The following is a 72,089-nucleotide window of genomic DNA, read 5'->3' on the forward strand; positions in this document are numbered from 1 at the left end:
CCTACCGGGCGCCCAGCTTCACAATCCTTGCATCTCATCCCCAGGTTAGAACCGGCACTCGGTTCTAATACCTACACTGACCAAGCCAGCTGTGTGCGATGTGTTTATAATTACAGCCAGACATGCAAAGAGATATAGTAAAAAGCAATGAAAAAGAGGAGGAAAGCATGCTAACTTTGAGGGCTTAAGAAATCATCTGACTTCTCATTCCAGTTTGTCTTATTCCTGTTTCATTTGTCTTGAAATGGAGTGCCTTTAATAAATGGGATTGTGCTCCCAACATCCTTGCTTCCCCTATTACAATCATGGTTGGGGGGAGGGAGTTTGATCATGTTACAAACTGCCTCTTGTAGAATCATGACCCACCTGTAACTCCCATTAACCAAAAAGAGGTACTGTGGATCTGAAATCCCACTGATTGGGGTCCAGCACTACCATTCTAGAGTGACAAAGCAAAGAACTGATTTGACTTCACTCTCCTGGTCTAGGTACAGCAGTATTTCCTGCCAGCCAGACAGGAAAACCAAAGCTGAGCTGTGTCCTGGCCAGAAACCCTTTTCCTTTCAAGGCCAAACAAGTTTGGGCTGGTGTTGGTCCCTCACTTGATGCTGTTGAGGTCTTTACTTCCAGCCCTTGCCAGCTCTGCTGCTTCCTCTAACTACGTTGGAACCGCTAGAAACTGACAGGTCCTAGAGAACACCGGTCGCCTTTGAAGTGGGCATTCATTACCAGGAGAAACCCAAACCCATAGCTCTGGGCTACCAACTCCCTAAGGGTCATTTATTTAGCAGGAACTGGGTCTAGAAATGCTGCCCTGAATAACCCCATCCCCGTTGGAACTTTAAAAGCTTCCATCGGCCCAGCCGGGTGTGGCTCAGTGGTTGAGCGTCGACCTATGAACCAGGAAGTCACTGTTTGATTCCTGGTCAGGGCACATGCCCAGGTTGTGGGCTTGGAACCCAATGGGTGGCGTGCAGGAGGCAGCCGATCCATGATTCTCTCTCATCATTGATGTTTCTCTCTCTCTCCCTCTGAAATCAATAAAAATATTTTAAAAATAATAAAAGCTTCTATCCAATGAGCAGTCACCACCACCAGTTTACCCACCCCCTGCCCGGCCTGGGCTAAGCTGAGCCTTTAGAACAAAAGGGAACTGCTCTGGCTTATGGTTGCTCTCAGTTTTGCGAGGTCCCGTAAGTGACCTCTGCTCCTCTCTCAGGCTTCCACTCAGGCCTAGTGGCCTCCACAGGGCTCTTCTCTTAAGCATCTTGGCCTTTGCAAGGGCAAGAAGACACCACCACCAAGAAGGATAAAATAAGTTTTTATTTATAGTCTTATAGTAAAGGGGGAAGCCTTAACTTGCAAGACAATTCTTCGGCAGTATGTACAACATACTTTTTATTTCCATGGAATGGAACCAAACACGGACTGAGACTACAGAGTATACACTAGAAATCAGCAAATGCCAGGAACGGAGTAGGAAAAAGACAAAGAAATGAGGCCTAAACACACAAAACCCTTCACTGGGAGCTGCTGACCGCAGCCAGAACCAGGGCTGGGTCACCGTGGGGACAGGTTCCAGAACAGTCAGAAAGGACGTGGGGCGAGGGTGGGAAGGGGCCGCACTGGGGTGCGGGTTTAGTACCAGGTAAATTGCTCTTGGTATTTACATACAAAATCAGTTGGCTCTATTTCTTAGAAATACACACGGAAAGAAAGGAAGATTTGATCATTACTTTATGAATCTGTCGCTTTGCAATACCGACATCATCAGAAATAGGGACAATTCACTCAGATTCAAATTTCAGTAGCAGGAAATAAATATCAAAACATCATCACTGGCCCTCAATACAAAACCTCTACCCCACCCACTCCTCCCTCCTTGCCCTCCCGCCCCCAGCACCCTCTGGCGGCCGCTTCACTGCTGACGTCCCCCACACCACACGAGTGTCCCACGGCCCTCCCGAAGGCTGGCTGAGAGAAGCAGGAGTGAAACAGGCCCAAGACTGTGCTGCAACTCTGTCCCCACTTCCTTTCACACCACAAACTTCTTCAAGGATCTGGTCTTTCAACAGGAGCGATAAATAGCTTTTTAATTCTCATCACTTCTTAAACCAGTCATCTTCTTAAAGTAGAGCAGTCCACAGATTCACAAAGTCTATCAAACAGAGGCGAGGGTGGCCTGGGGAGGCCTGGGAGGGGCAGGAGTCCTCCGGGCCTGTGCCCGGCAGGGCTGGAGGAGCTGGTGGGTGGTCAGGACACCATGTGCTCAGAGGTCCGGCCGGCCGTCTGTCCTCCACAGAAAAAGCTGCCAAGTTGGGGTGTTTTGGTTTAAAAATTCCTGGTGGGGACAGGGAATCCCTGAAGGGAAACATTAAAAAAAAATAGTGGAAATGGGGAAGGAGAACGAGAGCTGTTGTCCAAGAGCTTCTATGTAAAAATAAAATTTAAAAAAAAAAAAAAGAGAGAAAGGAAAAAAATAGAGTCTCTTAAATGGTTCTGAGGGTTCTAAGGATGAACTGAAAGGAGGATGAGACGACGGAGGAGACAGACAGTTTTTATTGCTGGCCTGCCCGGCAGAGCTTAGCTGGCCTCCATCCGGAGTTTCTTCCTGCTTTGGGGCTCTTCAGGCTCCGACTCTGAGCTGGAGTCCGAGCCCCCATCGAAGGCAGAGATGGCGCTGCCCTTGGCGTTGGTGTAGAGGCTGTTGTCTGAGGAGGGGTAGTTGGTCTGCAGTTGGGCACTCGACCTCGCTTTCTCCAGTGCACGGACTGAAAAGCAACCAAGCGAGCGGGTTACAGCCTCTGAGACAGAGGAGAAGCTAGAATAACTGAGTCTCAGGTCAGGGTCCAGCCTGTTCTTCCGAAGGGCTTGCTGGGCCCTGAGGCTCAGAAATAACTCTCTTCTGGTAGCTGTTCCACCAGCACACTTCATCTCCCTCCTTTCCCAGCCAGACCTGGAGCCCAATGGACATGGCCAGCTACTCTGCAATGCCACTCAACCCTAAAGAGAAGGCTTGATGTCACCGTCCTGCCTTAGAAGCCCAGTGTTGAGACAGGAGCTCCCTGTGGGACCCAACAGTGCAGTGACAGCGGAGAAGCTGGCCTGGCAATGCTAGGATCCATAAAGGTGTGAAGGCCACACAACAGCAGGAAAGGATGACATAAGATGTATCAGCCAAAGAAAAGTTTTGGCTTAGCTCTCTTGTACAAGATCCACTTGGAAAGACAAGCTGGACACTTGGAAGCAAGTCACCAATACACAGAATACCTGGGCCTTCTGACACATAGCCCCTACATGCAGGCTGCTCAGCCCGGGAACCAACCCGCTGCTGCCTCCCTCTGCCCATCCCTCAGTTCAGCTCATCTTGAGCCTGCAAGGTCAACCCATTTATATTATTTTATTTTATTTGCGGTGTTCTAACCCAAGTGGTTACTTGCATTTCTTTTTACTTGCATCTTCCATGAGGGAGGAAGAGAAGTGAATTCCCCAGGAACAAAGAACTTGATCAGCTCTCGCTTTCCCCTGTGGTTGTAGGAAAAGGCGGATGTGAGCATTGGAGAACAGCATGGGCCTGGCCCATAGGCTGCCCTGATTGGACTACCATTGGCAATGGGAGAGCTCACTGACCCTGACCACCTGGATTTCTGGTACTTACACAGCACACTCCAATCCAAGGACCTTAGCTCTTTTCAGACACCTGATGCCAGGTGTGCCTCCTACTACAGGCAGAGCACCTAAGCCCCAAGAAGGGGAGAGATCATCTCAGAAACGTCTCCAGATGTCGAACCCTAGACTCCACTATTCCCTCACTGGCGGCTCAGGTACTTCCTCAGGATGGCTCTAACACTCAGCTACTCAGAAGCAGGGCCACAGCCGCTTATGAGCACACACTCCTGGTTCTGATTCTGCAGGCCCAGGTGCAAAGCCCTGACCTGGCCAGAGCGCAGCAGGGCCAGCTGCCCCACAGGCTCAGGTGCTCACCTTGCTGCTCCAGAAGAGCATTCTGCCGCTTGAGGTCATCAATATCTTGCTGGTGTGTGTGGTTTTTCCTTCGCATATACTGGATATACTCTGTGGCTTTGTCTAGGATTTGGGCCCGGGATGCCTGTTGCAATACGAGAAAAAGCAAAGGGAACAAAATAAAGACCTAGTCCAAGCAGTGAGGAAACTATGTCTTTGCAGGGAAGCAGGAGGGTGAGGTGGGACAAGGCTGAGGAAACAAAGTTATTGCTACTGAGAGTCTTCTGTGTGCCAGTCAAGGTGCCACGTGCTTTAAATGGCTTACCTCACCAGCACTCAGAAGTGGCTCCACAGGAACCCGAGGCTCAGAGTTTACTGGCTTATTCAAAATCACCAGCTAGACAGTGGGAGAGCCTGGATTTAAACTCAGGTGTGTCAACTCCTGAAATTGTACTCCACTCCTCCCATCCCCTTTGGTTCTTTACGTTGCTTTCAAGTCTTCAGCCTGGCTATGTCTGAAAACATGAAAATACCACTTAACTGAGAGCTTATGCCACTCATTCTCTGCTAGGGCCTGACCACAGGTAGCCGTGCCAGGAAGATAAGAGCAAGATCGTGGCTGGAGCTGGCTCAGGAAGGAGTGGGTACAAAGTTTTTCATCAAGGCCCTAAATTTCAGCCCAATTCTCAGACTGAAACTATTTCCAATTAAGCCACACTGCTGTGTCACTACTTCAACCTTCCGGGCTGAAAAGACTGTCGTGAAGGCAGTCAGAGCTTGATGTCAACACAGGAAGGGCATGAGATTGGGCCAATTCAGGAAGCAGCCACACCTATACCATGCCCACGGTAGCCTGGGTACTGTCTGTCAGAGGAGTAAGTTAATGAACCAATAAAATGGATGTCAGGTTACTCTGTCCCTGGAGGTCACACTTGCCTGGAAGATCCCCTTCAGCCAACCAGCTGAACTGGTAGGATGGTACAAAGCCAAGGGAAATGAAGCCAAGGGCAGGGCTGTCCAGTAGTTGAAGTGTGGCCTTCATGCCACCAGGATGCTGAGAAGTAGCAAAGCTTTTTCCTCAGGGTAGGGCAGAACTTGACCAATTCTATATTATAACCCCACTGGGTCCTAAGTAACCAGAACATAGCAGGGGTAAAGGGGCAAAGAAAACATGCACTCTCAGCTAGCAAAACTAAATCCACTTGTAAGTAAATCCTTACAATGACAATCTCAATTTATAGACCTCAGGCTGGGCTGGGTATCAGAGAAGTTAGTGAGGCCTGGGCAGTCCTCACAAGTTCTAGAACTTCCAGGCTTGCTTTCCTCTTATAGCACCCTTAAGGCAACTTCCTCAAAAGGAAACTGTTCATATTTGACCATTTTTATCTGATGTGAATTATGTGCAAGGTACTGTGGGGAAACCAAATGTATTAGTCATGGTTTCTTCTGCCCAGATGCTTACTTACTGTCTAGTTGAGATAAATGTATCTGTACACAGACAAATCACAGGGCAGTACCAATAAGTGTAACCTGTGTAGTACAGATTAGGAATTAAGCAGATTAGGGAGGCCACAGGAAAGATGGCTCCTGATTAGGGCTTTGGCTCTGTGTGTGCACGCACGCACGTGCACGTACACACACACACACACACACACACACACACACACAAATAGTGAACCCCGGGTTAGACTGAGGTGGAATTTGTAGAAAAGGGTCCCTCCAGGCCAGGAGAAGAGCACAGGCAAAGGCACAGGATGGAGCAGCCAGCTGTATTTCTCTAGTTAAGTAAGTCCGCTGATATAGGAAGAATGAGTACCTAGCAATGGGGGCTTGCAACTCTGGTTGCAAGGCTACTTCAGAGGCTTTTTCCCATTTCTGCCAAAGGGGACTTCTTATTAGGGCTAATTATTAGGTGATTAAATGAGAAAAAAAAGGACACATAATTAGAAGGGACTAATTACCCTGCCTCCCTGGATGCCAGATATGGGATTAAAAATAGTACTGTAGGATAGGTGGCAGAGCGGCAAGGAAGAGCTTAGGAATCCAGGAGACAGTGCACCCCAGCTTCTGTCATTAATGGGCTCTGTGACGGCAAACAAAGTATTTCTCTCCGTGGCAATTCCTCATCTGACTAGAATTTCTCTCAGACCCCTCCTAGCCCTCCAAATTCTATGTACTCCGTCACTGATCCATCTAATTGCTATGCATATTCACAGTGCAGGCTCTCTTTAAATTTGCCTATCTTTTTCAATTAACAGTTCCCAGAAAGCGACATTAGCTCTTATTTAACTACTCATTTGAATCTGGGAAGAGGGGAAAAAGAGCAAAATCTATGAATGATGGAACACTTGCAAATGTTCAGGGTGATAACTTTTAATGAACGACACAGAATGTCTTGAGAACAAGAGGTCCCCAAAGAAGGCTGGATTGGTATAAACTCAGCACAAGACCTTCAGAACACTAAGCACAGCACGTCTTCCCTTCCCTTCAAAAGAACCTTAGGCCACTCACGGTGCCCCTGACTCCTTAGCGAGTCCAAAAGAATGGTTCAATTAACTTTATTTCGCTCTTCCCAGAGTATTCAACAAGAAGTAAAACCCAACAACAACAACAAAACCTTAAAGCACAAAATAAGAATTCCTGAAAATTTACATGTACATATCTAGTCCAGGGAAGAAGTAAAAGGTTAGAGCCAGAAAATGCTAGACTCACCTAAAATTCCCTCCTCCCAGCATTCTAAACCATATAAGATCATGTGACCAGCCACAGGATTGAGAGGTGGGCAGGCCCTTCCTTGATTTTATGACTTTATACTATGTGAACGGTGTACTATGAGCCAGCAAGAGCCCTGGCTTTATGGCATGGACTAAGGAATGGCCCTGGGCTTTCAGTTTCTTTTTTATTTAACAGGATCAATCAGCTGAGTCAGCAATCTCCATGTGAGTGTGACTGATAGAACATGGTATGTTAACATGTCCAAAGATCAACTCTTGTTTTTGGATAACCAGTAAGGATCTGTATAATTTTTGTCCTGCTAATTTTTAAAATAAGAAGACACTAATTCTTATTCTGCCTTTCTGAGCAGAAACAGATCTCTTCAGTGGTTTGGATGCAACTCTGGGCCAGGAAGAACTGCAGCTGAGAGGCCTCAAGAGGTCCTGGGCCTGCTACATAACAGTGAGAGTTAATGCAAAGTGCTCCTCAGGCCTTTCACCACAGGGAGAATGCAAAAGAACACTGGACAGCCTTGCCAGATCCTGTTCCAAAGCCATGGCTGCACATGTGATACAAATGATGACGACGATAATGACAATGGCTGATACTTATTGAGTACTTACTAAATGCCAGGCATCCTCACAACCTGCTGATGTATTATTGCCTCTCTTTTATAAATGAGAAAACTGAGGCAAGAGCTGCAACTTACCTAACGTTACATAACTACTAAACAGTAGAGTCACAATTTGACCCAGGCCTCCAAAACATCCATATTTTGGGGACAAAGAGGAGGCTGTGGAACTAATAAAAAACATCCATAGTATTGCAGAGGCAGTGTTGTTGTGAAGCGGAGTTTGAGCAAGAGGAAAAGGACTATAAAAGAATCACCTGATTTATCCACAAAGATGTCAATGAAGACTCTTTCTTGGAAGAGTGAGAGTTTAGGTAAATCATCTCTGCACAGATTATGGGTGCAAAAGTGAGTTGAAGCTGAAGCAAATATAGAGACTAGTTTTAAGAATTAGGTTGAAAAAGAAATGGGGGAAAAAGCAGTTTGGAGTAATAGCCACATTGAAGGAAGGCTGTTTCCCTTTTTCTTTTAAAGACATGTGAAAACCAAATAGGCTTCTAGCAGAGAAGTAGCAATGAAGAAGAGCCTGAAGATGCAAGAATGTTTGCGAGAATTGCCTGAATCTGGCCCTGGGGAGGGGAAATGACAATTCCCATAGAGCTGTGGTTTCATTTACCAAGAAGAGTAAAACTAAATGGACAATGACGAAGACCCAGTCTGTCCAAGAGGCCCAAAAGATTCTTGCCCCTTCTCCTGCATGTGCTGCAGCTGCTTGTACATCTGTATCCCTGCCCAAGCAACAGAGACAAAAGGGTCAATCCAGCCTCCAGAAGCACCCACTTCGACAGACCTCTGCTTGAGAACAGAGTGAACCAACCTTAAGTGTTGTAGCAAGAACTGACTACATATTTAACCAAAGGCCTCAAGTCCAAGAGTCTCTTTCTAATTAGTACCTTTTTAAGGCCCCAAATGGTTCTTAAAGTAGTTAACACTGAAGCTTAGGATGACATCCTAGGTTTCTAAATCCCATTTAAGGGAGTGGTTCTCAAAACTTTTCATATAAGAGAGGAGTTCCACACATTTTTGAAGTTGTAAATCTTACTACAGTAACCTGGATTTGTGTAGAACTCCAAGGTGTTTCAGAAAGCAGATTGGGAGAGGCAAGGAAAAGAAGGGTGGTACTAGACTGTTAAATTAGAAACACCATCGCCATTCCTGCAGTCCTATTGCTGACTTGAGAAACAATGATCTTAGCTGTACTGATCACTTTTTCTTCTTCACTGTCAAAATCAGGTCCTACCGGGTTGATGTTAACTGCCTTGTTGCCCAAGACCCAAAATGCCATATCCTGGAAAATGAAAAAGAACTACTACTGACTCACCAACTGACACCTGTTTTATTTTGCACTAGTTATTTTAAAGAAAATAAAATCATTATTTTCCATAACCTGCACAAGCTTTTATACATATTAAGGTAAAGGGAGGACTATGTAAAAGCCAGTGTACATTTCTATTTGAATAAGCCATCTTCTGAAAACAAAAATTAAGGAATCTGCACAATAAATTTGGTTCTGCATTAAATTCATTCCCATATGCAAGCCCCATCAATGCCAACAAGACAAGCTGTGGGGTCAGAGCCATCACAGTCAAGAGACCCCTCCAAGGCTTCCTGCTACCAAACTGAAGGACCACTCTGTTGATGACCAGAGGAAGGCAGAGCCATCATGATCTTTAAGGGGCTAGTTAAAGCCAAGAGTCAGACATTGGTTTAGGAGTCAACACAAATCATGTTTCAAAACTTGTATTCTTTTTTCTTGTGCCCTTGGCAGTTTGAAACAAAGGTTGACTCTTCCCCATCAAACTTTTTTTTTTTTCTCCTTCTGTGTTCCCATCAAACTTTAATGATGAAGGATAGGAGTACAGTTACCCAAAGAAGCAAAACTACTAGTAAATAAACATGTGGAAATAAATTTAATTTCACAGGTAATAACAAAATACAAAATTACTACCTTTGCCTACAAAATTAGTCACCCCCTTCAAAGTAATTTCCAGTATTGGTAAAATTGGTACTTTCAAAAGATACTACCCAAAAGGCTAATTTGCTTGAAAAAAAAAAAAAAGAAATAAAAACAACCTTTCTGAAAAGCATTTTGGCAACACACAGCAAGAAACCAGATGTTCTTACCCTTAGTCCCAGCAATGCAACTTCTGGAAATCTATTCTATGGAAACAGCCCCACACACTAAGATGGTCATCACTACATCATTTCCTTGCTTCTCAGACTCCATCAACAAACCCATGGATTTAATAATAGCAGCTTTTGAGGGGAGAGAAGAGGCAAGTTTCTTGACATCCACTTTAAGATGGCACCCAATTTCAGTCATATTAAAATGGAAGTGTAGGATGGAGAGAGTGTATCTCTTATGCAATGCCCTACATGATAGCCACTAGCCACATGCGGCTAATAAGCACTTGAAATAATAATGTACAGTACCTCATCAGTAATTTTTTGTTGTTGCTGTTAATTCTCACCTGAGGATATTTTTCCCACTGATTTTTTTTTTTTTTTTTTTTTTTAGAGAAAGTAAAAGGGAGGAAGGGAGAGAGGGGAAGACAGAGAGACAGAGAGAAACATCGATGTGAGAGATACACATTGATTGGTTGCCTCCTGCACATGCCCTGGCCGTGGCCCAGGGGCAAACCTGCAACCCAGGTACATGCCCTTAACCAGAAATCAAACCCAGGACCCTTGGGTCTGCGGGCCAACGCCCTAACCACTGAGCAACTGGCCAAGGCCATTGGTAATTTTTAATATATTGATTATAGGTATACTAAGGTCATACTTATTTTTGCATATTCCATTAAATAAAATATATTATTAAAATGAATTTCACTTGCTATTTTACTTTTATTGTGCCAGAAATTATAATTATATTTATATTAAATTTAAAATGTATTTGTGGCTCAAAGTTTTTGCAATTTTGTTAGAAGAAAAAAAGAAAAAATGCTTAAGGGAAGGCCTAATAACCAATTCCTATCCTTCCAAATCTCAAGATGGAAAAGGCATTAGCGAGTTTGCTTGCTCTCTAGTCCTCTCCATGGGAGTGAGCCCTTCCCCACTCTACACTGCAGAGACTTCAGGAGGATGGACAGGCTCCATCCTAAGGACCCTTTACTTAGGTGTAACATCAGCCAGAAGGAAGGAAAACACAGGAGAGGCTCCAGAAAGGGCCACTGGGATTAAAGGGGGAGTGAACCCATGGGGCTCTCAGGAAGCAGAAGTTTTGGAGATGGGTCCTGAAGGTGGGCAGAGGGGGACTGACTGGCAGGGAGAAACACATGAAGGCACATGAGTGGGGAAAGAGCGCACAGGCTAGGGAGCCCGTGTGAGTGGGTCTCCTCACCACAAAACCTGACATCATCTGGGCGGGGAGCTAGAGTTAGACATTGAGGAAAGGGAAGAATGCAGATAAACTGAGATTCCTGTGTACACCCTCCACAATAAGGGAAGGAGGAGAAAAAGCAGGAGGGCAAGTTGGGTGCCTTACTTAGAGAACATGGAATGCCAGTCCTTACCTTGATGGGCACTGAAAAGCCCTTGGAAGTTTCCAGCAGCACATAAACACAGTTTACATACAATTCAATAAATCAGGACATTTACAGTTGCTGAGCCCAGAGCTTAAGGAAGACGTGGGCAACTATGGACAATAATTTAAGATATAGAAAATTTAAGAAGAAAATAATTGCCCAACTTACAGTCTGGCCAGGTAATAACCTTAGTGAGTAATGAGGTGAAACGGCTAGGATTGTGGTTTTCATTTCATTTAGGAGATAATCCCTCCAGCAGTCCAAATATGATACAGAAACAGTGCTGCTGAATAAACTGCCTGCCTTAACCGGTGTCCACCAGAATGAGCCTATTCAGTGCATCATGGCCAGGGTGGAGGGGGCTTCCTTCTTTCAGTTAATAAACACCCACTCTGCACTCTACTATCTGCCAGGCCAGGAGGGAAGAAATATGACCAACATCTACCTGCTAAGAAAACCAGGCTTTAATGAAGATGAAACAGATTAGAGCTCAGTGTTTTAACCTCTTATTTGATGCTCAGGATGTTACCTTATTATTGTTAGGAATAATCGTCTCTCCCAACAAGAGAGCAAGACCCTCAAGAGCAGACACTATTATACCTTTTAAACCTCTACAGCACTCACACAGCTCTTAATTAAGCAGGTGAGCACAACCGTGTTGGCTGTTGCTGTTTTTGTTAAAGGGATAAGCAAGCTCACTGTTTCTTCTGGCGCTCATTCCACAGTTATCTACTGGGAACTACCACGTGCCAGGGTCTGTGATAGGAGTTGACAGAGGCAGTGCCCTCAGATTCTCACCCAAAATGAAGGAATTCTGAACTTAATGCTTGCTCCTTGTCTTTCTTTATTTTCATTTTAGGTCATATTCCCTCTTTCTAAAAATGATTTAAAAAAATATGTTTTAAAATTTATTTTAGAGAGAGAAAAACATTGATATGAGAAAAACATCGACCGGTTGCCTCCTGCGTTTGGGGCCTGAACCCACAACCTGGGCATGTGCCCTGACCAGGAATCGAACCACTACCTTTCAGTGCACAGGATGACGCTCAACCAACTGAGCCACACCAGCCAGGGCTCCCTCTTTTTAATACAGCTCCATCCAGAAAGGAGAAATCCAGAGCACAACTGCCTGGCAGAGCAATTAAGTATGATAAACAGGCAGTTAGCAAAAGACTTAGAGATGAGAAATTTCTATAAACCACTGTACAGATACTAACGACTATGTTGACACAGAACCTTCTCTCACTAAGGTCAACCATGCTAAGGAGACATTATAATTGGTTATAACTCTGGTTCGGGTGATGGGGCTAAGTGATGGGAGTGGCGGGCAGAATTTTATCCCTATGTAAAGGCAAACTCATGGGCTGCCCACCAGATCTGGCCCCACACACAAACAGGGTGAGCTCAGTGCTAGCAAGCCTTTGGGCAACACTCCTTAGTACCCAACCAAGGACCCTAAAAACAAAAAATAATTCTATTCAATAACAGTAATGTCTTCCTATAAGAAATGGAGCCACAATTGTTCTTGCTTTTATTCCCCTTACTCTGGTTGACTGGCTGATGGTTCTTACATCATTCCTTCAGTCCCAGCGAGATGTCCAGCTGAATAAAACTACATGGGAAATAACACCAAAACAACAGAGTCCAAGAGTCCATTTGCTAATACTGTGGGAAAACCCAAATGGGCTGCCAACTCTAATGGTCTATTTCTCAGAGAAGCTATGTGGACTCAGAAAAATTTATGAACTTTAAATGATCCCCAACTCTCTAAGCTTCAGTGTTACTGACACAGGCCGATTCAGAGGAGAGTATTTTAGTAGCAGGCTTGGTATGACATACTGCCAAAATCACCGCCTTTATCCAGGGGAAGCTCCCAATATTACAACAAGATATAAGTACTTAAGCAAAGTTTCTTTAAAATAGTCCCTGATTTATGATGGTTTAACTTTCAATATTTCAACTTTGCGATGGTGTGAAAATGACACACAATGATCTTTTCCTGGGGTAGCAATATGCAGTACTGATACCCTCTCATGATGCTGCTGGACAGTGGCAGCGAGTCACAGCTCCCAGTCAGGCACACGATCACGAGGCAAATAATGGATATTCTATAGTGCACTGTGTTGCCAGCATTTTTGGGATATTGTGTTCACATTTAAGGCAGGCTAGGCTAACATATGAAGTTTGGTAGATTAGGTGTATTAAATACATTTTTGACATGAAAAATTACGATGAGTTTATCAAGACAAAACCCTATCATAAGCCGAGAAGCACCTGTATCCTTAAATTGGGCCTATGGTATGGTAGAAAAATAAAACTTGGCAATCGGCAGTCCTGAGTTCTAGTCCATGTCCATGATCTAGTTCTAGTCCCCTAGAATCATGATTTTGAGCCACTTTCCTCACCTCTGATATAGTAATAATGGCAGAAGCAAGCAATAGTACCAACTGTCCAATTACAATAGCAGTATAATACTCACCTCATAGAACTGCTGTACTGATTTAACTTTACATTGCAGTACACATGTTAGTTATCAGATTTTTTTACTTAAGCAAAAGGTGACCATTCTTTATGTTTATGTTATAGTAGAAATACAGGGTACAAAGGATAATGGAGTCTGGGTCTCAAACGTAAAACTTTTTTTAATACAAAAAAAAAGTTTTTTGGTTAGGATAAAACTCAGTATTTGTTTCTCTTTAATACAAAACAAAAGGTTAGGACACATGACAGTCCAAATACTAAATGAGAAGTCATAAAGGAGACTAGAGGTTTTTTCTTCAAGAATCTAAGATCCCTGCCTTGGCCAGTGTTGTTCAATGGTTAGAGTATTGACCCACTCACCAAAGGGTCACAGGTTCGATCCCTGGCCTGGGTCAGTGGGAATTCGGGAGGCAACCAATCCATGTCTCTCTCTTATATCGATGTTTACCTCTCCCCTCCACCTCTAAAAAATAATCAATGGAAAAAATATCCTCAGATAGGATTAACAACAACAACAAAAGAACCTAAGATCCCTAAAACGGTGTAAAATAATCATTTCATGATTATTCACATAATGTCATAACCTTAATTACTGCAATCCAAATCAAGAATTAGCCAATTTCCTTTGGGTCAAATACCACATTTAAAAAAAATTGCAACATTTAGTGAGAACTCGGAAGTCGAGACCAAAGTATTCTGTAAGACTCCCTGTAGATCTGTGAAACAGTGTTGGCAGACAAGGAGATTAATGAAGATTGTGGAATTTAGCTAACAGCCAGTTCCTTTATTCACGCTCAGTGTGAAATATATGGATTGAAACAAAGGGCAGGATTCTGAAATTGGAAAGGCACCTGTAAATTTCATTGCTGGGGTCTACGCACCCTGACCCCTCAACAACTCCCCTCCACTAGTCTTCTACTTCTCTGACCTCATCTCCTGCCATGGTACTTTTATTCATTCCACTCTAGCCACTGTTCTCCCTGCTGGGCCCAGGAATGCTCCCAGGTTCTTGACTTTGGGCTATTACTCACCTTCCCTTCCCTCTGCCTGTGATGCTCATCACCAGATAGATGCATGGTTCTCTTTCCTTCACTTTCTTCAAATCTTTGCTCAAATGTTGCCTTGACAGTGAGTTTTCTTGTCTGCCCTAATGAAGACTGCAACCTTTCCTTCCCTGTTCAACTTTCTCCTAGCACTTATCTGATATACTATACACTGAGTGGCCAGATTATTATGATCTCTGAATGCACAATAATCTGGCCACTGTGTATATCCTATATACAGGAGTTAGACCAGCAGGCAGGTCGGCCAACTGCCCATGTCCCCTCCCCCTGGCCAGGCTGGCTGATCCCACCCATGCACGAATTCATGCACCGGGCCTCTAAAAAAAAAAAATACACACACACACACACACACACACACACACACACACAGAGTGGCCAGATTATTATGCGTTCAGAGATCATAATAATCTGGCCACTCAGTGTATATATTTTTATTTATTAGTTCATTTTCCATCTTTCCCTCACCAGGTTAAGAGCTTCTGTTTTTGCCTGTATGTTCACTGCTGTATTCTAGAACAGTGCTTGGCATGTAGCAGATCCTTAATCAATATTTGTTGAATGGAATGAATAAATAAATAAATAGGCCACAACGAATGACAAACTATTCAGTATGTAAGGCTACCAAATTCAAACCGTCAACTTCCTTGAAGAAAGGAGACAACAGGATTTAGGATAATGTGGTTTTAAGAACTTAAGAATGTTACAGCAATGTAAAACAGGCTGTAGTTAGGCTCTTGTGACCCGTTTCCCCCGAAGTGTTCTCTAACTTAAGAATGCCTAAAAATCAGCTGACTGCTTGTTATAAAGATCCCAGGTCTGCGTCCAGAGAGGCAGACTCGGTAGTGATTCTGATGTGGGTGGTCCACAGGACATCTTGGGAAACACTGACTTGGTACCACTCCTGGTTAGATGTGAGACTTAAGAAGGCAGTTCTGTCCATTCAGTTTACCAAAGCCATTTTAAGTGATACCATACCATGGCATATGAATAAGCACTAACTGTCAACAATTCAGACACGCATGGAAGATAATCCTTTGCACGTGTGTACTTTGACTAAAAGGGTTGGTCTCTGTCCCCATCATAAAGATCTCCTGTGGTGCTTTAGACAGTGTTGTGCCCAGGAATGTTGTTATTCCAGGTAAGAACCTTGGTCCAAGGCCATTAAACCATGTCTATACTAAGTAGGTCTAACCCACAGCAAATTCTGGTTTTGCAATACTAGGTATTCACATGGCCTGTTTTATTGTTTTCATAAAGGTCAGACCTACCCCATGCTTCAGCCACACAGAAAGCCACACCTCAGATAAGGTATAAAGTATATGAGTTACCAGAGTGGCCGTATATACAAAATGAAACCATAATGGTTCCAGATTTGATTGGATAACCAAACAAACCCAGGACCCCCACCACAGAGCTAAATGAGGAGACTCATTCAAAGCCGACATTTTTCTAACGACTGTTTCTTTAAACACTCTGGATCACTGAACAAAAAAAAACCCACAAAAAAACCAACACAGGTCTTCTTCCGAGTTTGCCACTTACCTATCACTGAACTGCAGCAGAAGCGGCCAGCTACATTCTGTGCCAAGGATGGAACTAACTGTGCAAACAGATGTTTCTTCCAAATCCCAAGGAGTGACCCTAACCCATAGGCTTTTTACTCAAAGCTTCCAACGTTTTCAAATGTAAAAAAGCTGGTGCCTCCCTCTCCAGGGAAAACATTAGTTTCTGGAATGCCACCATTGGCGGGGAGTGTGTGTGTGTGTGTGGGGGGGGGGGGGGGGGCGCGGCGGGGGAGGACAGAGGAGGAAAATCAATAATTTTTTTCTTCCATTTCATATGAATATAGCTCTTTACCTAAGTTTTTTTGTCCCACAGCTTAAAATGCTCTTTACAAGCCTTTGAAATAACAGCTGATGGAATGGGGAAACCACTGGTGTCCAAGTTGATTCACCTACATTCTTGGGAGGTTTCATTTAAGTATTAACTTTGAGCCATGAGAAAGAAATTCTCATGGAGGTCTAGGGAATCACTGACCTCAGGAACCCTTAGTGTTATCCCAAACTACTACGGTCTCCTCTTTATATGATAGTGTATTGTTATAATAATTCTTGAATGAGTAACTTATTACAAATAATACTAACTTAAAAGACAATTACTACTGGTGTCTTAAACCTGACTCCATTTCTTTCCAGATAAGTGAGTGTGCTGCTAAGCTCCACTCCAAGTACCAACCTGGCGATGGCCACCCAGCTTTCTCAATAAACTCACCTTCTCTCCTTGGAGTGATGGGACCGAGTCCCGCAAACTGTGAAAGCTGTCTTTGATGTGGTCCCTACGCTTTCGTTCCAGTGCATTATGATGAGCCCGTTTGTCAGCCTAGAAGAAAGAGCATATTAGCAACGTCATTCCTTTTGCTTGGTACAGGTGAGTGGGTTATAGCCGGGAAGAATATGCTGTCAGCGCAGTCCCTGGTGAATGGACTGGGAAGGATTTGTTGAGGTGGGCAGTTAGGAATCTCCAGAATTAGGCTCTGCTAAAGGGGGAAAAAGGGTGAGCAAGCCTTGTGACAGGAACATCCAAAGTAGCTCGATGCATCCAGCTCATGCATAAGTAAAATAAAAGTTATTCAAGGGGACAAAGTGTGACTCTCCTACATTAGTTTTCCCCCATAACTTACTTATATGACAGAAAAGCCGCCAGTCCATGGTTGGGAGGTTGACCCAGGAAAAGCTCCAGTGGGCCCTTTCATAAGGTGTGATCACCCCCACTGTAAGTCAGCGATTGCCCATGGTGGGTGCCCAGGATGGGAGTTAGGGCATTGGTGCCATGCTTCTTTCCATGTGAAACCCATCACCATGAGCCTGTTCTGGTCTCCAGCTCGCTAAAATTAAAACCTCTGGAAAAACCCGAAAACATGAATCTGTGATCATTCTGACAGCTGATATAGACCCCAACTGCATTCTGAGATCCTATCTTTTAAAAGTGGATCCAGGGTGCCATCCTGCCAAAGTCTTCCCCTCACACAGGCTGTGACTGAAAAGGTAAGGGCTCTGAAAAAATATCCTTGGGCACCTGTGGCAGGTCATGCTTATTTGGCAGCACCTAAATACCCACGAACCAGTCTTTATCCGCCTTGCTTAGACTCACAAAAAGAACAAGAACTATCAGCTGGAGAGGGGTGAAGACTGCCAACAAATCAGGAATGGCTGGAGAGCACTGCAGGTCCCCATTAAAGGTGCCTTCTCTCCAAATGGAACACAAAATGCTCCCTCAAGCTAAGCAAGAACTTTCTGCACGTGAGGAATTAGGGAAAATAATATACTTAGAATTTTCCCTTAATACGCAAGGGTGCACTGAGCTAACCTAAGGAGCAAGTCTGTATAAGGAAAGTTCAGGTAGCTTTAATCAACCCAGACAGAGCACCAGGAATTTTAAAAATGGAGTAACAAGAGTAAAAAGTCAGCACAAGAAAGCCTCAAATGAATCCTTGTATTAGACAAGATGTGGGAATGAAAGGACTTGAAATTCTATTATCTAATCCTAAAAGTCTGAGTCATTTCAGAGGAAGAGGAGGATGGGAGCAGCTGTGGTAATTTTAGTCACTTCCTGGTCTCTCAAGCACAACACCTCACCTATAGCTCTGCTGAATTAGACACATGGTTCCCATCACAGCCTTGGTTCTCCAGAACACAGCACTCACTTTCAGGGCAGATGCATGGAGCATTACTAAGGCCTTCCTAATTTTTTAAAGTCTAAATTCACTATAAAATGAGTGTTTGCTGAACTTCAGTGATATAAGGAATTTATGGGGAATCTGAAAGATCAAGCTTAGACAGATTCCCTGAGGCTAGAGGTAGTCCACTGTATCATACAACATTAGGGCAGAAAATTGCAGATGCCTTGAATAGCAGTATGAAATAGCTTGAAGGAATTAAACATATTTAAGTGCCTTGTTCTTTTCTAACCTACTGTTCTCTCTAGTCACCTATACAGGTAAGTAAATTCTAACCTGGACTATATCTACAGTTTAGAAGGCTGAGAGATGGCATTTGGCTTCTATCTGCCTCTCCTGTGTTTGCTACATACTCCCTAAGCTAGTTTATTTACATGCAAATTAATCGCCCAGCTTTGGTCTCCAGCAGCAGCCCAAGATACTCTGGTCTACTAAATCACCCTGATTCCTGGCCCTCCTCCCAGCTTAAGAGCTGTGCACAGAAGCAGTGACACCAGAGTTACCCATAATTCCTCTTGTTGATACAAATAAAATTCTAATTGTCTGTTTTCTTTCTGGGAGAGCCCTGCAAATCTCAAAAGGCTAGAATCAAGTGAACTTGGTTTTGCTCAGGCCTACACTAGAGGAATGGAGTTGAGTATAATCTAACACCAAATTCATGCCCACAATACACTACCCCCTTCCCATTCACTGAGCCCTGAAAGGACTCAAATGGACAAGTCTTTCGGTTAGAGGATTGTAAGTGAACTTGGCTGAGGACCATAAGCAGAAATCTTGGCTTCTCATCTGGGGAGCCAGCCAAGTTTGAGAAGTTGGCTCAACAAGGAAAGGCAGCAGTCTACTGCCTGGTAGAAAGCCTGGGCTGGGGACTGTTGTTCTCAAAGTAGTGGATGGAATTTCTGTGGTGGTTCCAGGTCCAATTTAACTAGCAGAAGAGTGGAATCTTAGCCCAATCCCTGTTGCCATATCCATCCCCAAGCAGCTACACTTAACCAAAGTCAATTTTAAAGCTCTCAGAGACAACGGCAATGATGTATTTTTCTCCTCCCCAAGCCTCATTTGAAAAAGCAAGTTAAAAATATGCAGAAAGGGCCCTGGCCAGGTAGGTCAGTTGGTTAAAGTGTCATCCTGATACACAAAGGTTGCGGGTTTGATCCCCGGTCAGGGCACATGCAAGTATCAGCCAATGAATGCGTAAGTAAGTGGAACTACAACCATGTCTGTCACTCTCTCTCTCTCCAATCAATAATTTTATTTTTTAATGCAGAACATGCCTAATTCCAGGCAACTCTAAACTAAGTGATACCTCTAATGGCTTAGAAGAACATATGAAAAACCTTTACACAAAGCAAGAGAATTTGTTTGGGAAACATTTCCAAACCACAGATCCAACCAGCCAGATAACACTGCTACCCCTAACCCCGCAACCAATTCATCCAAATGGAAGGCCAGTTACCAGGCTTATCACTGCTTTGTTAACTATCTTCACTTGCTGGCAACCTTTTTTGAAAGGGCCAAGGTTTGAGTTGAGAATCAAAAACGGGGTGAAGAATCCCAGGATAAGGCATCGGAGATCCTCCCACAAACTTAAAACTAGTTTTGTTTTTAATTTTAAAAAGGGCCAAACAATTGTGTCTTGAACAAATAAAGCTCAACTTTGATGAGCCAGCTTTCTCTCACCTGTACTGAGAAAGATATTTGATTATGAAAATGGGTCGTACCAAACAAATTCTAGGAGACAACAGAGGTATTCTTGGGTAGTACAGCAGGCCCCCAAACACCCCTTCTATATCTTACAGGAGCAATGGCTGGATGCTGCTGCTTTTCAAGTAGAAGGGATTTGTGGTTTCTGCCAGAAAACCCTTCCTTCAGGGCATCCCAAGCTAACAGGAATACTAAAAGGCTGCGCGATACTGAAGAGTGGCCCACAGATGCTCAACAGGAACTCCAGTACCAAATCACTTCCAGCTTTGACATCTCCGCCAAGGTTTTTATTCCGCCTCTCAGTTTTATTTCCACCAAACTTTCCATACTGGCAGCCAGAATAAAAATCTTCACCTACAATTTGTCCATCTCTGACACTAACAAGCACACGTATCTTAAGTATTGTTAAATGTTGAAAGCAAGCATTATTTTGTTAGCCAAGAAGTTGCTAAACTGGCAGAAAGTCAATCATTCAAGCTAAGGAGGTCTATTCAAAATTGAGGGGAATCTCTTTAAGTTATTTCCTTCCAATTTATTGCATAGAGAATGCATACTCATCCAAGGCATTACATCAGTCAGCAGCCTTATTTTCTGCAAGTTCTAGGTAGGCAAATAGCACGGGGAAATAAATACTCCGTTATTGAAGAATGCACAGGTTCTCCAGAATAATGCCATTTATTGCAGGCTACCTCATACCTAATCCCCTCTATAAGGGGAGTCTTCTCAATTCCAATATAGAAAATTCTCAGCAAATAGGGAATTAGAGTTGCCCACTAAACATTTACTAACTTTAAGAAATTTAAAGGTTGCTTTTAGAGGGAAGATAGTGTTGCCTTCGATTATTAATTCTTATTAAACAGTAACACTGGAAATACACAGACTCAAAATTCTCATCAGAAAAGATCTATTACTTCTGATAGACAGGAAGAGGACAGAATAAATAAAACTGAATTTCTAAGCAACTCATTGTAATCAACATGAAAAATGCAACATGAAGTAATGGGTAGCTAGAATGAGAAACTAAGGTCCTTAATAAGAAACTATAAATTTCAACTTCCCAACACCTCTCCTACTTGAAGCCTGTTATACATTGCTAACATCTAATAGATACATGTGTTTTCAAAACTTTTTTAAAACAATCATTTGGTGCCTAAAAGAACTTGGGAACACTATTTCCCAAATATGGCATCGTACTGTAGCCATTTAAGAGAGTAAGAATGCCTTCATCAGGAAATTTTAATTGAAAATCAACTTGGATTCCTTGATCAACTATTTCACCATTACTGGCATCTTGGAAATAGAAAAATGTAAGAACACCCTTTATTCTAATGAACAGGCATATTTATGAAACAAACCTGGCATTTCTCTATCACTGTTAACACTCTAAGCAGACACAAAGTACATGCATCATACAGCACTTTACCAAGCAACTAATTCCTGGTAAAACAGACAGTAATTTCCTGAGTCAATTCCAATCTCAGAGGCAACCAAGCTCATTCCCTACTGAATACACTGCAATTCCTAAAGAAGCAAAGAGCTCTGAGAAATTAAAAATATTTCATACCAGAAAGGTCCAGAAGTGAAATAGCACAAATCTGTTCTTAAACTCCCTGACAGATATATTGTAACTGCAACACGTTCAGCTGGAGGGTAAGTTGAAAAAGGCCTTGAGTTTTCTGACCAACAACTAACCCTACATTTTTAGTATACCTTTGTTCTTTCCAAAAGAAATTTCTCAAACAGAAGTAAAATTAAAAGATCACTTTGCATGAAATATATCTGTCCCAGAAAATTATCTTTAAAATGCAAAATAATAATAAAAATAACATCAGTGGGATTCTGATATATTTAAATTTAGTAATAAAAATATTGTTTGGGGTTACTTCCTTTAACACAGATTGGTCACTGGAGCTGTGTTCCGTTTGCACTCAGGCAACAACAAAAAAATTCGTCAAATCAGTTTCACTTTCTGTTACAGTTAGCTTCACTTCCTAACTTTTCTTGTGAAGTACCCTACATTTCTCATGCAGTAAGGCCATAGCTATTGTAGTTGACATGATAAAAATGATGTTTCTTTTCATGAGGACCCAGCAGAATCTTTCCTAAATAACTTTTTAAAAGTTCTTCAGTAGTCCTAAATATGCGGTTATTCAGTTCGCATCCTTTTCTGAATGAGGCAAAGCTTAAGAATAGTTTCCCCCTAATTAAAAAAATATATATATATTTATGATCTATACTAAATGTCAAGAACTAAACCAGGGGTCCTCAAACTTTTTAAACAGGGGGCCAGTTCATTGTCCCTCAGACCGTTGGAGGGCCGGACTATAGTTTAAAAAAAACAACTATGAACAAATTCCTATGCACACTGCACATATCTTATTTTGAAGTAAAAAAACAAAACGGCAAAAACACCTGCATGTGGCCCGCGGGCCGTAGTTTGAGGACGCCTGAACTAAATAGATGTTTTCAGAGAAAAATAATGAAATCCTTTTTACCCTACACGTTTATGATAATTGTTTGATATTTGTCTATTGCTTCTTCTCTCCACGCTCTTGTGATACTCCCGTGCTAGATAATATTTAAGTCTCAGCAAGCAGATGTGTCAAATTAAAAACAAAAGGTCAAGCCCACTCCCTTTGCCCACTTCCCAAAATCAAAGGGAAAAACCCTAGGCACCTTAACATCAGACTAAAAATATCTAGACAAAACAATGAGATTAGCATTCTAGGAGAATGGAAACATTTTAATAATTTAACAAAGCAATTTACATCAACACCCATGTGGATGAATATTTTGAAAAGCAGAAAGCTTTTCAAAATTCAAGCCAAAATTTCACAAAGAAAACTTTTCTCTCACTGGAAAGCCAATGTAATTCCAATTCAAGTAATGATTCTGCAAAGGATGCCTAACCTATCCCTATTCTCCAACCATGATCAAGCTCTGGGGGAGACTTTAGGACTGGAGACTTGGAGAAAGAAATGTTTTATATAGACTGAGTTCCAAACATGAAACTCCACATTCACATTATTAAGGTTAATAGTAACTGGGGAAAAAAAAAAGGAACTGAATTTTCAAATATATGCATAAACATTTAGTATCTGACAATACTTCAAGGAGAAATAAAATGAATTCTTTCATAGTGACTATTAGCCAGGGACAATTTTTAAGAACCCTGGAACAACGGCATCCTTGGATTTTATGGAAATATTAGCTCTCAATAAATAAAATTTTTCTTAATGCCTACCTGCTTGGACAAATGGCAGAATCCTTGCTTGCTCTAATGAAGGTACAAGTAAGAAGGCTTGCTTTTATCCTGTGGTAATTAAATTCTTTGACCAGAGGTATTAAAGTGACATCCTACACATTCTTAACAAGCCCTCCAACAAGGGGATTGTCCCACACATCATTTTGAAAATCAGAAAAATAACATACAAAAGGATTTCTAATCTTTCTTTAAAAATAGGAAGATCGGGCAACAATGAGCCCTCCTTCTCTTCCTACATAACAACCCACTGGAGTTCAGTGGCTGCCTTTTTAGAAGAGGCATGTGCTCTCTAGTACCCTAGTCTTTAGCTCTATTCTCTACTTTATTCTTGACTATTGTATTGCCTGGGTCCCCCAGAGGCATCTACATTTTCGACCCCCATTCTATATACTTCTTACTGTTCCCAGCTGTCAAATATTAGACAGCGATACACTTATTTCTCTTCCCTTCTGATGATGATTTGTCTATTTATTCTAACATATTCAAGGAATAACCACAGCTGTCTCCAAACACATAGGATTAGTGTATATCTATAGCTATACTCATAGATATATCCATAAAACCATCTTCTGAGAACATCAATATTAAAACCCTGAGAAATTATTGATAACACTGCCCAGTCTCAACCATCAGCCTTTAGCAAAACTATCTCTGCAACGCCACTTTCCTTCAACAATTTTTGTTTCCTTTATACCACTCCTTCGCCTCAAATACACTCAGACCACAATAAGCTGTCTGCAACACTTTCATATTCAACCATTGGCTCCTCTACATTTCCAACTTCTGCATTAGAATAACACCACCTTATACTAGATGCTCCAGGTCTACAGCAGTCACATGACTTTCGGTGACTGTCATGTGGCTTCAGTTTTGCACAACTATGTAGACATGCTTTAGAACCTATTTGTTCCAAAGTAAATCTTCTGACCACTCTGCTCTGAAATACTACCACAGTTTACTTCAGGATGATGTACTTCTCGTTTCCGACATACAGAGTGACAGCTAGATTCCCCCACCTGAAAACTACAGAATGATTCATTTCTTGGCATACAGCTCCTCTCACCCACAGACACTGGAACTTATCACCTGAGAATCTAGAATTATGAGATTTGTAACCCCTCCCCAACCTAGAACCCCAGAACAAGGCTCCACCTCACCTTAGCGGTTAACAGGAAAGTTTACTACAATATTAAAAGTAATAGAATGATCTTTTTTCTCTCTGACCCCAAAAAGGACTAGAACTGAACGGAAATGAAAATGAAATGGAGAGTAGGAGACGTACCGCAGATTGAAACCTCGGTTGCTCTTCCTGGAATAAGAGAGAAAAAAAAATAGAAAATATAGAAGTTATTTTTACACTTCGCATTCAATAATAAGAAAGAAAATGCCGGCGGCGGAGGAAGCGACGGGTGGGGAGTCAGCCCGAAACCCTCCCCCCCACTTCTTTGCCCCACACCCCCATATCCCCAGCGGGATCCGGTGGCGGGACAGGGGGGTCCCGAGCGCCGCCCCTTCTTCCGGGCTCCGACCCAGGCCGGAGGGGGTCAGAGCACTGTCTCCTGCCCTCGGACCCAACTGGGGCATCAGGGCGCTCCCAAGCCCTCGGCGTCCACCCTCACGCCCCAAGGATCCGCGGGTCAAGGGAGGAGGGGATCGCGGAACGAAGGGGCAGGTCCTGAGCGCCGTCCCTTTCCCCAGAACCCGGACAATGGGATCCTGGGCGCACCCCGTCCCTGTCCCCCGTCTCCGGAGCGGGATAAGGTGGGAGCGGGAGGCCGCAGCACCCTCCTCCACGGGAGAGGTGGGGATCCCAGAGGCCGCACGTCTCCTCCCCACCTCCAGTCTCAGAAGGCCGCTCGGCTGGGAGCCCGGAGGGGAGCGAGCCAGGAGGGCGACGGAGGCGGTCCCAGCCCGAGGGTGGGAGGCAGGCGGCGGCTGCCCGGCCCCCCGCCGCGGTGGCCCCGCTGAGAGCCCGGGCCGCTGTCCCTGCTGTCCCCGCCTGACAACCCCCAAGGGAAGGAAGAAACCCAGGGACTCACGTCGCTCTCCACCTCGATGTCATCGTTATCGCTCATTTCCTACGGCCCAGGGAGCGGCCACTGCAGCAGCGGCAGGGAAGGGGTAAGGGTGGAGGGGAGGGGGAAGTCACCGACAACAAGCAAGTCCCCCCACACACTCACTCACTCACTCACTCGCTCTCTCACTCACTCACACACACTCACACACACACACACAACACGGGCGAGAACCACCTCCTCACTGCAGCACCGGATCAACGGCGGCACGCACGCCCGGTCGGCCCCCTGACACGTGACCGGGCTCGTCACGCTGGGGCCACCGAGACTTGTAGTTCCTGTTCCTTTCACTGACGGCCCAGCTAGCGCCAGAAAAACTACGAATCCCATAAGGAACTGCATCTAGTTGTCGCTAGCCCAGCTTGCGAAGGGAACCCAGAGCGCCTGCGTATCCTGTGGAGGGGGGCGGGGGGATGGGCGGAGAGAGAAGCGCCGCAGTGCCTGCTGGGAGTCGTAGTCCGCAGACCGCGAGTTGTCAGGAGGTTTCCTCCCTAGGCAGCTGCGGAGGCTGCTGGGAAGACAGGACACGTGGAGGGAGCTGGGGCTCCTGAAGCCGGGCACCGCATGAGTGCTGGGCGCTGGGCCCAGGGGACAGGGTGGAGACTCTGGGGGAGTAGCCGGCTGCCTAAATAACGCTGCCTCTCCTTGGTACGAGTGGTTTTACTTTTTTTTTTTTTTTTTTTTTTTTTTTAGTGCTCTGAGTGGCTCTGCATTGCGTCCTGGGGCGTAACCGCCAGCTCGGGGGAATGCTGAGGCGGCGGAGGACTTGGGGGCGCGGCTTCGGGTGCACACACGAGGACCCTTGGGATCTGGCTGTGGGGAGGTGTCAATGGCAGGTGTTAAGTGGTGTTACAAGATAGGCAGGGTGACCCGCCTCGCTGAAGGACAGCTCCCAGACGTGATAATCTTGTATTCATTAATTGGGACTGATCATCTTGCTACTCTTTTACATACACAGACATCCTTTTCCTCCACCCCACCCCAACAACTGTTTATGTGGAAGTAAAAGCCTCTCCTGGGTTTGTTGTAGCCCAGGCAGTGTAAGGAGTGGCCCGGCAGTTTGCAGTACCGTAATTAAGAAGTGCAGAAAGTATCCAAAACAGTGTCCGGGTAAGAAATGTCCAAACCTAGAGAGAATTTTTCTAAGAGTTTATTTGCGCCAAACTGACAACACATGCCAGGGAGCAAGACCCCCAAAGCTTTAGGGAATACGTTTTTCAGTTTCCTTTGTGCATTTGAGATTGAGGCGATAACGTAAAGATTACATGAAAATGGGAGAAAGTGAGTTGGGGATTGGATTGCAGGATAGTTCAACTCACACTTTAAAAGGAGAGGTCTGAAAGGGGGCTTTTCAAAGGTGTGTTAACCTAGACGCAAGAAACAATGGACAGGGCTTGCTTAAGGGAAAGCTAAGCCTTTTACTAAAGAAGTTATATGCCGGGGCATGACCTGCCCAGTTAGGAATTTTTGATCAGATCGCCCTGTGAGGTTACTTTCCAGAGAAGCCCTTCTTCCATCCACAACAGGAAAGCTGTGCAGTTAAATTCATATTTAAATACTGTGGCATGAGGTGTGATCATATCCATTCCACCAATATTATTGAACACCTAACATGTGCCAGCACTGGGGTGCCATACTGTATAAAACTGGAACAGTCCCAGCCTTCATGCTGCTCACAGCTGTGGAAACAAAAATTAGAATGCCCTGCCACCATTTTAACAGTGAACATCAAGTCCCACAGGAAGAAAAAACAATAACAAGACGCTTTCAGCCCTGACGTAAACAAAGTAGCAGAACTACTTTTAACATCTGGTCTCCAAAATGAATGAAATCTTGAGCTTTTTCCATAAATTACTGAATTTCTAATGAAAACCATTCTATCTCTGACTTTTGAATACAGAAATTTGGACTATGTCACATTTATATTTCTTTTGTATTGTATTTCTTTTGTATTCTGTTGTGTCTCTTATTCAGTGATCCAATCCTACTGAAGTTTGCAGGCCTTTACAAGTAATCAGTCATCTTCTCTAAATGCTTTTGTCTCTTAGTCATCTTTCACACTAAGTGGGAGAGATAGGCATAAGTAGGACAGTGCGTTATAAGAGCTGATGGGCTATAAGGGAGACAGGGAAGGTAGCTCTTGGGTGAGGTAATTTAGCTGGATATTAGAAGTTAGGGCTTATTCATGATTACAACCAACAATTATTGGGTGCCAGTTATGTGCAAAGCACTACAGGGCAATCCTGGCTACAAGTTAAAATCACTCCAGGGCTATTAAAAATTTCAATACCCTGGCTGTGCCCCAAACCAATTAAGTCAGAACCTCTGGGGATGAGGACCAGGCAGCAGTATTTTTTTTAAAGCTCTGCAGGTGATTCCAATGTGCAACCAAGATGGAGAACCACTGCTACCAAGGATCCAAGGTAAATAAAACGATCTTCCACTGAATCGTATACTTTACAAGAGTGAATTTTATGGTTTGTCAATAATTATATGTCAATAAAGCAGTTATATAAAAGTAGGGTAATCTTTGCCCACCCAAAATCTAAAACCTGATAGGGTTGTAAATTATGAATACAAATAACTGCAATGAAGATAGACTAAGTGCTAACTTAGCTGCACAGGCAGTGAATGCTGTAGGAGCTCAGAGAAGGGAGACATGTTTCCAGGTCTGAGGTGGGGTGGGGAGAGGTTGGTGATCAGGGAAGTCTTCTTAGGCTGTCAGGTCCATCAGGGCAAGGATGGGGTCTGCAGAGACCGGGTCCAAATTTGGTGAACATGAATCCCCAGTTGTTGGATGGAGGCCCGAGGAAGTAGCCGAAGAGCAGAGGAAAAACTTTCCAGGTAGAGAGCCTGGAGGTTTTAACACATTTCTTTTCAGTAAATTGATAGAATACGAAGACCCATCAACCCAGGTGATAAATTTGACCTAAGAGACATAAAACACGTCACCCAACAATTGTAGAATATGTTCTTTTCAAGCTCTCAGGAAACATTGACACAATTGATCATGTTCTGAGCCATAAAGCAAATATCAACAAATTTCAAAGGACTGTGATCTTAGAGAGCAAGTTCTTGCACTTAATGCAAATTAAAGTAGAAATAACTAAAAGATAACTAGAAAATCCTCATACATTTGGAACTTAAGAAACACCTTTAAAAAATATGTTTGTATTGATTTTAGAGAGAGAGGAAGAGAGAGAGAGAACCATCAATGAGAGAGAAATATCAATTGGCTGCCTCCTGCATGCTCCCTTCTGTGGATTGAATGGGTGACCTTTCTGCATGGGAGGATGCTCAAGCAACTGAGCCATACTGGCCAGGGCAGGAAACACTTAAGTGACTCAAATGGAGGGACTTCCATGAGCAAGGCATACACACAGGGAAGAATTAGACATATGAGAAGAGAAATGTCCTCTAATTTTCCTTTTCAGTATTTTTCTGATGTAAATAATAATCTAGGATCCTAAGAATTCATTTTCATCTCTGCATGCTTGGATGTCTTTGGGAAAGCCCTATATGAGCTTATCAAGACTGGGTCTTGTCCCCGGGGCTGCCCAATCTAGCCCCTTGCTACTCTAAGCTTGGTCCAGTGGTATCCACATCACCAGGGACCTTGTTAGAAATAAAGGCCTCACCCAAGACCTACTAAAACAGACCTGCATTGTAACAATATGCCCAAGTGATTCATATGTGCATTCGTGTTTGAGAGGCTCTGATGAGAGAAGAGGGGGGACTGCAAGTGGGGAGGACAAAGCAACTGACTCCATTTTCTCCTCAGCTCTTTCATAAGTTGGCTTCCATTCTACCACCTGACTGAAATCACTCTTATCCTGGCCATGAGCTGCCTCTTTATTGCTAAATCCAAAGCCCTTGTCTTACTTGACCTGACACTGGCCTTCTGCACAGTTGACCACTCATCTTTCTTGAAGGTCAAAAACACTCCTTTCCTCCTATCTCCATAGCTGCCTCTTCTCTGCCTCCTCTGGTTCCTCTTGCCCATCAGTGTTTGAGCTCCAGGGATTCTGGTGGCCCTCTCTCTTCCCCTCCCAGGCTCTGCGTGGTGGCCTCCTCTGCCTCCTGAGGCTTTGGCGGCCGTCTCTCTGAAGGCGACCCCAAGACAGAATCTCTCTCTGTTGAACTCTAGATTGTTATGTTCAATTTATTTCTGGACACATCTACCTAGATTAATCCCAGGCAACTCAAAACTCGAGACTTATGGGTGAATAAGAAAAAGTAGGTTTGATAGCCCTGGCTGGTGTGCTTAAATGGTTAGAGTGTCCACGCATCGAAGGGTCTCAAGGTTCGTTTTTCCAGTCAAGGGCATATGAAGGTTCGTTCAGCCTCAGCCCAGTTGGGGTGAGTGCATGAAACAACAGGTCAATGTGTCTTTCTCACGTCGATGTTTCTCTCTCGCTCTCGCTCTCTCCCCCTTCTCTTCCCCTCCCTCCCTCCCTCCCTCCCTTCCACTCTCTCTAAAAAATATCAATGGGAAAAATACCATCAGGTGAGGATTAACAACAACAAAAAAGTAGGTTTGACACAGCATTTGGAGTATGATTCATCCCTATAAAACTGAACATATCTGTTCAAGTATTTGCATGTAGAGAAATGTGTAGAAGGCTAGTCAGCAAAAATGTTAATAGCATTTGTCTCTGGGAGGTGGAATTTCCAATGATTTTTCTTTATCTTTTCAAGTGAACAGCATCCTTCTCACCAAACCAGTAGAGTTATTAAAATACAACCACTATCTCAGTTAGTCCATTATCTTTCCTAAGCAGCAAACTTCTCAAGCCGCGATCCTGAGGAAGACAGTTCCATGCTTTTCCCATGCCACTTATGCTTCCTGTTTTCTTTTCTTTTTAAAATTATTTTTATTAAAAAAATCTTTATTGTTGAAAGTATTACATATGTTCCCCTTTCCCCCATCGATCTCTTCTAGCCGCCCCTCCCCGCCCCCCCAGGCCTTCACCGCCCTATTGTCTGTGTCCATGGGTTATGCATGTATGCATACAAGTTCTTTGGCTGATGTCACCCCCCTCCCCACCCCCGCTGCCCCCTTCCCTCTCAGCCTTCCCTTGGAGACTCTGAAGTCTGTTCTACGTCCCTGGATCTATTTTGTTCATCCGTTTATTTTGTTCATTAGATTCCACATATGAGTGAGATCATGTGAGACTTGTCTTTCTCTGACTGGCTTATTCCGCTTAGCATAATACTCTCCAGGTGCCTCCATGCTGTTTCAAAGGGTTTTTACTGCTTTTTTCTTTTTTGGGGGGGAGGGTATAACCTCCAGGGTCCCAGAAGGAGCCAGCTGGCACACTCAAATTAGGATCATTCAAGGAGGTTTTAATAATGAGGTTGTTTATAAATATGTGAGCAGGGTGTAAAGAAACTCTGAGGGATTGTGCAGTACCACTGGGACTCTCTGCCCATCTATAGACGTGTAGGGGAGAGGGAATGAGTGGTTATGGAGCTGGGTCTAGGGTATACGAAAGGGCCCTCTGACAGTAGCTCAGACCTGGAGCCCAGGGCAATTGGATCGGGAGGGCCAAAAGGAAGATCTCTGAGGCATGACAAAGGACCCTTTCCTCCTCTTACACTTTCAGAGAGGGCTGGGAACTGCCAACCCCCTGCTTGTTCTCCACCCTGCAGCCAGAATGACCTCTCAGGAATGAAATATCCTCACTCTCTTGATTAAACCCTTTCATCCATCTCCATGTTCTGGGGATAAAGCCCGAACTCCAGAGTTTGGCACATTAAGACCCTTATGATCTGGCTGGCTCCTTGGCCAGGCTCATCTTTCAGCTCTTGCTCTCTCACCCTCTACCCTCTAACCATGCAGAATTTCTTCCCTTTTGCCTAAAGGACCACGTTTCCTTTAGCCTCCAGGGATTTTCACAAGCTGTTCCCTCTGCCCTAGGTGGTATCTCCCACTTACCTCCCTTTTCTTCTCATCTTTTTTGACATAGCCATCACAGCCTCCTCCAAGAAGTCCTCCTGGATTCTCTAAGGCTGGATTAGGGAGAATGCACTGAGCCACAGGCAGCCAGTTTCTCCTCTCAAATTTGCCAAGCTGATGAGTCACTCTTCCTCCAAAGGGGATAGAGAAGGGGGGAAAACATGTCAGAGTATCTCTCCCATATTTTTGCCTCCCTGAAGAGTGGACTGGCCAGTGCCTTGAAATTCCAACCTCCAAAACTGAACAATAGATTTCTGTTTCTATAAATCAGCCAATCTGTGACATTTTGTTATAGCAGCACAGATGGACTAAGCCAATTGCACCTGTTTTTATTTGACATTTGTTTACTTATTTATGGGGGGGGGGGCTGTGCCCATTTTGCTCCTAGTCATATCCCTGGCACTCAGCATGATAGCTGGTATGTGGTTGATACATAATAAATACTGCAATACGGAACCTCACAATTGTTTATCTCAATCTCACCATACTTTGGTCTGCATTGATAAATGTTAAGTCACTCCTAGAAATACCATGGGGGGGGGGGGCGGGGAGGAGGGCGGGAAATCATAAAGATGGTTTTACCTTTGCCTGGGGGCTGAGGAGAGCTTCCCTGTCTGACATACACATCCCAGGGTTGATGGAGAATAAAGAGGCTACTTGTTTGGACCAGCTCCACACAGTGTGCTTAGCAGGACCGTCCCTGCTAATAACGCCCAGCTCTGAATTCTCAAAATGTGTTTCAACAATTCTGAGGTCTTAGGGGTCAGGGTGGAGAGGAGGAGATTAGGTCAAGGGCCAGTCTGTGTTTAGCCTACACCTTACTTGTAGTCCTTGAACTAATTTGACTCCTTTGTCAGAAAACCAAAGGCATTGGTTCATAGCTTTTGTAAGAGAGAGCCAGCAGAGGATGTTTTGTTCCTTAGCGCTGGGGTTAGTGTCCTTATAGACATGGGAAGTCTGTTGATGGAAGGAAGTTGTTTCACTGACCACTTAGACTGTGTTAGTGATATACGCTAGATTTTATATTACGTAGGAGAAATTCCATGTAAAGGAATAAGATTGCACATATTATATGTTCCCTCATAGAGTCAAAGTCCAATGTACAAAGAGCAAGCAAACAAAAATCACAGGCCTCATTGAATGGAGATGTTTGATGTTGAATGAGACAATAACTTTTATTCAAAGCAATAATAGTCCAATCAGTCTTCATTGTGACCCTCTCCAATGGGCAAAACATACTCCAAGGGCAGTTTTGAAGTCACCGCTGGGAAGATTGTGAGACTGGCTCTTCTGATCTGGCTTCTTGCTGACCATAGCAAGAATATTTTGCTTACAAACCCCAAGTTCCTTTTATATTAGAGGAACATGTGCCAGAGCACGTGGTTCCCCCAAGGAGGTCTCCTTTGTCTCCTCCGCACGACAAAACTAGGGGCCTTGGAAAGAATATGGCTCTTTGAAGCTTGTGGGATTCAGAATACCCATCACCAAACTTTTAATCTACAAATTAACTGATTGACTATTGGTGTTATTTAAACTGATGGCTTCAAACATGAGGCATTCATGGGAAAGGGAATGATAGATCCTCCCTTCCCCCAACTGATGGACGGAGAATGACGTAAACTGCACCTGCAGCACGAACATTCCTGAACACCTAACCAGGCACCTTATATGGACTGTACATTGAACCACCAATCAGCACCTGCCAAATACCCTAAGCCCCCGATTCCTACGTCCCTAAGTGCCCAATCATGTGCCTTATATGAAACCACCAATCAGCGTGTGCTGAGGACCCTAAGCCCCGTCCCCTCTTTTCCTCCCCTCAAAAGGCGCCTTCACCCCTGCACATGGGCTCTTTCTTCCTTGGAAGGTAGCCAGCCCGGCAGGGTTCCTTCTGATGGGAGAGAGAACTGACTGAAGGGTCGGCAGTCAGTGCGGGGGCGGGGGGCGGGGGGGGGCAGTAGCTCCAGAGTGGAAATAGCTCCAAGTTAGGGGTGGAGGTGGCAGGGATGGTTCTGATGCCACTGGAGTGCCACTTCCCTCTAAACTTCCCATAGCAGCTCTGGGGCCCAGGTGATGGAGACATGGGGATACAATGCGATTATGTATGTGTCAATATTTTGTTTTGGTTTTCTTTTAATTGAGGTATAATTTACATAAAGTAAAATTCACCGTTCATACAAAGTAGCACCACAATCAAGTTACAGAGCAGTTTCATCATCCCCTAAAATTCTCCTGTGCCCCTTTCTATTAAGCCCCTCTCACCATTCTCAGCCCCTGAAAATGACCCCTGACCTACTTTCTTTCTTTAATCCTCACACGAGGTTATGGTTTTTTTGTTTTGTTTTGTTTCGTTTTTTAGTTGGTATTTAGAGAGGAAGAGAGATAGAGGGAGAAACATCAATGTGAGAGAGAAACATCAATTGGTTGCCTCTCGTCTGCTCCCAGACCGGGGATCAAACCCACAGCCTAGGTATGTGCCCTGACCAGGGATTGAATTTACAGCCTTTTGGTGTATGGGACGATGCTCCTACCAACTAAGCCACCCAGCCAGGGCCTAATCTATCCTATATAATAATCCTATATAATAAAAGGCTAATATGCAAATCGACTGAACGGCAGAATGACTGGTAGCTATGAGGCGCACTGATCTCTGGGGGCAGATGCTCAATGCAGGAGCTGCCCCCTGGTGGTCAGTGTGCTCCCACAGGGGGAGCGCTGCTCAGCCAGAAGCCGGGCTCATGGCTGACAAGTGCAGCGGTGGTGGCAGGAGCCTCTCCCACCTCCGAGGCGCTAAGGATGTCCTACTGACAGACATCCCCCGAGGGCTCCCGGACTGTGAGAGGGTGCAGCACCCCTCCCCCCACCCCAGTGCACAAATTTCGTGCAGTGGGCCTCTAGTTTTCTATATTTGTAATTATACCTGTTCCAGAATGTCACAGCAGTGGCAGCAAGTAGCCTTTTGGGTCTGGCTTATTTTTCTTTGTATTTGGGATGTGTTCAAGTTTTGCACATGCACATCATCAGTCCATTTTTTTTTTTATTGCTAGGTAGTATTACACTGATAGATTTACTAGTTGTTTATCCATTCATTTTCTGAAGGACATATGGGTTGTTTTCAGTTTTTGACAATCATGAATAGAGTTGCTGTAAACATTTGCATATAGGTTTTTGTGTGAATGTAAGTTTTCATTTCTCTTGAAATAAGTACCTCAGAGTGGGATTGCTGGGTCATATGGTAGGTGTGTGTTTAACTTTATTCGAAACTGTTAAACTGTTTTTCAAAATGGCTGTACCATTTTTGCATCTCCACCAGCAATGTATGAGTGATGTGACAATATTTTGGGGAAAAAAATTTCTACACATCCCTTATACAGGTAGGTAGAAAGCAGTTTTCCCAGGATTGGGAAGGGCAACTTAGAGACAGTTTGCCCAACTAGCTAACAGAGGCCACAGCAATCAGCCGAGAATGTTTACTGAATCTTGGGAGCAATACTACAAAAATATATTGTTTATTTAGAATCACAGTGAATACTGGCAGACATTTATTGAACACTTACCATGCCCTAGGCACTGGGCTTCATACTTTACATGGATCTTCACAATGACCCTTTTTATTACTCCACCTTACAGGTGAGGACAGGGGGCCCAGAGAGGGTAAATCACATGCCAAAGGCAACCCAGCGCTTAAGAGACCCGTGGGAGAATAAAATCCAGGTGTGTTAGATTCCAGACACTGTACCCCCATAACTGCTCTCCTATGCCGACCTTGTAGCTACAAATATTGCCAGTTATTAGCACTCTTCAGATTGCACTTTCTGCTTTTCCTTGCACACAATAACCGGGCCAAGAACGTTGGGTGGAAATCAAGCTTCCTGCCAGGTAGCCCTGAGCCGTCTGCTGCTGTTCAGTCCAAACCCACAGGGCTCAGCGCTGGACTCAGCCTTACTGGCTTCCTCCAAATTATGCTGTAAGTCACCCATTGTGTCTTTGGAGAATTTTCTAGGAAGGTCTCTTGCTGATCTGACTGAATGTGGGAAAGTCTGATGGAATGACCACTGTCTTCCAGTTTGGGAAGGTCAGGCTGAGAGTCTGCTGCCAAGAGATGGGTCCGGTTCCCCCTCTCCAGTTCTTGCTTTGATGTGAGTCCGTTCCCACCACCACATGGAAGCACAAACAGGCAGAGTTTTAGGTGGATTATCTTGTGCTTCCAGTGTTGGGTTCCTCAGAGTGCCTTGGAATCCTAAGATCCATAGAGCAGTGATTTAGAGCTTATGGTAACCCTGGAGCCCACACATTCTGACCCCTAGGGTCCCCTGAATTAAATGGCCGCTGCAATTCTGACTCTGACACTTCCTGGCTGTGTAACCTTGGGCAAGGTGATTAACCTCTCTGAGTAAGTTTCTCTGCCCCCCAAGATAGGGACGTGATACTTACACACAGGGTGTTTTAAAGACTGAATGAACAAGGATTAGAGCACAGTGCCAGGCAAATCGTAAGTGCTCAATAAATGATAGCTTAACGTTAATATAACCCAGAGTCGTTAAGTGACACTTCCAACACCAACATTTTTGAGAGCAGAGTTAAGAGTTAGGCGGCGTTGGGCTTGACTGGGACACAGCAGAAATTGAGGTTAAGGACAGATTGACAAACTAATTAGCTTAGTGATCTTGAGCAATCACTTACCCCCCCCCCCACACACACACACACTTTTCTTCATTAATGACCTCTGAGAACTGTTTCTTATGGTTACCACTGTAATCTTTTAAAGTGAACAAATAAAAAGAACTGCCTGACCAGTCCTCCCCATTCAGAGTGTCTCATCTCCTTTATTCTATTCAGTAACCGTTTTAGAAGGAAGAATCCTTGTCTGCAGGAAAACTTTCCGTCTGTTTTTCCAGAAATGTAAATTTCTGATTAGTAGTAATGATGATAGCCATGGTACTGAGCATTTTTGCTGTGCCAGGTGCTGTGTTCAGCCCTGCATCACGTTACAGAAACCTCCCCATAGCCCAACGAAGATGGAGAAACAGAAGTAGAGCAAGGTCAAGTAACTTGCCCAACACCACGTAGCTGGTAGGTGACAGAACCAGAACCTGAGCCCAAGTCTCTCGGATGCCGAAATGTGTGCTTTCACCACGGCACTGCTGCCTCGGTCAGGAACAGAACAGCGAACTTTAGAATGGAAAGGAACCTTGGAAATGGCGTAGTCACATGACACCAAGCTACTCCTTTTCATCAACCTCGGCGTGGTTGTTGCTTTCTCTATCAAATTACACAAGCTCCCTGCCTACTCCAGTTGGCAGAAGAGTGAGTTGGGGAACCCTGGCCTGTGGATTCCTTCTGTGAATTGAGACCCTCATGTAGTCAGCAGAGTCTGAAGTTTGTATGCACTTGACGGAGAGGGGAGTTCAAGGGGCATCAGGGTAATGAAGGGCAGCAGTCCCAGAGGCTGGTTGCTGACAGGTGTCTAGACGGCTCAGAGGCTCTTTCTAAGGGCAAGTGTGGGAACACTGCCGAAGTTGTCATACAGCTTTCCCAAATCCAGCTGTCTCTTCAGTTGCCAATGCTGAACCCCGAGTTCTGGCATTCCCTCTGGGTGTGGCAGGGATGGCAGTGCCTGGCACAGCCTGTCTGCTGGCTAAAGACAACACAGCCATCTCTCCATCTTTCTTCCTGTCACTGCCAGGGGCTTGTGAGACCTTGACCACGTCTCTCAAGAATCAGTTGAACTGTTTAAGCTCTAAGCATATTGATCGAAATAAATAAATAGGAATGATAAAGTATAAACAATTGTTCTGCGTTGATAGGAAGATTTTCTTCTAAGTGGCACTCCTCTCTGCCCCCACCCCTGTAGTACAATTACAGGCCAAATGCTGTGGCAATTCAAGGAGAATGAGAGGAAATTTGCTTTGAAATAGGAGGCGAAACTGACCTGGCTGGTTTGGTAACAGGTCCAAAGAACACAGTGTCCTCTGGACGCTGACAGCTGCTGGAATAAGTCTGGTCTTCTTGTCGGTCAGGCCGACCCTCTCTAGCCAATTGACTCGCGGCAAGTGGAGAAGGTCAACAACATTTATGGAAAGCCCACTCTATCCTTTACAGCAAGATGCGCTGACATGGGAGATGAGGGAGACTTTTATGTGCTGATAAACAATGGGAACACGTCCATAATGAAAAGTGACACAGTGAAGCAGGTTATAAAACAGTACCTACCAAAGTATTGAAAGGTAACGGTAGTTCCCATACGCCTTTCACCTAGATTTTCCTAATGTTAACATTTTACATAATCACAATACAATGATAAAAGCCAGGACGTTAATACTGATATGATGTTATTAATTAATTCATAGCTTTTACTCAAATTTCACCACTTTCCCAGTAATGGCCTTTTTCTGGTCCAGGATCCCACACTGCACTTAGCTGTCCTGTCTCCTTAGTCTCCTTTATTCTAGAAACAAGTTCCTCAGTCTTCCTTCATCTTTAATGATATTTACATTTATTATTATTATTATTATTAATCCTCACCTGTGGACATACTTAGAGAGAAGAAGGGGAAAAGAGAGAAACAGATGTGAGAGAGAAACATTGATCGGCTGCCTCCATACGGGCTCCAACAGACCCCGAACAGGGATCAAACCTGAAACCCAGGCATGCACCCTGACCGGGAATTGAACCCTCAACCCTTTAGTGCACAGGATGACACTCAACCAACTGAGCCACTCTGGCCAGGCTACATTAGTTTTTTTAATTAAAAATTAACCAGGGAACATTTTCCTCTCTCACTTCTTCCCTTCCTTCTGAAAAAGTTAGCGTAAAACCATTAGCATGAAGAAAACAAAACACATTAGCATGGGCCAAGCAAAGTATGCATCAGTGGGGATTGGGGAGTGGGAGTTGCAGTCACATATCACAGACATAGGAACCCAAATGGGGTGAGGCAGCACCTATGAATGGGGGGTGGTGATGGCCCAACTGGGTTGTCAGGGTCTAAGTTGAGTGAGGGGGGCCTCTATGACAGTGTAGGGGGTGATGGGGTGCCCAGAGTAGGTTAGATGATAAGGGCATCTGTGCAGGGGTGTGATGGCAGCGAGAGAAGATTTGTTACACATAGGGCCCTCGATCAAATAAATATCTTGAGAATAATGAAAGACAGATGTCTCATCAGAGAGAGAAGTATGATATGGAGAGGAATATTATTAGAATTAATGAATCCCATGGTTTGGATTAAAATGGAAAGTAACTGTAAATGTATGGTTTTCACATATATACATAGATACAGAAACAGAGTTCTTCCTAGCTCTATCCTCTGAGGGGCTCTGGGAGGAGCAACACCCCAATAGCAATAAGCACACTCAGTACCCAGGTCTTGGCTTTTTTAAAAAAATCCCCACCCAAGGACATGTTTTTTGTTTTGTTTTGTTTTAGTTTTTGATTTCGAGAGAGAGGAATGAAGACAGGGAGAGAGAGAAACATTGATATGAGAGAGAAACATGGATCAATTGTCCTATACACACACACACACACACACACACACACACACACACACACACACACAGGCGGTCAAGCCTAGACTGGGGATTGAACCTAGGTATGTGTCCTGACTAGAAACCAAACCCGCAACCTTTTTGGTGTAGAGGATGGCACTCCTACCAACCGAGCTATCCAGCCAGGGCCAGGGCTTGACTTCTACATGCTATTCTCCAGTAAAGGAAAACTAGGCTCTTTAGAGAAATGCCTGATTTCAGGACTAGGGTAGGGAAAATACAAGAGGAGCCTAGACTGTCTTTTTGTGTCAGAAATTAAGGAAGTGCTAGAAGAATAATGGACACATGTCCAAAGAATATAGAAACCAGTTTGAAGGGGCTCCCACGTGCCAAATCTGGGACAATTTGAGCATCAAGATAAATAAGAATAGTTATAGATTATAATGTGATGGAATGGGAATCAATGAATCTATGCTGAAATAAATAAATGAATAATAAATGGGGAGAGGAGAAAACTTTTCCTTACTATGGAATGTCAACTAATGAATATAAAATAATGATGGAATTACAAAATCACTATGATGATAATAATAATAATAATAATAATAATAATTCAGCCAATAACCCTCAAGGGATACTAGACATACTAGGTGAAGGTTGAATGAGGAATAAATATTTGCATAGCTTCAAAGTATATTCCAACAAATACCTGGTGATTGCAAAGGGAGAAAGGTACCTTTACAGTGCAGAAGCCTGGTGGACACCACCAAATCAAGTGATCAAGGTTAACATCTCAAGTAATGGGACATGGACATTGAGAACCTCTTGGTAGAATGCAGTGAGAAGCACACAGCATCTCTTCCGTGATAATTCTGACAAAAAGTGCATAACCTAAAGTTAATCATGAGAAAACCACAGACAAACCCCAAATAAGTAACTTTCTGAAAACAACTGGACTAGAATCTTCAAACGTTTCAAAGCCATTAAAGATCAGGAGGGACCGGGGGATTATTTCAGATTGAAGCAAGTTGAAGAAACATGACAACTAAATGCTGTGCATGATCCTGGATTGAATCCTTTTGCTATAAAGAATGCCACTGGGACAATTAGTGAAAGTGGAATGGAGTATGATGCTTAGACAGCAATAATATATCAATCTTGGCTCTCGATTTTAATGGTTATATTATTGTAAAGAGAAAATAACCAGGGACAAGAAACAAGTTATCCAACCCAAGACCTGCTACTTCTGTGGTATTCTCTATCTTAATTGGCATTATCACCATCTACCCAGCAACACAGCTTTTTTACAACCTAAAAGTCCATTTGGAACAACCTAAATATCTACTAATAAACCAACAATTTTATGGAATATCTGTGCCTTGGAATATCATATTGCTATTCGGAGAAATAAAGTAGGTCTGTGTAGCAACATGAAAATAAAAGAAGAAAGTTGTGAAATGTAATATGAAGTGAGATATCGTTCTTGTTCATTTTTGTACATGCGTAGAACAAGGTGTGTTGAAGGATATATTTCAAACTCTTAATGATGTTATCTCTTTGGATTAGAATTATGAATTTTCTTCTTTTCTGTACTGTTTGAACTTTTAAAAAAGGAACTCTTGAAAAACATAATAAAGATATTTTACTTTTGATAAACCTTTTTAATATAAATGATGTTGCAGAGATTACAAAGGAGATAGAAGCTATTCACTTTCAAAGAACTTCCAATCCAATAGGACAATGTAAGCATTATTTGTATGCTTCAGATTATTTATAAAAACAACACGGAGGAAACACAGATTTATGAGTAAATTACAACTATAAAAAAGGAAAGCATTTGAGGACATAAGAAGGAAGAAAGACTGATACTGGATGAGTTGGAGAGACTGAACAAATGGGGCACAACTGGGAATGTCCTGGCTAAGAGATCAGTTTTGAAGAAGGGAGAGTCATGGGAAGCTGAGAGAAGCTGATGTTGAGCCAGGTTGAACCCCTGGTTCAGGTTGATGCTTAGCTAGCAGAATAGGTAGTTTTTCCCGAGTTTTTGTCCTTCCTTACACCTCTTTCTTTTTCTTTTTCTTTTTAAATATATTTTTATTGATTTCAGAGAGGAAGGGAAAGGAAAAGAGAGCTAGAAACATCAATGATGAGGAAAATCATTGATCAGCTGCCTCCTGCATGCGCCCGACTAGGGATCGAACCCGCAACCTGGGCATGTTCCCTGACCAGGAATTGAACTGTGACCTCCTGGTTCATAGGTTGATGCTCAACTACTGAGCCACCGCGGCCAGCCCTTGTACCTCTTTCAATTTTGATTTCTCCTTTCCCACTGTCCAGGAACCTAGGGGTAAAATGCACCCCTATTCACTCCAGGGAAAGCATGGGTAAAACTCCTTTAATATAGCTGAAAGAGTTAACATAAACAGAAGTTATTTTATGAAAAACCAAGGGGGAAAAATAATGTATAAAGAGAATAACGGATAATTAACATAAAAACCTAAGCCACCCAAATCTAGATTTATTATTTTTAAAATTCTGTGAAAATATCTAAGATCTGTACATAGCCCTAAGTTTCCCTACTCTTCTCAAAGAGCAAGCATAACTTTGTAGGAATCAGATGTGGCTTCCTACCCTCCCAGTTCCTCTGCCTGCCTCCATGTAAGGACAAACTCCAGCTCCATTAAAACTCAACCTTCTAGAACCACTAGAAGCCTCTCATTTTCTTCTGGTCCAAGTTCGTATAAGGGCACACCTATTTCACAGCAGAGCTGCCAGGTAACAGTGATGGACATCTTTAAGCCCCTCCTACTGAGGTCTTTGGCTCTGTCCACTTTGGAGGCATTCTGTGATGACTCACTCAAATGAATCCCTACAGACAAGAAAGGGTCTTGTAAAAATTTGTCTGTTATAGTCTCACCACATGATAATAACCACATAGTAAGCATTCCATTTAATAGGTGAATTAGTACATTTATAGTATTGAGGAAGGTCATCCTCATTGACTAAGTGAGGTGGTAAAATCTTGCCTGCAGGGTACATAGTGAGTAGGCTTGGGAGTAGTTTTGTCTGTAAGCATGTGGAAGTTTGAGATACTCTTTCAAGTTTTTCTCTCAACTAGGTGGTTTAAAGATTTTTTTAAAAAAACAGCCCAGCCTGGGTGGCTCAGTACTTGAATGTCAACTCATGAACCAAGAGGTCACATACCGATTGTCAGTCAGGGCATATGCCTGGGTTGTGGGCTCGATCCCTAGTAAGGGTTGTGTAGGAGACAGCCTATCGGTGTTTCTCTCTCATTGATGTTTCTATCTCTCTATCCTTCTCCATTCCTCCCTCTCTGAAATCAATAAAAACATATTTAAAAAGAAAGATTTAAAAAACAATTATATGGCTATCACTTTAACAAATTATTTTTAAAAAACACAACAATTATGCTTGTGTCCAATTCAACATGGGGATATCTGTAAAACCCAATTCAAAGTGTAAGTAATTTAAACTCCTCTGGTTAAAATAATTACTGTTTATAATAGTTTCTAGGGGAAATTCAATTTGTGCTGGGCTTGAGGGTGATTTTTGTGTAGATTTCTCTAAGATAAGGGTCTACATCAGGTGTATTCTCAGTTCTGTGACTTGTTCAGCTCTGTGATTCTGACATTATAAGTCTTCGAGCTACTGCTATGGAGACCCTTAGGGAATCCCCTATGGGGCCTGAGATCCCCTAACACTACCAAGAAATGATTTTTATCTTCTTGTGGAAGGTATATAAGACGAATAAATTCGTATTATATATTTACTAGAGGCCCCATGCATGAAATTCATGCACTGGAGGTGGGGCTGGCGGTGGAGGGGTGGAGGGTCCCTCAGCTCAGCCTGCGCCCTCTTGCAGTCTGGTAGTCAAATATCCTTAGCGCTGCCACGGAGGCAGGAGAGGCTCCTGCCACTGCTGTTGCACTCACCAGCTGTGAGTCCTGCTTCTGGCTGAGCAGCACTCCCCCTGTGGGAGCACACTGACCACCAGGGGGCAGCTCCTGCATTGAGTGTCTGCCCCCTGGTGGTCAGTGTGTGTCATAGCGACCAGTCGTCTGCAGTTCAGTCGATTTGCATATTAGCCTTTTATTATATAGGATTTAAAAAACTTTAAAAAACTGTTGTACAGTGCTGACTATGTGCTTGGTATTGCATGAGTAGTAACTCATGTAGGCCTTTAACAGCCCTCTGAGGTGGTACAATTATTAGTCCATTTATAGCTGAGGCACAGAGAGGTTAAGGGACATAGGTTGCAGGCTTGATCCCCAGTGTGGGGCATGCAGGAGGGAGCCCGTCAATGATTCTCTGTCATAATTGATGTTTCTACCTCTCTGTCCCTTTCCCTTCATCTCTGAAATCAATAAAAATATATTTTAAAAAATCCTTTGGTCAGTCTTTGTCTTAAGGCTCTATAATGTCTATCTCGTTGCTATACAGTAAATGGGAATGGAAGTGCCTTTGAGGCCAGAAAGGAGAGTACCCCTCACTTTGCCAGTCCTTGCAAAAGTCTCCCTCAGCTTTACATACATGTTTTGAAACTTACAAGAAAATCTTGATAATGTGGTGGTATACTCATGTAGCAGGGTCTGTCAGGAATATATTTCAGGCACTGTTGTGCATGTAGAGAGTCATAGTTTTTGCCCTCCCATCACATCTTGCTATAGAAATGACATGTATGTATTATATATGGTTATTGATAATGCCTTTGTTAAAAGATTTTTCTGTGGATACACAATTATCTTTGCCTGTTGTCCTTGCCACAGTTTGGAGGACAGTTTTTAGAGCAAGATAATTTGGATTTATTTGGGAGATTGAATTAGAGTTTAAATGGCACTTGATGAAGATGAAAGTGGAAGAAAAGAATGGGTTTTGAAAGGTTTTGCTTGACGACTACTAGGATCAGGTGCACGCTTAGGGGTATCTGTTCATTTTATTTCCACTGTGCAGTCAGCCACACCAATCATCCCTTAACAACGGAAGCCCAGTGTTCTCTGGGCTTCAGCAAAGATGGCTGAAGACGCAGCTCCTGGAGGTTTGGGAGCCACACCCTGAGTTTCTTAGGAAGAGATGTACTCAGGGTTTTCCTATTAGGGGCAGAGGGTTTTGGGGGCCCGTTTTGAGGACAACCAGAAAAAAGGAAAGCTTTTTCTCAGTAACTGTGGCTGAAGAGGCGAAGATGCGGGTCAAATTCTCTGTGTTGTAGAATGACCCTTGGCCCCTTTTGTAGTTAAGACATTCAGATCTGCCTGAGTCTGTCTTGTAAGATGTCAGTGCAGAGGTGGGTGAGAGTCCGATAGCAGCTTTGGTAGATGTTTTTCGGTTTAAACCACTCTTTCCTATGCACAGACGCTCTGACCATGCCCACCCCCAGCAGCCAACTCCACATCCCAGTAGCATCTGCCTGACGAGACCCCAGGGCCCAGCACCCGGAGGGGAGGAGCGCCTCTTTGGGTTGGGAGACACAGACAGTTTCACCCCGTGTTTATTCTGCTCAGGTGTTCCACTAATTGGAGGTAAGCACTGGCAGTTTCTGGGTCCAGAATCTCATTGTTGAGCAGAGAAGAAGAAGGGGTGTTGGGAGGGCAGCTGAGGGCAGGGATGAGGTCAGTTTGGGAATGTGGCCTTGGGTCCTGGCAAGGCTGTGGCTGGCTGGGTAGCCCTCCCCAACGCTCCCAGAAAAAGGGAGTCCGGGCTCAGGCGAACCATTGGCTTGGCTGTTAGAGAAACATTTCTAACTGGCCTTACTTTTCTTAAGACAGGGAAGTCCTGGGAAACCCAGAGGTGGCTCAGTTGCCAGTGAGGGTGTAGTCAGCATAGGACCCTCATAATTAACTGCTGGACCAGTAGGGCCAGGGTGAGGGCCAGCTAGTGAGGTGCCTCAGGCATTGAGTTTAAGGAGGTGCTCCCTCCTATCCCTGGAGTTCTGGCCCCTCTCCCCAACACTGGGCTGAGCAGTCAGGAGAACCTTTCTCAGGCTTAAGCTTTACTGCCGTCCTGAGGCCGCTGGCCAAGCTCGGCCTGGCAGCTCGTCCAGACCCACTGTCCCCTCGTCCCCCCTCCCTGGCTAGATTCCCTTCCATCCTCTCTCTCCACCATGAATGTCAACAACCTTAGCCAGGTGTTTTCCTTAAGCGTTTTGAGACACTTTAGGATGACAAGGACTGTGAGAGGGGACCCTGGCATCCTTTCTGCACACCCCTGGCAGCAGATGGCTGTCAAACCTGTCTCCACTTCTCCCAGGCTCTGTCCCCTCTCCCTTCCAGACATAACACGGCCGGTGCCCATTGATGTTGCCTCACTGGGCGATTCACCTCCCGTTTCCTCCAGGGCGGTCAGCAGGTTCTCCAGGGACAGAAAAAGGAAAATGCTTTGAGCTCCCAGCCGACAGGTGCTTTCCACATGTATCTTCCCTTCCAGCTAAAAAGGAAACAAAACAAAGCAAAAAAAAAAGTCAGGGCTGCTTCCCAGCTGCAGGGAGAAGCCTAGCCTCACACCTCTGTTTCTAGATTGACAGAGACCTCCCCAAGAGCAAGCAGGACTTTCCCTTACCTTTGCACTCACACAGGATGTGATTGAGTTGTCTACTCCTCCTGGAGAAAACGTGTGTTCTCTTGACTAGTTAAAGTTGGGGACTAATGGTTTAGCTTTAATGTTTTCACAGAGGAATAGACACAGGTTTTTGCAAATCAATGATGTGTCGACTTACCTCTTAGGTACAAGAGAGAGAAGAGCAAACCGAACACTCTGCTCTCCAGAAGTGGCACGTGGAGGAGAGGGATGCAACCTGGGAACTAGCCCCGCCCTCTCATCGGCAGGGCCTGGGGCAGGCGAACAAATGGAGGCCCGCACACCATGTGTCCACATCTTTAAAAGTTACACATCGAGCCAGCAAACTGCTTGACAAAGTAAGTTGTAACCTCCTGCCTTGTGCACTTTCATAACAAGTTAGAAGGTCAGGTTCAGATGGAGAGTTCCTGGACTTCTCAGGGTTCTGAGAAGGCACATAGCAAAGGCACACAGCAGCCCAGGGAGTGCCTGCCCAGCCCCACGCTCCCCCTTCTCGTCCCGTGCTGGCTCTGCTCTGCATCGTGAGGGGCCTGTGCACAGGACACCGCAGCCCACGTGTCCATGCTCCATCCGTATGTCTCCCCTTGGCCACACCTTGGGTTTGGGGAACAGCTGCTTATGTGGATGTCTGTGCTTAGAGGACAGATCCAGTCAAGTGGACAATGCAGGCGCTGGAAGTGGGCTCAGGGCTGTTTGAGCAGGGAATTCTGGGAGTGTTGTCTGGAAGAGGGGGCTGGGACTTGGGTGTGCAGTGAACATATCACTCTGGCCCTGAGGGAGGGCAGCGGCCAGTGGAAGGCCAGGGAAGGGACTTTAGGTGCATAGGGCCTAGGGCAGGAGTGCCTCTTGCCCAGGTGTAAGGTCAGAACTGCTAGGAGTAAACGGCTCCCCTTCCAGAACCTTCCTCTATGAAGATACAATCTTCTTCAAGTCCTTGTCCTCACATGGGCTCCGTCACCAGGGCAGGGAAGAGGCCAGTAGGGAGGCACTGGGCAGAGTTCAATGCCACATGGACACAAGTCTACAGGGAATTCAGTGACCCAACTTCATGCCAGCTGCCAGGCCTCCAGTAATTGCTAATGACCAATGCGTTGGATTGGAGCCACCACCCCAATGGAAACGTGGCCATTCCCTGCTTCTAGGGGACCCATGAAAACTTGATAATCCCATCTGGGCCTGCCAGGCTCATTGTTCATCTTCAGACTGTTTCACTCTCTTGATAGGGATGCAAAAGCAAGACATTCTGATGACACGCTATCCTTTCCCCTTGGCCCATCTCCCCTCACACACCTGTTTAAGATGCTGCTGCTAAGTCTGTAAAGGAAACAAAGAGGGCTCAGGTACTTTCCGAATGCCAACTCCTGCCCCGCCCTCCATGAGACTGCCTAATTTTTCCTAGACAATCCTCAGCCTCCTTCACAAAGCAGACCGGCATTCATCCAAAGCCTTGGTTTTATAGGCTGTTTTATGATTGGAAATAACTTACTTTTTGTAAATCTCCCCTGTGGGATTTACAGAGGTGTCGTCTGTTCTGTTTTTTTTCTAGCTCTTTCACACATTTATTTAACTTTATTCGCCACTCAGTAAGAACATTTTGAATTCTAAGTTGTAATTATGTAAGAAAGAAATATGCCCCCCAGACACAGCCCTTACTGTATTGATTAAGGTTTTCTTCATCCCCTTGGTGGATCTCCAGCGTTTAAATATGTTTCCTCTATGAAGCCCTTGAATTGCTTCATAAGAGCGGTGTGTTGGAGCCTGTGGGCTTCCAAGGGTGCAAAATGCTTTCTTCAAGCAACAAACTGAAGTTTGTGATTGCTGTGGAGTTTTACAAACTATCTTCTGTGCAAGGGAGGGAAAAAGGTACATTCTAATTTTTCTCAGTTGCTAACTCGTAGGTTGGTCCCTGATTTTCATATCTGACTTCGATCCCAGAGAGTTGAAGGGCCCTTTCAGCCTTTCCCTTGGCATCTGTTGTATATGTAAGTGTAAAATATACATAACATATAACTTACCATTTTAAGCATTTTTAAATCCTCACCCAAGATTATGTTTCCATTGATTTTAGAGAGAGGGAGACACACACACGCGCGCACACACACACACACACAGAGAAACATTGATGTGAGAGAGCAACATTGATCGGTTGCCTCCCACACATATCCTGACTGGGGATCAAACCCAAAACATAGGTATGTACTCTGACAGGAAATCAAACCTGCAACCTTTTGGTATATGGGACAATGATCCAACCAACCAAGCCTCCCAGCAAGGGCACTATTTTAAGCATTTTCAAACGTACAATTCAGTGGCCTTATATTCCTTCACAATGTTGTGTAACCATCACCACTATTTGCAGCACCTTTTCCTACCCCATCAGAAGCTCTGTCCCCATCAGGCAACAATTTCCCACCTCCAGGCATGGTGGCCTTCAGCTTGGGCAGTGTTTCAGCGAGTGCACTTTAGAGCCAAGGACCCTGGGTTGGAATGTTGGCTCTCCCCTTTCCTAGCTCCAGGACATTGAACAGCTTGTCTGATCTCTTTAAGTCTTGGTTTACTCATCTGTAAAACGGAGCTAATAGGAACCAGAATAACAGCCTTCATAGACTTGTTATGTGCATATGACACCACCCGCAAAGGGACATCATCAGCTCTCAGTAAGCACTTTGTCTCCTTGTTGTCAGCGTCTCATTGCATCAGGGTTTTCTGCTCTCACCTCCCAAATTCCTAGATCTTCATTGTCACCTGGGCTAGACCTGGCTCCCTCTCCAGCCCTCTAGCCGGGCCTAGAAGGGGATTGGGGAATTTCTTAATCTTCACAATAATAACAAACATTTGTCAAGTGCTTATAGAAGAGGAAACTGAACATAGCGATAGATGCTAAGTAACATGAAGAAGGTCTGCCAGGTTGCAGGTGAAAGGCAGGATTTGAATGCAGTCTGGCATCAGGACCCATGTTCTCAACCACTAAACCACAAGGCCTTGATATGCTAATAAGCATCTGGTAATGATGACGGCTGAAGTAGAACTTGCAGAGGGAAATTAAAGCTAACCCAGCAAGTCAGTGGTACTGCCAAGGCAATAGTCTATGTCTTCTGACTCGCCACCCAGTGCCCCAGCCACTGGCTCTGGCTGTGCTCCAGTATAATTATTCTAAGAGTGTTATGTCAGAGGTAGTCAAGGCGTCAGGTCTTGATTAGAATGAGGTCTGAGGTCTTTAGGGAGCTTTTAGACATGAACAATACTAATGGCTTCCCTCCTGGACTGTTGCTTTGATGACTTCCCTTATATATCTTCCCACAGATCAGCCAAAGCACATACTTAAAGTTGCCTAAAGATGAGTGTCACCAGCCACCCACCCGCTGCCACCATTCTGATTCTCAGTCCCCCAAACCATCCACCTTTAAGACTTTATTGCCTGAGTATGGGTGGTTGAAGAAAGACATCAGTCTCATTTAAGACTATATTCACATTTTCATGTTGGTTTCATAAAATGGTTTTGTCAATGTCCCTTGTTGGAACAGAAGGCTTTGTTCCTTGTCCTCCAGGAATTGATGGAGTATCTCAAACTCAAAGGTGACTTCCTGTCATTCAATTTTCATTTGTGTCTAAAATTGATAGAGATAAGTGGTCACATGAACACTAAAGAGATCACATGCACTTTCCCTTTTAATCATTGGCCACAGATGCTGCCCCATAATTTCCCCTTTGTTTGATTCTGTTCCCATCACATACCCACTCTAAGGGAATCTAAAAAGAGAGACAAAATATAACCTTAAGACTTTAAAGTGTATGTCATGCAATGTGATTTCAAAATGAGCTTTTGCAACTCCGAGGATATGTCCAGCTATCTTAGGGGATAAACGTAACTATGAATGTCTCAGAAAATTCATTTTAGTTAAAAAAAATAGACACACCCATGTGTTTCTAAGAGGAGAATGGGACGTGCCATGAAGTCAAGAACATGTGTCTGTGGGTGTAATTATGAAAAGGTTGGGAGGGAGTGAGTTACTCTGTAAAGCATGTGGGTGTCTGCTCTGTGGTTCAGTTTCTTGGCTCTGGTGTTGGGCTCTAGGGGAGCAAATCTATCTTAAAACGTACAAATGGGAAGAGTTCAAAGAAGATGACTAGTGCTGCTATGTCCAGACTCTATTCCTGACAAATAACAGAATGACTCCAGTATGGAGAATGAAGAGGGAATAAAAAAGGCAGAAGGCAGGCATCCCGGAGAGTTAACCTGTGCGAATAGTAGTAGACATGAGATAATTATTTACCACCGAGAGCTGAAGTATCTGGAGCTGAAACCATCTGAACCACAAAAGGTAATAATGCCATTTAAAAAAATAGTCCAAATATGACATGATCAATTAGAAAAAATTCAGAATCGAAACTGTTAAGGTAGAGAAATAGTATCCAGTTTATGTCTTATCACAAGCAACTTTTTTCCTTGGTCATTTTCTACATCAGGGATTGGCAAACCACTGCCTGATGGACAAGAACCGCCCCACTGCCTGTTTTTGTTTGGGTCTTGAGCTGAGAATGGTTTTTATTTTAGTTTTTGCTTCCTACATTTTTTATTTTTGTAATGTCTGAGATTTTTATAACAGAACTTGGAAACTGGAAAAAGAAATTAAGTTAAGCGTAATAACCAGGCAAAGCCAATCATTAGTTGTGATTTGAGGACAAAGAAAGCTTAAGGACCTACCTCGGGCCTCGCCACTCCATATGTGGACCCCCAGAATACCAACAGCAGCACCACCTTAGTGCTTCTTAAAAACGCAGAATCTTAGGCCCAATCCTCTGTGTACATTCATATTCATGTTAAAGTGGGAGATATACTGACTGCCCATATTAACCATTACCTTCTTCACCTGGTGCATGTAATTCCTTTTTTAAAAAAAATATATTTTATTGATTTTTTACAGAGAGGAAGGGAGAGGGATAGAAAGCTAGAAACATCGATGAGAGAGAAACATCGACCAGCTGCCTCCTGCACACTCCCTACCGGGGATGTGCCCGCAACCAAGGTACATGCCTTTGACCGGAATCGAACCTGGGACCTTTCAGTCCGCAGGCCGACGCTCTATCCACTGAGCCAAACCGGTTTTGGCTAATTCCTTTTTATAGGGAAAAATATTATTTTTAAACTTGAATTAAGAGATAAGCAGGTTTTTGTAAGAATGAACTTTCAACCATTCAATGGATGGACTAGGTTCCCACTGAGAGGAAAGAGGCACTGCTCTTCTTTATTGCAATAGAAAGTCAAGACAGTCCATGTCTTCTAAGAATGGTTTTTAAATGGTTAAAAAAATTTAAAGAAGAATATCTTGTAATGTGAAAACGATAAGAAGTTCACTTTTCATTGTCCACAAATAAGGTTTTATTGGCATATAGCCATGCTCATTCATTTTTTTAAAAATATATTTTTATTGATTTCAGAGAGGAAGGAAGAGGAGAGAGAGATAGAAACATCAATGATGAGAGAGAATCATTGATGGGCTGCCTCCTGCATGTCCCTCACTGGGGATCAAGCCCACACTCTGGGCATGTGCCCTGACCAGAATCAAGCCAGTGTCCTCCTGGTACATGGGATGATGCTCAACCAATGGAGCCACACCTGCTGACTCTCTCTCTCTTTTTATACTTGGCCCTTTAAAAAATATATATATTTTTATTGATTTCAGAGAGGAAGGAAGAGGGAGAGAGATAGAAACATCAATGATGAGAATCATTGATTGGCTGCCTCCTGCACGTCCTATACTGGGGATCGAGCCTGCAACCTAAGCAGGTGCCCTTGACCAGAATCAAACCCAGAACCCTTCAGTCCATAGGCCAACGCTCTATCCACTGAGCCAAACTCACTAGGGCAACTGAACCCTTTTGTGGGACTAAAGTTCCAGGAAACATGACTTATTGATAAATAACGCTGAAAAATAATTGGTGAATTGTATATACACAATGGGAAGGGGGAAATCCTGCTACTAAAAAAAAACTGGTAGTAGAATTTCTCTCAGAGGGAAAACTATTTTTTGTTTCACAAAACATCTTAGTAGGTCATTTGGTCATGAAAAGTTAGGCTCAAGGAACTCGATCTGGACGACAGAAAATGGAAACAAAGAGAGTTAGATAATTCTGCATGTACAATGAGGGCAATTTGGAATTTGGGGCTAGTTTAGGACAGATTGAGAGGTGGACAGGGCAAAAAAAGAGGGAGATGAGAAGGATACTTGGGAGCTTGAGAAGAATCAAAGAAATCTGGTGGGTAAGGTTGGCCAGTGAGAAACTCCCTAAGGCAGAGAGGGCCACATCAGAGCAATGATGGCCATCACTGGCTAGATAATTTGTGGAGTCCGTAGCAAAATGAAAATGTTCAAAATGCAGCAAAAGGTGCTGTAGAGGTACTGAGATATGAAGCTTTCCCTTTCAACTGCCGTCTCTCTCTCTCAATCTGTCTTGCTGTTTTTAATTTGCTATTTAATGTCATGCTTCCTCCTGGCACATGGAATCCAGGAGCACAGATCCTTCCGGGCACCGTGACTACGCCTGTCTGCCCTTGCTGCCTACCCCTGCGGCCTGCTGGCTGCAGCCCTCTCACCACCTCTGCACACAGATGCTCTGCCCAAGTCGGGGTGGGGGGTGGGGGAGTGGGGGCTGGGGAAGTCAGACCAGGCATCTCCCCTTCCCTTGTGCCCACCACCCCAAACCATGCTGGATTGAGGGGGAGTAGGGGGTGGAAGGGAGGTCATTGGGTGAGGGTAGGGAGGGGCCTGGGACACCAGGCAGAGATGGGAGGTAGTTGGATGGGAATGGGAGGTCTAGCCGAGAACCTGGTCCAGGAAGGCAGGGAGTTGGTGGGAGGCAGGCCTGAGTGTGAACAGAGGCTCTGAGCCCCTGGCATATGCACCATTGACCCGTCAGACTTCACGTACAAACACAAATTCAAAGATACAATTATTAAGCATTTCAAGATGACCACAGAGCATGAAACCACAAATGTGGGATCCTTCTGAGCATAGGGCCTGTGAGACTGCATTCGCTGTACACCCATGAAGCCAGCTTTGGTGATGCCGGATCACTTTGACTTTAAAAAAAGAAATGATCCCCACACCTTTATGTCCACACCCTTGGTAAAAAGCTGCTGCACGAACAGCCCTGTGTTGGGCCAGCAGTTGCCTTGGCAAATTAAAAGCAAAAGGGGCTGATTTCCCTGTTTGGGTCCATGCCAGCTGAGGAAACAAAACAGTAGTAAGCAGGCAAGGCTAGGAGACTCATATTTCAGCATAAACAAGACACGGGACGAGAGGTGACCGTGAGAGCACAGTCCCACTGGGAACATGCAGACATTTTGGGTTTCCAACCACGCAAGTGACCAGAGCCAGCTGGAGGACTTGGAGACAGCCAGATGGCCAACACTTGGGTTTCCCATAGTTTGACTTATGTTTATGGGGAATATGTTAAAAACATGTAAAAATCATCAGAGGATATTTACTAGTCTGTGTGCATTTCTTTATGCTAGAAGAAAACTTACCTGTGGTCTTGTGCTCCTTTAATTTGTCACTGTTAATCATTAATGACAGGAATCGGCAGAGAGGGATGGCAATAAATCTTAGCTAAAGTTCTGGTTCCTACGTCATGCCTCAGCTTCCATGTGACTTGAGGGAGAAGCTGGCCATATGCCAAGAGTCACCCTCACCAAATAAAGAATGTCTAATGCATCTTTTAAAAAAATGTCTAAGACAAGGGGGAGTAGAACCAACCTGGCTTGGATCAGAATAGATTGATGGAGAACTTGGGGAAAGAGGGTCAGTGACCTTGTTTAGCTTACCTGCCCAGGCTGAAGACATTGGGTAAATAAAATAGTGACACAAACCACTATTTATGGAACACTTTCCAAGTGTCAGGCATCCTGCCAAGTCATTCTCATGCATTACCTCACTTCATTGCCACATTGATTGTATGAAGTGAATTATCTCTTATTTCACAGATGAGAACATTGAAGCTCAAAGAAGTTATACTTGTTTATGGTCACACAGCTAGTAAGTGCCAGAGCCCTGGTCAAACCCAGATCTGTCTGCTTGCAAAGTCCCATCTCATCTGTCACATCTAAAAAAATGAGCTTATACAGGCTTTTGCCAAGAGCTGAAACTCTTCTTACCCTGACATATGCATATCCAGGAGGTCCTGAAGCTGTTTGAAAAGTTTGTTAATAGTAGTAACCTCAGACAAATCACTTTTCCAAACATAAAACAGAGTCAATGAGGGGCTCGGTGGCATTGGTGTCTGATATTATTCCTTTGATTTGAAGTGCTTTATATCAAAAGTTGAGGACTGAGGTCACGTCTCTAATGCCTCATTATATCCTCAATGTCTTACACCTAGCAGTTATTTGATAAATGCTAAAGAATCTAATGCTTAGAGAAGGACCTTATGATTGTTGTTCATCTTCTTGAAACTTTTGGAAAATAACATGATGTACAGCTGTTTTAGGACATAATAATGTATAAGGAAAAATTTGGCTCTAATTTGTTATTGAGCTAATCTGTGGTTTAAAATAAAGTGGTATTACAATCAGATATCACCTATCAGCTGTCAGAATGGTTATCATTAATAAATCAACAAACACGTGTTGGCAAGAAGGTGGAAAAAAGGGAAGCCTTGTGCACTGCTGATGGAAATTCAGATCGGTGCATTCACTATGGAAAACAGTATGGAGGTTCCCAAAAAATTAAAAATGGAACTGCCTTATGACACAACAATTCCACTTCTCAGTATATAATCTGAAGAAATCCAAAACACCACTTCCAAAGAATATATGCGCCCCTATGCTCATGGCAGCGTTATTTATAATAGCCAAGATATGGAAGCAACCCAAGTGCCCATCAATAGATGAGTGAATAAAAAAGTGGTGGTATATACAATGGAATATTACTCAGCCATAAAAAGAATGAATCTTACCATTTGCAACAGCATGGATGGACCTAGAGGGTATTATGCAAAGTTAAATAAGATAGAGAAAGACAAATACCAAACTATTTCACTTATATGTGGAATCTAAAAAGCAAGTTAAACAAACAAAATAGAAATAGATACAGGGATCAGACAGATGGTTGCCAAGGGAGGGGGGTTGGAGAGTTAGGTGAAAAAAGTGAAGAGATTAATAAGAACAAATTGGTAGTCACAAAATAATCACAGGGATGTAAAGTACAGCATCGGGAATATAGTCAGTATTATTGTAATAACTGGAGCCCTCCCTCCTGGGAGCATGCCCATGCCTTTCTCTTCCCTTCCCTTTCCCCTCCCCCTCTTTCCGTAGCCCCAGGCATGTTACTATCAGCTTCCTCACTCCCAAGCTCCAAGGGCCCTCCCTTTACCTCTATAACTTGTTTCCTAAGCCCATTTCTTCTTGGAATTACTTTTTCTACCTCTGTGATTACCCAATAAATGTTCTCTTACCAAAAAAATTATGATAACTACGTACAATGCCAGGTGGGTATGTGAAATATTGGGGTGACCACTTTGTAAAGTATATGATTATCTAACTACTATGCTGTACACCTGAAACTAATACAAAATGATATTTAAAAAATATTATTAAAGTAAAATGGTATTTAAATAAAAATGATGTGAAATGAAAGAGTAAACATTTAAAAATAATTATCCAGCTCACCCTCTTTATTGTTTAGCAAGATAACAGCTCTGGAGGGGACAAATGGCTTCTACTCAAGTCTCAACAGCTGACTCACCTGCTACTTCATGAAGGTTTCAGAAGCCACTCAGGTTCAGTCTAGATATTTGGGATTTGTTCTCTCCTTCAAGCTGTACCAGTCACCAGGTTCTACTACCTAAGTGTCTCTTGAATCTGTCCCTTTCTTCCCTTTCCCATTGACACTGCCTATTTTCCCGTAGTCCAAATTTCTCATCTGGGTTATTGCATGAGTCTCTGTGCTCCAATGCACTCTGTACACTTGGGTGTGATATTTCTAAAATAAAAGGTGGTGCTGCCTCTCTTCTGTTTAAACTCCCCTGAGGCTCCCGAGAGTCTAGAGCAGCTTGCCCAAGAGAACTTGCTGTGATAATGGCAATGTTCAATATGGCAACCACTAGTCATGTGGCTACTGAGCACTTGAAATATGGCCAGTGTGACTGTGGAATGGAGTTTTAAATTTTACTTACTTTAAAAAAAATATATATATATATATTTTATTGATTTTTTTACAGAGAGGAAGGGAGAGGGATAGAGAGTTAGAAACATCGATCAGCTGCCTCCTGCACACCCCCTACTGGGGATGTGCCCACAACCAAGGTACATGCCCTTGACCAGAATCAAACCTGGGACCTTTCAGTCTGAAGGCTGATGCTCTATCCACTGAGCCAAACCAGTTTCGGCTTTGCTTACTTTTAATGAATTGAAATGCTTGCATGTGGCTAATGACTACTGTATTGGACAATGCAGGTCTGGGATGACATGCAAATACTTAGCATGGCCCACAGGGCCTTTTATTTTGCCCCTATGCCCCCTTCTTATCCTCATTTTCCACAGCTTACCCCTCCACACTCTAAGTGCCAACAGAACTGCTTGATTTTTTTTTTTTAGATGCACACATAACGTTCTTTCAGGTTTCTTCTTCTTCTTTTCCCCTTCTTGGAATCCCCTATCCTGCCTTATTTGCCTGACAAAGTTCCTACTCAGTTTTCATGACTCAGGTGAAATTGCCTTTTCCTCGGTGAGGTGAGGCCTTCCTGAACTCCCTCAGGTTGAATTCATATTCCTCTGCTGGGCTTCCACCAGGGCCACTGCACAAGTCAGGGGCCACCATTTACACCAGAGTCCATGCGAAGGACAGCTTCTGGATTTGTGCAATGCACAGTATATGTGGCCTTCAAAGTCCAAACTTTTAAAAAATATATACGTATGTTGCTATTTTGATATAATACTTTTACTCAGCTCATTCATTCATTTGTTCGCTTGTTCATTCATTCATTCATTCATTCATGAGGCATTGGGCTTTGCTTGCATATAACTGTTGTCATTTGTTCCTCTGTCTTACTCCTATGCCACTCTGTGCCACTGTAGGGAGTCACCTTGTTCCTAAGACCTGGCTTAGTGCCTGGCACATAAACTCAAATTTCAGTTATCATGCTGTATTAAATGTGAGTAGTTGCATAATGTACAAACTTCGCTGCTAGCTCTTCAGTCCACAAATCACTATGTAAATAATGGTTGACAGCATGATCAGTGAACAGTTATGCCACTTGTTTTAAATCTGTTGGTTATTGATTATTGTGCATCTGTTATTCAGTTTATGCAGAAAAGCACCTGGCTGTGTTGCCTCCTTGCCTCCCAATGTTCAACCCAGGTGACATTTTATATAAATGATTATTCAAAAGCGGGAATTGGCCAACAAAGATGAAAGTGCAGCAAAGAAATGCAGAGTGAAGACACGAGAAGTGAAATTGATGTGATTAGAAGATTGGAAAATGGGGACAGCAAAGGAAAGATAAGGTGAGATCAAAATCTGCATGAAGTGATGGCACAAACTGCATTGAAAAAGTCCGATGAATATGAAAGCAAACTAACGTCCTTCAACATCTTGTAGTTTAAGTTGCACTAGGAACAGAGAGCTGCTTATGGTTGAAATGGAGCATTTACTTCGGCTTCGGATTACATGCAGCGTGACAGTAACTTGTACTCCCCTGTACAAATAACTTTGCAGGGTTTGAATCTCATATGATTGGAATTAGAGAAAAGATAGCTGGCCACCAGAATATTGATACTACCACCATTAGAGACTCTATATATGAGGTCAGAGGAACTTAGTGAAGGTGGACTTGTTGGTATAAATGAGGAAAGTGGTTGTGACAAAAAATGAGGAAGATGTCCCAGAGAAAGTGACATCAGCAAAAAAACCTTGACATTAAAGGACCTCTTAGAGATATTTCACAATATTGAAAGTGCAATGGATAAAATGTTAGAGAGATCCAAAAGAGTAGAAAAATTCACCAAGGCATATCAATGGTCTTCACTCTGTATTGTGAATTATATAATTACTAGAAGCCCGGTGCACGAAATTCGTGCACGGCGGGGGTTGTCCCTCAGCCCAGCCTGTACCCTCTCCAATCTGGGACTCCTGGAGGGATGTCCGACTGCCCGTTTAGGCCCGATCCCACCAGGATCGGGCCTAAACGGGCAGTCGGACATCCCTCTCACAATCCAGGACTGCTGGCTCCCAACTGCTTGCCTGCCTGCCTTCCTGATTGCCCCTAACCGCTTTTGCCTGCCAGCCTGATCACCCCCTAACCACTCCGCTGCCAGCCTGGTTGATGCTTAACTGCTCCCCTGCCAGCCTGTTTGCCCCAAACTTCCCTCCTCTGCCAGCCTGGTCACCCCTAACTGCCCTCTCCTGCAGGGTTGATCACCTCCAACTGCCCTCCCTTGCAAGCCTGGTCCCTCTCAACTGCCCTCCCTTGCAGGCCGGGTGCCTCCCAACTGCCCTCTCCTGCTGGCCATCTTGTGGTGGCCATCTTGTGTCCACATGGGGGCAGGATCTTTGACCACATGGGGGCAGCTATATTGTGTGTTGCAGTGATGATCAATCTGTATATTACTCTTTTATTAGATAGGATAGAAGCCTGGTGCACGGGTGGGGGCCAGCTGCTTTGCCCTGAAGGGTGTCACAGATAAGGGTGGGGGTTCCCTTGGGGTGTGGGGTGGCCTGAGTGAGGGGCCTGTGGTGGTTTGCAGGCCGGCCACGCCCCCTGGCAACCCAAGGGGAGGCCCTGGTATCTGGAATTTATTTTCCTTCTACAATTGAAACTTTGTAGCCTGGGGCAGCAGCCATTTCTGTGGCAGTTAATTCACCTTCTACAATTGAAACTTTGTAGACTTAAGCGGGTGAGCCCTGCCAGGGTGTGCGGAAAGCTTTGCTTCCTCTGTTGCCGCCAGCAACCCTGGCCTGCTCTCTCAAGCTCCATTCTGCCGCCATTTGTTTGAATTTGTTTACCTTCTATAATTGAAACTTTGTAGCTTGAGTGGAGGCTTAGGCCTGCAACGGCTATGGAAAGCTTGGCTTCCTCTGTTACCTGGGAAACCTTGCTCTCTGTGGCTGTAGCCATCTTGGTTTGGGTTAATTTGCATACTCGCCCTGATTGGCTGGTGGGCGTGGCTTAGCTGGTGGGTGTGGCTTGTGTAGTGGAGTGATGGTTAATTTGCATATTACCATTTTATTAGAGAGGATATAGAAAAAGAAGCAAGGCCCTAGATGGTTTGGTTCAGTGGACAGAGCGTTGGCCTGGGGACAGAAGGGTCCCAGGTTTGAGTCCTGTCAAGGGCATATACCCAGGTTCCGGGCTCGATCCCGAGTAGGGGGCATGCAAGAGGCAGCCAATCAATGATTCTCTCTCATCATTGATGTTTCTATCTCTCCCTCTCCCTTCCTCTCTGAAATCAATAAAAATATATTTTAAAAAAAGAAGCAAGCACTATTCAAACTATTCTTGTTAAGGTTTTTTTGTGTGTTTTTTTTCAAAGAAATAGAACATATTAATTCTCAACTTTTCTAATGTTTTAAATAACAATGTACTATCTAAATATTAGAGTTACTATTTTAAAAATATCCCTCTATATTTATAACTTTCAGAGGGTTTTTAATGTTTTGACAAAAATTTTAAAGGTCACGGAACCATCATAATTTTTCCAACTTACTATTTAGGTCACTTTGAGTAGTTTCAGCTTTGCACGGCCATGTTCATGGTCCCGTGCAGTCGTGCAAAGTGAGGGTTGCCCATACTTCCTCATGGAAGAGTACATATCAGACTCTTGTTTTAAATTGTGGTAAAATATGCATAACATAAAATTTACTATTTTCACCATTTTAAGTGCACAATTTAATGCATTCAGTACATTTACAAGGTTGTATAACCATCACCACTATTCGTCTCCAGAACTTTTTCATTCTACCAAACTGAAATTCTATGCCCATTAAACATAACTCACCATTGCCTCCCCTCTGGGCCCCTCGGCCCCCTTCCCGGCTTCTGGCAACCACATTTCTAATTTCTGTCTCTGGGGTTGCTACAAACATGGGTGTCCTATTAGAGACTTAAGAGCAGTTCTTTCTGGAAAGTGGGAACAGGGCTCAGAGAGTACTGTTACTCTTCACGTTACATCCTTCTCTACCATTTAATTTTTTAAAAATTAGAAGCACGTGACATTTAAAAAATATATGTATTTTTTGGAGAATTTGGAAAATCTGATCACATAGGATTGGGTTTAATGTGGACAATATGTGTGAAGGCTGGAGGATAGAAGCTTGGAGCTGGAGGATAGAAGGCACATGACACCTGCTACTTATATGGAGTCAGAATCCCACATGCTTCCCTTTGGAGAGAGGGCATGGCAGTCCCTGAGATTGTCAAGAGGGTAGAGGTCAAAGGCAGAGAATATGGGGTTGCATTAGAATTTGGGGGCTGCTGCCTTCTCTTTGGTCCCTTTCCAAGAAACCCATCTCTTAATCCTTACAACAACCCTAAGAGGTAGGAACTCTCATTTTATAGATGAAGAGATGGAGGTTTAGAGAAGTTAAGCTATTTATCCAAAGTGACTCCTAAGGGAAAAGGCAGAGTGTGGATTTGAATCTATATGACTAACTCTAGATCCCTTACCCACTAGGCCACTTGAAGAAATGACGTTTTCCTGTAAAACTTGTAATGATAACTCTGAGAACAAGATGGGCAGCTGTGTGGTGGCTGATACTGGGGAGATATTCCAATGCCCTAAAAGAAGGCACCGACTGTCAGATTCCTTCCTCTCCCCTTCTCTCCTTCTCTCCCCTTTTCCTTCCCTCTGTTTGCCTGTCTCCAGCTTAACCCCCTTCTCCATTCCTCTCCTCCAAATCGCTGCTGGCCTGTGAATGGGACTCTTCACTCAGATCAGTGAGGAGTGGCCAGGCAAAACCCTCAGAGCAGGGGCCTCCTGCTCCTCCCACCTGTGTCCTCAAGGTGCAAGGACCCTGCTCCTCCAGCTCCCACAGCAGCCTGGTGACATCCAGCTGCCTGCTGGGTTTAAAGCTCTCGGCCTGAGGCTCTGGTGGCACTGGGGACAAGGGGCAAAAGGGGCGGGCAAGGCCCCCTCCCAGCACTGGGAGAGGCAGGCCTGGCAGAAGCAATGGCCACACTCAGTGATTGCTGGGTCTTGGAAGTATTCGAGGCAGATGCAGCGGGTGGCTTCCTCCTTGGGGTGGGGAGCAGGTCAGCAGCAGCCATGGCTTTGGAAGTCAGGGGAAGGAAGGGGCTGTTTTACTCTCCTGGTCTCACACCCTCTGCAGCATCTCCTCTGAGCTGACGGCGTCGCCTGTGGCGGCCCAGACCAGCCTCTACAAGTCACCAGAGCTTTTGGCTTTGGGTTCCTTTCAGTTTCCCAGTTGGAAGCTGCTTCTCTCAGTCCTGCCGCCTTCCCATCAGCAGCAACTGGGAAGGAGACTGTGTAAGGTGGGGAAAGTGGGGGTTTATCCCTTCTTCCCATTCCATGGCCCAAGGGGCTCCCTAGTTGTCAGGTCAGGACCTTTGGAAAAGGGCTCTGCCTTAACTGCTGTGCTGGCCCCGAAAGATGGGAGCCCGTGAGGGCTGCGATGGCCGGTTCCCAGAGTGGCTCTCCTGACCCCACAGCTCGGGCTGCTCCCAGGGCTGGGGGAGGGGCCGGAAGTCTGGTTTCCTGAGGATTAGGAAGGACTCTAAGAAATTGGCAGGGTGACATTGTCTGAGTCACAGCTCAAGAGAATGGGGAAGAAGTCATTTTCTAAAACGTTTCTTCGTAGAGAATTAGTTTGCATTCCATAGGGAGACAGGAGAGAGTGTTAGGTAGGAAGTTAGACGTGAGTGGCTGGGGTGGGGCCTGCCCTGGGTCCTGAACTGAGGCCGGACCCACATTGCCTTCAGACCGCCTCTCTGTGGGCGGCCCAGCAGCAGGCAAGTTCGGAACCAGCCAGTTCTTGGCACAAGCTCCGAGGAAAACGACATGACCTCAATGTGACCTTACTAGGACTCTGGACAAATAATAATAAAATTTGCATTGCTGTTTTGATGCCCTCCATCCCCCCCCCCCCCCCCCCCGTGGGTTTGTCTGTATGCATTATGGGTAAGGGCATGCGCACAAGAAATATAGTTATATAACCCTTCTGTCAATCATCCCTGAATGCAAATGAAAGTCTCCAGCCAGAAAATCCCTCATTTAAACCATATAACCCAGTAGTTCGGGGCCATTGTCTCTCTTGACTGGTCCACTCCTCGCTTGCAGTGTATCTTTAATAAATCCCACTTTGCTTTACTTTCATTTTCGTTGACCTTAAAAATCTTTTCTTCGCTGACTAGAAGAACCAAGGTTCCAGCCGGTAACACAAATGGGTAACAGTAGTGGGGAGGGCGTGTTTTTCCAGGGATGCCTCACGGATAGGGACACCTGAGCCTTATGGAGGAGAGAATGGGGGGAGGGAAGAGTGGACATCCTGGGTTCTGGTGGTGGCTGCTGAAGGGTGTAATTAAATCATCCTGATGACCTCAGGGCTGGGAGCTCCTGCCTCTACATTGACCTCTGCTCCGGAAGGAGAGGCTGTGTGCATGTTGGTGGGGAGGAGGGGAGGAGGCGAGGGGTCCTGCCCTGTTTTGAAGTAGGTTCCGGAGCCCTGGACGGGAATCAGCAAATTGCTATTCTTCGTTGGCACAGGGAGGTGAGCCTACAAAGAGGAGATTATAAAAAGGGGATGTGCTTTACCAAGAACTGAGCCCCAAACCTTTATTTATTTTTTTAAATTTCTTTATTGATTAAGGTATCACATATTTGTCCTCATCCCCCCATTCCCATCCCAAACCCCTCCCCATGCATGTCCCCACCCGCTGTTGTCCGTGACCCCTGGTTAGGCTCATATGCATGCACACAAGTCCTTTGGTTGATCTCCCCCTCTTATCCCCACCCTCCCCTACCTTCCCTCTGAGGTCCGACAGTCTGATCAATGCTTCCTTGTCTCCGGGTCTGTTCTTGTTCATCAGTCTATGTTGTTCATCATTTCCCCTAGATGAGTGAGATCATGTGCTACTAGAAATACACTTATAAGAACCGAAAATGAGACAAGCAATAATGAGCCCCAAACCTTTAGATGGAAGACCTGGTCAGTGGTGGGAGAAGGCCTCAGGGTTGGCCTCACCAGCTCAGCTCAACCAGAGAGAAAAGTCCAGAGCTGACTCTGGAAGGGCTGCGATCAACAGGACTGTGAACTTTCAGTGAAAAGAGAGAGTTGGCAACAGGGGTGCGAGAGCAGTGAGAACCCTTCGGGCTGGGCCCAGCCAGATTGCGGCAGCTTTGCTTGAGAGCAAAGTGTTGAGTGGCCTGTTTCAGGAGCCCCTTCTCCCTCATTTCCATTTCCTGAGTACTTAGTATGCCCCAGGCAATATTCTGCAATTGCATGCATTCTTTTACAAATGACCGCTGGGCACACTTACAGCCACCTTCAAGTTCAGGGGGCAGAGGCCAAACTTACTGGGCAGCAGTGGAGCCCAGGTCAACTTGAGGTCAAGGCCGAGTTTTTTTTTTTGTTTTTGTTTTAACATGAACACTAGTGACCTGGTGCACACTGTGAGGGACTCTGAAGCAATAAGACAGGACCTGACTCTGGGTGGGGTAAACATTCTCCTCGGAGAGAGAAGTCTCTGAGACTTTTTTCTTGCAGCAGCAGAGAGGACTTGCTTTGCTCCATGCACTTCTTTGTATCTGGAGAGAGGCAGTGGCAAGAAGCTGCTGGACTTGTACTAGGCATTCGAGGGGAGAGTCCTGCCCTGCCCTGGTTTTCACACATTCTAGCCTGAAACATCTGGACGGGAAATAGTTAGCCACAAGCTCTTCTGGTACCTGCAGCCACCAGCAGTGACATTTCAGATTCGGCTTTTAGGAACCTTCTCCCAAGAGTGCCCGTTAAGCCACGTGAGCCTCTGCTGCCCCTCCCAAGGATTTGGAGACCTGAAGTTACCCCCTACTCCGAGTTGGGCTGGAAAATTGGAAAGTCAGGGGGAGGAGGACTCAGGCAGAGGGCCAGCTGGTATCATTACGAAGGAGACGAGACCCACGCAGTTTCTGACCGCCAAGAAACACCTGTTTCAGGGATGAATTGAGGGAAAAATCTTGGTCACACGGATGGAAAGATGACAATTTGTCAAATACCCACAGAAGCCAGCAGAATAAATTTGCACTTATGTTCTACATGGGTTCCTCTGGTGATTCATGGGCCAACCACAGGAAAGAAAAAAAAAATGTGTGAGGGTTTCGAAAGTATTTCCTACAGCAAATTCAGTTCCACACGGAACAGGGCCTGAGAACGAGCATTTCGACAACACGGCGGCAGCAAGATATGCTTTACTAAGTGAAAAGCTTCCCAATTTTAATTTTAAAAAACGCAGTTGACAAATTAGATTAGGCAGGCAAGGCGAGTCATAAGGGCAAAACGGCTTGCAGAGTAAGCAGTTTGAAGGGCTCTGTCAGGAAGAGCAGGGTCTGCCTCAAGGTCTCCTAATATGGGCCTCGTTTCAAGTGTTTAGTAGGAGGCTAACTCCACCCTCCTTCCCACTCAGAGAGGGAGAGAAATGCAATGTCAGGTCTGCAGGTTGGTGAAGGGAGAGACCACTACCCTTGACTCATAAGAGCCCTCATCCTTTCTTTTAACAAAATTGCATGTATGGACAGACAGAAAAAAGAGGCCCAGGGGAAGCCGCCAACTATGCATGGTGATTAACTCTGCGTGATCTTTTTTTTTTTTTTTTTTAATACCCAAATGTATTTTTCAGAATTTCCACAAAGAATGCATGTTCCATTTAGGAGGAGAAAAGAAAACATTGTAAATACCTCTCTCAGCTAGAAAAATAACATTTATGTAATACTCTAATTTATGAAGTCCTTTTCACACCCATTCTAATTTAATCCTCTCCACAGCCGTCTCCTGACGATTGCTTCCAGTTGGGCTCCAGAACGCACACCTCAGGAGGTTCAGGAACTTTCTCCAGGACACACAACCCCAAGGGGCTGAGCCAGAGCAGAGCCCAGCCTTCTCCCTGCAGCCGTCATCGTGGCCAGGAAACTAGAATCTTGGGATGAGTGGGCTGGGGCTGCAGAGGGGAGTCTGGGGGGCAGGGTGAGGGAGAAAGCAAGGGGGATGCTAACGAACCTCATGAGAGGTGGAGGTTTGGCAGCTGCTGTTTGGATAACTGGGGTCCTGATACTTCTGGTTCTGTTTGGGCCCCAGAAACATTTCTGGGCTTGAGTGGAAAGTGCCCTCAGAGGAGATTGGTCCTCTGGGCTCCTAGGCGCTGGGTTGGCTCTGCCTGGCTCGCCTCTCTAGTTGAAGACAACTGGGAACGGAAAGGGGCCTAGCCAGTCTTCCTCTGGCCGGCCTGTAGTGTGTGGGTCCTTGACTTCATGCAGGAAAGGTTATTTCCCAATGCAAGTCCAGGTGATTTTTTAAAAAAATATACATTTTATTGATTTTTTACAGAAAGGAAGGGAGAGAGATAGAGAGCTAGAAACATCGATGAGAGAGAAACATCGATCAGCTGCCTCCTGCACACCCCCCACTGGGGATGTGCCCGCAACCAAGGTACATGCCCTTGACCGGAATCAAACCCGGGACCCTTCAGTCCGCAGGCCGACGCTCTATCCACTGAGCCAAACCGGTTTCGGCCCAGGTGATTTTTGAGAGTACGTTTATTAAAGCTGGGGACAGTGGAACAAGGAAGGGCCTAGGACAGACGAAGCAACTGGAGAACCTAGGCTGGGCTGCCCTAGCTCTCTGGGGAGTAAAAATCACTGCCGTCAGTGAGCCAAGGCAGGGGTGCTGTCAGCATGGGAAGTCAGGGAAAAGGGGGCCTTGGAGACAGGTTAGCCCAGGACAAGCTGCTGTTGCCCATTGCTCCCCTGGTTGCAAGTCTTGTGGGGTCCCTTCGAGTTTAGGAGATGCATGCCTGTGGGGGAAAGGAGTGGGGGAAGGGAAAGACGTGAGATCCCAGGAAGGAGAGCAAGCCCTGGGTCCTTTGTCTTTAGGGTTTTAAAGGCTGGGAGTTTAGGGGAGGATCTCAATAGAATATTCATCAGCTTGATGCTGATGCGCCAAAATGAGGTTTAGTCCCTCAACTTCATCTGTCAAGTGGCTGCAGCAATATATGCTTCAGTAAGTGAGAAGCTTCCCAATTCCTGCTACCTATCTCCCGGAGTAGGGTGATTTAAACTACTTACCCTCTGGTTGGGGAGGAGAAGAGAAGGTAGGATTTTGCAGTTTACTAGATGGCTGTAAACTGCTTGCTTGGTTAACTATCTGTCTCAGTGTCTCTATTCCGCTTGTCCTGGCTTACTAGCCTGTCTCAATGCATGACTACACATTCCTCCTTTCCGGGCCGAAGGCAGAGCCTTGTGTGTGTGTGACAAGTGAGAGCACAGGGTCCAGAGCTACCAGCTACCTCACTGCACTGTGGTGGGGGCCTCCAGGCCAAGGCCGGCCCTTGACCCCATCCATGAGAAGGCGTTTGGAGATGAGGTGGCGTGTGAGAGTTCTCTTTATCATGGGTCATGATGTTTTGAGCATTCTCTCTTTTCACAGGTTAGAAGTGAAAAGGAATGGAAAGAGAAAGGAAAGAAGGGAGCGGGGAGCGGGGGGGGGGGGGGGGGGGAAGTGGACCATTGGCTAGAGCCACCTGAAGATGCTGACAGATCACTCCAGGTGGTACTCCCCATTCTCTGTTTGGGGCCGGCACTTGCTGATCTGTCTCTGTTCATTGATATGCACCAGCTAGAATTATTCTGAAGTCCAGTCAATTGGGAAGGAGATATATATATATTTTTTGTTGAGATTAAAGAAGTGGTATGTTGGGGCCGACTCCCATCAGATTGCAAAATTTTAAATTTTCAGCAATCTTCATGGAATCATGAAGTGAATCATCATGCTAGTAGCTTGAAATTGGTCATAATGAGAATATTCACCCCATGGAGAATAGCAAGCACTACAAACCAGGGCTTCCCTCTGCCAGAGAGGTGGTCATTAAACATTTAGATGCACACCCCTGGGCAGGCGTCCCATTTACCTCATGGTTTAGGCTTCACTGTGGTCTTTGGAGGGAGATGATGACAGCATGTGGGGTTTGGCTTGCTCTCTGTGATGCCATGATGGGAAGTGGAATCATCTTTGCCTGTGGCTTTCTCTGTTTTGCTTTTCCTATACGTACATCACAGAGGGTGGGCTCGGCTGGAAGGAGACCGCCCATGTGCTCCATTTCTACTCTCTCTGGACCACGTGGCAGCGAGTACAATGCACAGTGCCCAGGCACTGTAGGAACAGTTGTTCAGGGGGCTGAGGAAATAGGTTTCACCTATTAGAGTTTCATAATTTTCCTCAATGTCGTCAGCAGAGGGCACTACAGGACTGATAGTTTGTGAGTTAATAGCTCCCTCTGATACCCTGTCTTTAAAAGGAAAAAAATAATCATTAATTTGAATGAATTAGGAAGGGGCCAAACTGAATTGGTGATTTTTAAGGTAAAGCACCAGTTTGAAAACAAAAAAATAGTAGCATGGTTCAGTGCTAATAGTGAAGAATGCTGTAGTACTTGACAATTTACAAAAGGCACTTGTCCTACATCGTCTTGTGTAATTCTCACAGCAACCCCGCAAAGGCAAAGCAGATGGAAGCATCTCACAGCACAGTCGATACATGTGTGGGCTCTGGGGTCCGTGTCTGGGCTTCAAATCTTGGCTCCGTCAATTACCGACTCTCTGACTTGGACAGGTCACAAAGCCTCCCTGTGCTTTGGGATAACACTGGTATTTGACCTTGGGCTTGGTGTGAAATGAGAAGACGCACACGTAGCACTTAACAGACTGCTTTGCAGGTAATAAGCACTCAGCAGATGTTAGCTCTTACTATTCTTGTTACAACACCAGGCACCTGATCTGCGCGTGAAGGAAACGCTGAAGGTCCTATCACTAGTAAGGGCAAAGGCAGGACACAAGTTCCACCTCTTCCAACCCAGGGTCTCTGCCTCTGGCCACCACCCATCCCCCAGTTGTCACTGCTGACAAACCTCTCAGCCATGCTAATAATGCTTGTCATTATGGCTGAAGCACTTGAAAATGACTTCTTTAAAAATTTCCTCTTGAAATCCTATTTATGCTATTAATTTGCTTAGTAACTCATTTTTCTTTTAAGTATTTTTAAAGAGAAAGAGAGGAAGGGAAAGGGAGAGAGAGAGAGAGAGAGAGAGAGATCCATGTGAGAAAGAAACGTCGATCAGCTGCCTCCTGCATGACCCCTACTGGGGATGGAGCCCAAAACCTGGGCATGTGCCCTGACCAGGAATGGAGCCGGCAAACTTTCAGTGCACAGGATGATATCCAACCAACACACCGGCCAGGACAGTAACTAATTTTTTTTTAAAGATCCCATAGCTAATTTAAGCCAGTGCTCTCCAGGCCTCATGATTCTAAATGTGAATGCTCCAAATCAAGTAGGTGAAGCCTGGCATCATGAACTGCAATGACGTCAGTGCCAGCGAGTGTAATGAAATAGAGCTTGTGGGGATTCCTGCCCTGTGTGAAGGAGGAAGTGGCTATATGGCCAGGTATGGTCAGATTTGCTGATTTTTCCAAGAGAATCAAAGACTCCGTATTTTTAAGTATCCCAATTAATAGGTCTTGTCAACTAATTTTTAAATTTTGTAAAACTTAACTGTGGGGTCCAAATCAAACATGTTTGTAAGCCACATCCACTCTAGCTACCAGTTAGCAATCACTGGATCAGCCTTAACATGGGGGTGGGGGTGGGTTGAGGGTGGGGGTGGGATAGTCATGACCCATGGTCTGTGTTCCCAGGGGAGACAAGAGTAATCCCACTTCAGTCTGGAGAGCCTTGTCTAAAGCCAGTGTATTTTGCTCACTTACATTTTCTCCCTTTGGCTGGGGTAAGTAGCTAGCGTAAGCCAGTTTTTGCTCTTTCTGCGAAGAATCAATCCCTTGTCTGGGTAGTGCTGGGAGCTTAGAAGGGAGACTAGGAAGGAGTGACATCTCTCTGGGACCCTGTGGTGTGACTCCAGGCAATACACCCCCCACCCTTCATATTAGAAACAGATCTCCCCAACACACCCCATGCAGCTGGGTTTCTGTCCTGTTGAGATCAGCAATGGCTGTTGTTCTCTCCTCTGTTCAGAAACTTGCTTAGAGAAGGAGGCTCCAATTACTAAGTTCCAGGCCAGGAGCCTCCTCTTGGGTCTACATTAGGTGCTCCCCACCCCCAAATTTTGAATTATTATTTTCATTTCTTCTTGTTCTTTGACATCCAAGAGTCTTTTGAATCATACATACCTGTGGTTAGTCCATGCAGTAAGGCGAGGCAGGGATAAGAAGTGTGTCATTTGGGTCTTCTGAGAAGCAGATGCCAAGATAGAATTAGGTATGCGATAATTATATTGGGGAGAACACCTGGGAAGGATAAAGGGGGAGGGAGGGAGGGGAGGAGAGGAGAGCCTTCAGGCAACAATGCAGCCTGACAGTTGCCAAAGGAGGGAGGACAAGAACCTTAGACTACATAGCACAGCTCCAAGAACGTCTTGGCCAGGCTGCTGAGAGGTGGCTTTCGTACCCCTGCTGGCCTCAGTGTGAACGTCGCAGGGATCCTGAAGCTGCGGTGGCTGGAGGCTGTCAGCTCACTGCCCTCCTTGCAGCAGGTTCTCTCTCAAAGGGAGGTTTGAGTGGAGCTCTCTCATGTCTGCCACCATCAGCAAGATTTCCGTGACTCCATACATGTGTGGTGTTACTTATTTTTATACAAAAAGAGGGAGCAGTGTGTGTGGGTTCAAAGTTAGTCCTAGGTGTGTGACTCCACTACTATGCTTGGTAAGGAACTAAATTTCCTTATCTGTTCAATAAAAATAGTGAAAGTGACTCTTCTATGGAGTTGCTGTGGGAGTTAGAGAATGTATGTCAAGTGCTAAGCACAGTGCCAGGAACCTCACAAGTGCTGAATAAATATTTTTACTTTGGAATGTACTATAAGACGAAATATCCAATAACCTTTTCTTTGATTTTTAGAGGTATTGTCCTCTAAAATGACATTGTTAAGGTGAGTCTGGTCAGAAGGTCAAGTGAGGATGCATTCATGGACAACGGCCATCCACAGCACTCTCCTGTCAACTGTGTGAGGCAGGTTCTATTATTATGTCATTTTACAGATGAGCAAACTAAAGCCCAGAAGGGTCTTGGTGATTCGCTGGAGCAAGTAACTGAGGTATGATTAATCAGATCATTGCGATGCATCTGCTTGGTTCAGGGATGGGCAGGAGACCCAATCAGAACCACGGAGATATAATGAGACTGGCCAGAGTAGCTGCAAAGATGTTGGGCTCTTTTATTAATGGGCTTCAACAAGGCAGGGTATGAAGCTGGTGATGCTGAAACTTACCTCCACAAAGCTAAGGCCCTTGAGATTGAGGAAGAAGCAGTAATAGTTGGCTGGCTAACACAATATTCATTCAAACCTTTTCTCCCATAACTGCTCTGGAGAAGGTTGCTAATTTTCTTGCAATACACCCCCCCATCCTTCATATTAGAAACAGATCTCCCCAAGTTTTAGCTAGACATGTGGATATCCAAATTTTGCACTTCCCAGGTTCTCTTGCAGCTAGTTGCGATCATGTGTCTAGACTCTGGCCAATGGAATGTGAGCAGGAGAGAAGTAGAAGTGATGAGTGCAATTTATGTATCACATCCTTCCTTGCTCTTCTCTTCTATGTTCTCTCCTCTTGGCTAAGAAATGACAAAATGGAGCAACCAATCAGACCCTGTGAATGAAAGGCAGAGGCATCCCACATTTCTCCATTATATGGAGAAAATAAAACTAAAACAAAACTTGCCTCTACTGTAGGGTCCAGAAAAACCTAAAAACATGCTTTCCAAGCCTCCTCACTGGACATGTACATGTGACACTGATGTGTCCAATCAATTGGAAGCAGAGATCAGCTGGGGGCTTTGGGGAAGGATTTGCATTTCTGGATAAAAGAATCAGATGCAACTATTTCTTTTTTCTGCTTCAAATGCCTGGAGATGGAGCAGTCCTTCTGTGACCCTAGAGAGGTTGGAGCAGAAATGAAAAGGCTGGATTCTTGATAATATTACCGAGCTGCTGTGAGAATAAGCATACTCATGTCATTTGTGCCTATTCTTGTTGTCTGAGAAAAATAAACCTCTCTCTGGATTTCTTATGTGAGAATAACAAATCACACTTTGTTGAAATCTCCATTAGCTGAGTTTTGTCTTATTGCAGCCAAAGCACCAATACATCAGTAGAACGTGGTGAGACAGAATCCAGATGTTGATGATGTCATCTGGTGTCCTGAACACAGCTGTGCCTGAGTCTAGCCCAGAACCCTTGACTTTCAGTTATAAATGACAGTAAGTTCTCTTTCTGCTTTAACAGTTTAGGTTGGGTTTTCTGTTGCCTGAAATGGGAAGACTCCTGATACAATTATTAGCAAATAGCCAAGTAGACTGGTTGAGTTTTCACCTCCTCTCTGTCCCTCCTCCAAATTTTGGAAAAAAAAAAAAAAATGAGTGAAATGAAAGAGAGGAAGGAAAACAGAAAGAGATAAAGGAAAGAAAAGAATAACAAACAGTAGTTAGATGAGCTCAATGAACAGAAGGATTTTGTTTTTATAGTTCCTTGTTCAGAAACCTCGGTCCTAGATTCCCTCTGACTCGTGATGTGACATGACCCAAGTTAGTTAATTTGTGTCCTGAACCAATCCCATTGTTCTCCTGGGCTACCCTTAAGTCCACGGGCCATAACCCTCTTGTACTTACTGATCTCCAGGGTTTTCATCACTGCTGAGAACGGGCCGTTTAGTCCAACCTTGGTGCAGACCAACATTAATAAGCAATTGCCATAGGGAGATAATACAGGAAGAAAAATGGCTAAAAATACACAGTGAATCACAGAAAATTACATCTCTTAAAACCTACAGTGTATTCCTATCCCCATAGCAACCCCTGGCTAGTAAAGACAGAGCTGATTTATTACAGGCTTTCCCAGCACTCAATTCTGCCAGAAGCACGTCTGGCCTGCGGTACCAGTCCCAGTGAGGGGAGGGACAGGGACATCACAGACCCAGTGTTTCTCTCCTCCATCCCTTCCAGTGGTGTTCTGTGGTGAGGAGAGTTGGGTTCCTTCAGTACAACCCAGAAAGCCACTTTTCTGAGATGACTGTTTCTAATCTCTGACCAAATATCCTGTGTTCTTCCTATACACATGCCTGCAACAGCAGAGGGCTGACTTCCAGTGTGAATGAGGGACCGGAAGGGATGGTAGGTACCAGACCAATCTGAATAAATGAGGAGAGGAGTTCCTTCCTCCTACTTTCTTTTCCTTTCTTTCCCCTCTCTATCTCCTTCTCTCCTTCCCTCACTTCCCTGACTCTTTTTTCTCTCTTGCTATTTCCTCAGTAGATCCCCTGTGAAATGGACTGGCCTCATATCGGGACTAGGAGATGCGATTGGGGGTCAAGCCTTCATTTACCAAATGAGTCTGCTATGTAGAAAGACAATGAAATGTATGTAAATAAACATTTCGTTATTCCATTGGAATTAATTGGCATATAATGTGTGTTTTGTTATAATATTAAAAATGAGATTCTTGAATGCTATTTAAATTTTCATGATTTGGAGAAATATTCTGGACCAGGGTTCTGGAGCATCCTCTCTTAAAAATAGCACCGTCTGAGAAATAAATGAATGGGACTAAATTAAACTAAAAAGCTGCTGCACAGCTAAAGAAACTGCCAACAAAACAAAAAAAAAAGAAGCCAACCAAACGGGAAATGATATT

General features: G+C 44.6%; 1 protein-coding gene across 3 annotated transcripts; it reads right to left on the bottom strand.

Annotated features, from left to right (window-relative positions):
• Window positions 1–1,305: 1,305 nt before the first annotated feature.
• On the bottom strand, window positions 1,306–25,384 carry MAX (MYC associated factor X). Of its 3 annotated transcripts, XR_013813430.1 has the most exons (6): window positions 25,126–25,384; window positions 24,369–24,395; window positions 16,653–16,760; window positions 3,985–4,108; window positions 3,441–3,525; window positions 2,633–2,771 (listed from the first exon to the last, which is right to left on the bottom strand). XR_013813430.1 is itself a non-coding variant. In XM_079769053.1 (5 exons), exons 1-5 carry the CDS (start codon window positions 25,159–25,161, stop codon window positions 2,584–2,586), a joined length of 483 nt encoding a protein of 160 aa, XP_079625179.1. In that variant the 5' UTR covers window positions 25,162–25,384; the 3' UTR covers window positions 1,306–2,583. The 3 variants fall into 3 exon arrangements, 2 of the variants coding, with proteins under 2 accessions (XP_079625179.1, XP_079625180.1); XM_079769053.1 differs by lacking the exon at window positions 3,441–3,525 and having other exon boundaries at window positions 1,306–2,771; XM_079769054.1 differs by lacking the exons at window positions 3,441–3,525; window positions 24,369–24,395 and having other exon boundaries at window positions 1,306–2,771.
• Between the last annotated feature and the right edge of the window lie 46,705 nt (window positions 25,385–72,089).

This window comes from Cnephaeus nilssonii, assembly GCF_951640355.1.
Source record: "Cnephaeus nilssonii genome assembly, chromosome: 4".
Classification (NCBI taxonomy): Eukaryota; Metazoa; Chordata; class Mammalia; order Chiroptera; family Vespertilionidae; genus Cnephaeus; species Cnephaeus nilssonii.

Bases quoted from the DNA above. Each gene is read 5' to 3' on its own strand.
- MAX (XM_079769053.1), bottom strand. From the start codon at position 25,161: ATGAGCGATAACGATGACATCGAGGTGGAGAGCGAC. The intron at 24,396-25,125 runs GTGAGTCCCTGG...CTCTTATTCCAG, and splicing joins ACATCGAGGTGGAGAGCGAC to GAAGAGCAACCGAGGTTTCA. The intron at 4,109-16,652 runs GTGAGTTTATTG...GTATTGCAACAG, and splicing joins CATCACTCCAAGGAGAGAAG to GCATCCCGGGCCCAAATCCT.